The 72,089-nt window shown below is 35.3% G+C and overlaps 1 long non-coding RNA gene and 1 pseudogene across 2 annotated transcripts; one reads left to right on the forward strand and one right to left on the reverse strand.

Annotated features, from left to right (window-relative positions):
- Positions 1–19,817: 19,817 nt before the first annotated feature.
- On the reverse strand, positions 19,818–46,877 carry LOC115279089. Of its 2 annotated transcripts, XR_003903203.1 has the most exons (5): positions 46,815–46,877; positions 44,332–44,390; positions 38,351–38,483; positions 37,975–38,063; positions 19,818–20,017 (listed from the first exon to the last, which is right to left on the reverse strand). It is a non-coding gene; the product is annotated as an uncharacterized LOC115279089 (long non-coding RNA). The 2 variants fall into 2 exon arrangements; XR_003903204.1 differs by lacking the exon at positions 46,815–46,877 and having other exon boundaries at positions 38,351–38,488; positions 44,332–44,420.
- Positions 46,878–55,687: 8,810 nt separating this feature from the next.
- Positions 55,688–55,792, forward strand: LOC115279575 (annotated as a pseudogene).
- The last annotated feature ends 16,297 nt before the right edge of the window (positions 55,793–72,089 follow it).

Here is a 72,089-nt window from a genome sequence, read left to right on the forward strand (position 1 = left end):
TCTGACGCAGGCTCCAGGCTCCGAGCTGTCAGCACAGAGCCTGACGCAGGGCTCAAACCCACAAACTGTGAGATCATGACCTGAGCTGAAGTCGGATGCTCAATTAACTGAGCCACCCAGACACCCCATCCTCAGAAATTTTTTATTTGAATTTTTTTAGAGTAGAATTGTATGATTTGAGTTGATTGTTTTTTCACTTTCTAGAAGTTTGTTGACACTGATGCTAGTTCAAGTACACATTTCTTCTGTTAGTCCAGGGAAGTATGATAATTTTGTTGATTGGTAGAGTGGTGAGGGGTATCATGTTTCTTTCATTCCTGCAAGAATTTTAATTTTCCCTTCTTCCCTCTTCTTACTTCACTGTCACTTAGATATGAGGTACAACCACCTCCCTATGTGTCTGACTTTCCCTGTGACAGTGCTTCTCTGGGGTTCCCACTGGTATTCTGTACACCTTAAACCTCCACCTTATAGTGGGTGTTGTGAAGTGTTGATTCCCAGACGTCCAGTCTGTGGGACCAAATGTTGGATTGGGCTTCCTAGTGGTGGTTTTGCCTATGTTTCATCTATGTTCTCCACCTTCTTCTTCTCTTCTCTCATATTTTCTCAAGTCTCCTCTCCTCTGACATGAGGGCATCTTGGGAAGAGTTCTGTTGGAACCACTCTGGTGCTTGTAATCATCTCTGCCTCCAGCTATTTTACAAAAGGTTGTCCATGTGTGTTTGTGTCCTAGAATGTGCTCATTCTTTCTATCTCTTTTTATCTTTCTCTCAGAAGATAAAATGGCTGCTTCCATTATCCTTCAGACTCGGAAACTGTTGAAATGTATTCTTTATTAAGAAATCCAACCTTAGGGGCACCTGGATAGCTTAGTCAGTTGAGAGTCTGACTTCAGCTCAGGTCATGACCTCACGGCTTGTGAGTTCAAGCCCTGCGTTGGGCTCTGTGCTGACAGCTGGATTCTGTGTCTCCCTCCGTCTCTCTGCCCCTCTCCCACTTGCTCTGTCTCTCTTTCAAAAGTAAATAAAAGCATTAAAAACATTTTTTGAAATCCAACTTTAGTATAGAGGTGACAATTTTATATCTAACATTTATGTTAGCTTTAAAATAATTAAATAAGTTAGTATATATTTTAAACATTTATAATTGCATATTTTTTCAAATTTCCCCATAATATCTTTATTAAATTGTCACAGGATTATGTTTTATTAATAAGAAAACTGTAACTAGTCAGGGACTTGACAAAAGCCCAAGAATAGTAGAGATAGACTTATACTGAGCCTTTTGAGCATAAATTATTTCTAATCCTTCTAGACAATAGCTCCCTGGGTGCAGACATCTAATTGAGCAAATTATTATTTTTTTAGTGAATACTAATCTTTAAGATAACAAATTATTTTTTTAGTGAATGGTATTCTTTAAGATAACATATTCTAACCTCATTAGCAGGGGCATTCGCTCTAGTTCACCTTGGTTATGAAACGATTTTCACCAGATGTCTGAGCATTGCTCTTAGATTCTTTATGTGTGTAAACATAAATAACAGAAATTTCCTTTTATTAAGGTTTATTGAAAAAAATGCAAGTGGCCTCAAGGTCCTCTACAAATAAAATTTTATTGGATTTCAGTCAGTAACTATGATATTATGAAACATAAAGTACCTACCATAACTTTGCAAGCCAAGGGTTATGATGATTTGTTTAATTAAAAAAAAAAACATTTAATTTGTCTCAAGTGTAAACTCACATGCCTGCCTGACTATAATTTTTATCTCTTCATTCCAAATATAACATTGAAAAGTAGCATCTCTTGTCACTTACTAGCCTTTGGGTCTCTGCTTTTATGTTTAATTTAATATCGACTTGCAACTTCTTTTCCTTTTATAGCTGATAACAAATTAAAATAAAATAATGATTTGCTTTAGCTGCCAGATAAGATTCTAGATGTCCTATTTGCCATTCATAGTTTATAAGTAAGAGCATACCTTTAATAAAAAGTTTAATAAAAACACAAATAAAAGCTAAAATGTCAAAATGTGTACCTTTTGCTATAAAATCATTAGTTCTTACCACATCCAATCAAAGAACACATCACTGCTGTCTACATAATTCAAACTAATATTTTGACAAGTATTAAACTCTTGAGGGAAACATTGTATGTTTTAAAAATGAAGCATTTAGTACTATAGAAAGAAAATTTCTTGTCAATATAATGTTCATCATGCAGTTGTCCAAAGGAGTCCCATAGCTGGTGCTCCCCGTTTTATCTGCCTTGCATGTGATTAAAACAACAACAACAACAGCAACAAAACAGGGAAACCCAGGGGTGCCTGGGTGACTCTGTTGGATAAGCCTCGACTTTTGATTTCAGCTCAGGTCATTATCTAATGGTTGGTGAGTTCAAGCCCCACATCTGGCTCTGTGCTGACAGTGCAGAGCCTGCTTGGTATTCTCTCTCTATCTCTCTCTGTCTTTGTCACTCTCTCTCTGCCCCTCCCACACTCTCACTCACTCTCTCTCAAATAAATAAAAAATTAAAAATCTAGAAAACGCTAATTTGGTGTTTATGAATATTTGCTAAAATTGTTTTCAGTTACATATGGAATCCATATATATGTGGTTTGGCATAGCTCTAATGGAAAAGGAAAGAAAAATTACCCTTTTGTCATTTCTAGGACTCTGGGTAAATGCCAAGACAACCATGGTCCAGCCATTATTTGAATATGGACAACTATTTAGACAATTGGTAAACTGAATATGTAGGTGGAATATTATTTCACCGAGTGACTAAACATAGCATTCTTAACTATTTTAATTGGTGGACCCAAGCCCCTAGGGTTTCTGAGCTCATATTAAAAAATCGATGTTTATTGTTTTGTCTCCTTGTTATGTGTCAGTGTGGTATAAACAGGATATCTCAGAATTAATCTTTTGAGAGATGGATCAATTATAGAGTGACCTATATACATTTGCAAACCTAACAACTTGCAAGGTTTAAAGTTTTGTTTTGTTTTGTTTTGTTTTTTATTCTCAAGTTAGTTAACATGCAGTGTCATCTTGGCTTCAGGAGTAGAACCCAGTGATTCATCTCTTACAAATGACACCCAGTGCTCATTCCAAAGAGTGCCCTCCTTAATGCCTGTTACCCATTTAACCCACTCCCATCAAGCCTCAGTTTGTTCTCTGTATTTAAGAGTCTCTTGTGGTTGGCCTCCCTCTCTGTTCTTGTCTTATTTTTCCTTCCCTTCCCCTATGGTCATCTGTTAAATTTCTCAAATTCCACAAACAAATGAAATCATATATATCTTTCTCTCACTAACTTATTTTGCTTAGCAATGTCCATCCATGTTGTTGCAAATGGCAAGAGTCCACTCCTTTTCATTGCTGAGTAGTATTCCATTGTGTATATATACACCACATCTTCTTTATCCATTCATCAATTGATGGACATTTGGGCTCTTTCTATAATTTGGATGTTGTTGATTGGCTGTTGTTGATAGCACAGCTATAAATATTGGGGTGCATGTGCCCCTTCAAGTCAGCATTTTTGTACCCTTTGGACAAATTCCTAGTATGCAATTGCTGGGTCATAAGTTAGTTCTATTTTTAATTTTTTGAGGAACCTCCACACTGTTTTCCAGAGTGGCTGCACCAGGTTGCATTCCCACCAACAGCAAGACGTTTCCCTTTTCTCCATATCCTCACGAACATCTGTTGTTTCCTCAGTTGTGAATTTTAGCCATTCTGAAGTGTGTGAGGTATCTCATTGTGGTTTTGATTTGTATTTCTCCGATGATGAGTGATGTTGAGCATCTTTTCACGTCTGTTGGCCATCTAGATGGCTTGGTTTTTTTTTTTTGGAAAAATGCCTATGCATGTCTTCTGCCCATTTCTTCACTGGATTGTTTTTTCAATGTTGAGTTGGTAAGTTCTTATAGATTTTGGATACTAACCCTTTATCTAAAATGTCATTTGCAAATATCTTCTCCCATTCTGTCGGTGCTCTTTAGTTGTCTTGCTTGTCTCCTTTGCGGTGCATATGCTTTTATCTTGATGAGGTCCCACTTTTGCCTTTACCTCCCTTGCCTGTGGTGGCACATCCAGTAAGAACCTGCTGTGGCTGAGGTCGAAGAGGATACTGACTGCTATCTCCTGTAGGATTTTGATGGTTTCCTGTTTCACACTTAGGTCTTGCATCTATTTTAATTTATTTTTGTGTATAGTATAAAAAAGTGATCCAGTTTCATTCTTCTGCATTTTGCTGTCCAGTTCTCCCAGAAACTGTCTTTTTTCCATTGGATACTTTTTCCTGCTTTATCATAGATTAGTTGGCCATATATTTGCAGGCCCATTTCTGGATTCTCTATTCTATTCTATTGATCTGTGTGTCTGTTTTCTAACAACGCAAGGTTGAAAGATTTTGAATGGAGAACATAGCTAATAGAAATGTACCTTAGCTTTTATTGATAGCACTTATTACCAAAATAAATATATTATAGATTTATTCATTTAGTATCCACCTCCAAAAATTAGAGCTTTGCTTTATGGATATAGAACCTTTGCCTGTTAACTATTATAGTCTAAAACCAAGAACAGTGCCTGGCATATCATAGGAACTCAACAAATATTTGTTGTATTAGAAAGGACACCTGCAAGTCAATACTTTTTTTTTTCAGTGAAATAATTAATTTAAATTACAGTATATGAGTATATCATAAACACGTCATTTATTCTGAATACTGACATGCCTTGTGTTGTACAATAGCTTTCCAAACATAGACAGCTTTCAAAAAGAATATATTTGGACATATACTTGACAAATGGTAATTGGAATGAATGCATTTTATTTTTTTTATTTTTATTTTTTTTTAATTTTTATGTCTTTTATTTATTTTTGAGAGAGAGTGCGAGCAGGGGAGAGTCAGAGAGAGAGGGAGACACAGAATTTGAAACAGGCTCCAGGCTCTGAGCTGTCAGCACAGAGCCCGACGCAGGACTCAAACCCACAGACCATGAGATCATGACCTGAGCTGAAGCCGGACGCTTAACCGACTGAGCCACCCAGGCGCCCCTGAATGAATGCATTTTAGAAGAACTAACATGTAGAAATGAATTAACACCAATCTAAATACCTTTGTACAACTAACAACTAGAACATGATAGGGATGGAGTTTAGAGCCTGGAGTCTAGTTCATAAAGCAATCTTCTAGGACATGATGATTCCAGAAAAAACTTTTTCAAAGAATTTATTATTATTATTATTATTATTATTATTAATGTTTATCTACTTTTGAAAGAGAGAAAGAGAAAGAGAGAGCAATCAGGGTAAGGGCAGAGAGAGAGGGAGACACAGAATCTGAAGCAGGCTCCAGGCTCTGAGCTGTCAACACAGAGCCCAACGTGGAGCTCAAATGCACAGAGCAATATCATGACGTTCAACTGAATAAGCCACCTAGGTGCCCCAAACTTTTAAAATAAAGATGCATAGTAAACTTGTAGACAGAAAGGTATTTCTGCCAGTTGAAATATCAATCCAAACCCCAGAGTATTAAGTGGGAAACATAGAGGTGATCAGATTATCATGCAATCAAATGCTGAAAATACAAAAAATCTAAAACAAATTGTGGAGGTTGTACCTAATGGAGAATTGATAAGGATAAATGGATGGCATTATAAAGAAAAAAAAGTGGGGTTAGTAAAATACCTAAATAACTACCTAAATATATAAATAATTAAGTAAAAACTGGAACTGTCTGAAATAAGAACCTAAAACAAGTCAAAGTGAGATTTTAAAACTAAGTGTTAAAATAATGATAATAATAATTCTTCTGGCAATTAACCAAAACAGTTTTTAAATTTTTATATGACTTTAAATTTTCATAGCTTTTTGTAATTTGCCAAATGATTTCTCATTCAATATCTCATTTACATTTTATGAGCCTTCTGATATAGAAGGTGTCCTGAGTGCCTACAAAAACATCAGACATTATGGTAAGATCTGGGGATCCACAGATAGACAAGGAATATTTTCTGACCTTTAAGACTTAAGTCTATAGATGAAAACGCAGAGTTTCAGAAGTGAAATGGATTTTCATTTATCCCACAGCCAGATCTTCCTACTCTAAATTCAATACTTTTTTAGAAAATAAATGCCTAGTGACATAGATGATAGATGATAGATAGATAGATAGATAGATAGATAGATAGATAGATAGATGATAGATAGGTAGATGATAGATCTTATTTCATTAACCCTTAAGGAAACAATAGTGGATTGGTATTATTTGTCACAGCAAAGTTTATAATAACAATGAAAATTGGAAGTGAACTGAATAATCAACATCTGGAATTGGAACCCAAAATATGATGGCTTCTCACCAGGAGTAATATTTCTTACAGTAGGAAAGCACAGTGGAGGAAAGTAATACCTCTTACAATATTAGAAGCATGGACTGTGGAGGTCAGAGAAGATGGGTATCACAGGCAGTCTCGATGATAACCCACAGTGACCTTCATTCAATGTTCATGAGAATCTCGAGTCCCCTCCCTGTGAGTGAGTGCTCTCTGGATGAATTGATTTGCTTTTCATGAACAAACTATGACAGAAATAATGGGATGCTGCTTCAGAGATGGGGTTACAGAAACAGTGGCTTTTACTATGGGAGCTATTTGTCACCTTCTCTTGGATCATTTATTCAGAGGGAAGACAGCTGTCACATTGGCAAATCAGAAGCAGATCTTTTTTTTTTTTTTGCAATATCAAGGAATTTTATTTCTTTTTTTTTTAATAGCTTATTGTCAAACTGATTTCCATACAACACCCAGTGCTCTTCCCCTCCTCCATCATCACCACCTCTTTTCCCCCTCCCCCTTTCCCTTCAACCCTCAGTTCATTTTCAGCATTCAATAGTGTCTCAAGATTTGCATCCCTCTCTCCCCAACTCTCTTTCCCTCTTCCCCTCCCCTTGGTCCTCCATTAGGTTTCTCCTGTTTTCCTGTTAGACCTATGAGTGCAAACATATGGTTTCTGTCCTTCTCAGCCTGACTTATTTTGCTTAGCATGACACCCTCGAGGTCCATCCACTTTCCTACAAATGGCCAGATTTCATTCTTTCTCATTGCCATGTAGTACTCCATTGTGTATATATACCACATCTTCTTGATCCACTCATCAGGTGATGGACATTTAGGCTTTTTCCATGTTTTGGCTATTGTTGACATTGCTGCTATGAACACTGGGGTACATGTGCTCCTATGCATCAGCCCTTCTGTACCCCTTGGGTAAATCCCTAGCAGGGCTATTGCTGGGTCATAAGGGAGCAGATCTTTTGAAGCCTGACAAACACCTCGTGTGTGAACTTGGATGCAGAGTCTTCTCCTCCAGAGTCTCAAGAGCACAGCAGTCCTGGGTGATACCTTGTTTAGAGATTCCTGGGATATTCTGAACCAGAACCACCCATCAAGCCCACTCTCAGATTCCTGAGCCATGGAAAATGGAAGACAATAAACATGTGAATTTTCCAATCACTTGTGTTTAATAGTAATTTGTTACACAGCAGAAAGTAGCTATCCTGGACACTTGACTTTAAATCCTAGTTTCTCCTCTGACTGGCTAGATGTCTTTAGCCATTCTTTCATCTTCCATTTCTTCATCAGTAAAATATGCATAAAATAGATTCAGGTACAAATATACATAGGTTTGCATAAAATATTCTTATTAATGATTTAGACAGGACATATCTAAAGCATATACGTCTCCCTCTCTCTGTGTCTGCCCGCTCATGCTCTGTCTCTCTCTCTCTTAAAAATAAATAAAAATTAAAACATTATTTTAAGTTCTATTTGGGGAAAAAATAAAACAGAAAACTACCTTAATTTCAACATTATTTCCATATGCATATGGAATGATACGAATTATAGTTATCTGTTCGATGAGGTGTTACACACTTTTATCTTTACAAGTAGGATGTTTGTTAGTTCTTGAAATCAAAGATCAGTTTGATTTCATCATTCAGTCTGAGCTGTAAATTTCTGTTAAAGAAACATATAGTTATTTTTCCAGGGCTTCTCCTCAGTCTTTATCCCCCTCAGTCAGTAGCCTGGCTTTCAGGTTTTTTACCTTCAGCTCAGGAAAAGCTTATACTATCATAACCACCAAAAATACCTATTTTTCTTCCTTACTTTTATTCTAATTTGAAAATGTCTTTCCTTATAAATTCATGTCTGTTAAACCTTAATAGTGAAATGAAATGACATTTTTCAATTTCTTATAAATGTTGCCTAATATTAGGACTTTATTTGTCAAAAGTATTTAAGCATGTTGCATTTCAGAAATATGCTAGTGAGTACTGTATTAGAAAAATCTAGGGGCAGCTGGGTGGCTCAGTCAGTTAAACGTCTGACTTCAGCTCAGGTCATAATCTCATCGTTCAAGGGTTCAAGCCCTGCATTAGGTTCTGTGCTGACAGTGTAGAGCCTGGAGCCTGCTTCAGATTCTGTGTGTGTGTGTCTCTCTGCCCCTCTTCCGCTTGCAATCCACTCCTCTCTCAAAAATAGATAAACATTAATATTTTTTTTAAAAAAAGAAAAGTCTAGGTATCTGCTTCATTTGATTACTTATAAGGTTACTGTGGGTATGTGTGTGTTAATTAATCAGTTAACCAATTTTCCTATAATTCCATTGAAAGAATATCTTACCCCTATATACTAGCATTGCTAGAAAATATCTCCAAAAGGGGTAAACCAGAAATCATGTGTGGCTTTACTAGATTATAATAATTATTTTTGCCCTTCATTATATTCACCACTGCAGAAAGAGCCTAAATTCTTACTGTCACTTTGGGCTCCCAGGTTCATTCACTCATGCTTTCTTTCTTCAGTTTCAGAGATCTAACCCTAAACCAACAGCATAGCACAGTATTTAAGAGTTCAGAATTTGAAAGCAGATGGCCGAGATTCAAATGTCTAGGTTACTTATCATTTCTGTATCTCACTTTCTTACATGTTAATTGGGAGGATAATAATAGTACCATGTCATAGAGTTGTGAGATGTAAATCACTTAACACATGTCATGTGGGTAGAATAGTGTGTGATGTACATGAAGTATGAAATTATTATGATGATAGTTTTAATTATGGAGATCAACCTCTTCTACATGATTTTGCCTTTTTTATTTCAAAGGGATTTCTATTTGAGTCCATTATCTATTGCTGCATAACCGAGTAGTAGACTGGCTACTGCATTTGTGTACTATCAATTACTTCCGGATCCTCTCCAGCTACTACCCTATCTCCTTCTCTCCCTACCTCTTCTCTTTCTGTCACACCCAAACTAATTTAAAGGATACCTAAGGAACATCTGCCAACAATATGTTAGGACACGTCAAAGCTACAGAGAACTATGATGCCCCTAAAAGAGGGACAGGGGCAGGACCCGGGGCACACTGTTTAACTCTGAGCTGAATGCCCATTATATCCTTTTTGTTACTTGACTCCTTTTCTCTGCCTCTCTCATTAAAGTTGCTTTATCTCACCATAAAATCTTAGGAACTTTCTTCTTCTTACTCATTTATCATCCGAGTGCTCAAGGAAACCTTCTCTCCTCCCTTGCTTCACCACAAATTGAGACTTCAATGACTTCCAAATCAAGAATCCATCTCATTTTCTCCTTAGGCTTCAAATCTGCACCTGCTATTCAATACCGCCTCTATGGAACAGGTGAATCAACTTAACACATCTAATCATTCCAACTATTCAAGCACCCCAGCACCAAATCTGATTCTCTTCCTACCTGATCTAGCTCCTTGCTTGAAACAACATCATGAATATATCTTTTCTTCCTTTTTAATTACTATGAAATAGCAGATATATAAAATGCTATAAATAATAACATAAAATATACGGTATGCCACTCCCAATTCAAGGAATAAACATGAAATTATTGAAGTCATCTGTACTATATTACCTTTGCAAAACCCAGAAATAACCATTAGCTCAAAATTAAAGATTTTTCATTCGTAATGATAAAACGTGTCAATAAACTCACTAATTCCTGATGTATGGTTCAAAATAAATGAAGCTGTGTAGTGATTACATTATTTTAGAGGGTTTATAATGGGGTTGAAGATACACTTAACATACTACACTCTATTTTTTGCAGACTATTCATATCTAGAACCCCAGGGGAAAAGAACTGCAGAATAACATAATCCTCATAAAGACTGTAATGAGAAAAATAAATAAATAAATAAATGTAAAAATGATATGACAGAATTGAGCAATAGCCTGTGACAACACAGAAAAGAAGCAAGATCTAAAGAGACGAGGTGCTGGGCTCTTCTTGTTAGCACAAGTTCTTTTCCTAGGTCTGCATTGTATTTTCTACGTCCTAGGTCACATCACTCACTCATAAAAGCTTCATTACACAGGGAGCAATACTTCATGTAAACTGGATAAAGCACTTTACAAAATACTGGCCACCCACTAACTTCACAGGAATATCCTGAGGACTAATGAGATCATGTGTGCCAGGTTTTATGAGACCCATGGAAGAAAGCAGTTATAAAAGTACAAAGTCCTGGAAGAAATTCTGCTGTGTCCTGAGTGATGGGTACAGTGTCTATGCAAGAAGAATAGATGGTTTACTGCATATTAGCTGAACTAAAAGACATCGTGAGAACTCAGGTGTATGAAGCAGTAAAATAATACCAAGGAAATGAAGCCAACCAGAGGGCAGGGGGATCTTCCCAGAAAACTCTAGTATATATTATTTAAATATTACTTTTTCTAAGTTTGCATTAACTCCTTCTTTAAGAGCTGAGATGCCTTATACTTGCTTTACATCCGCATGCATTAATAAGGAAGGAGAGTGTCCTACTATTCTGAATCATCCTTTGCAAGGGTCCTGACCAAATACCTATTTCTGGTGAAGAAAAGCGATTTTTCTCACAGTATGATGGAGGACTAAAAATGGGATTTCAAAACTTCTATTGTTCATTCCAGTTTCCTGTTCACTGAGCCCATCTTTCCAAGTACATATGACAGGAAAAAGTTTCATAAAGTAAATCAAAATTTCTCAAGCTTTGTTCTATGAAGCATTATTAGGTTGAAATGTTCCATGAAAAACAGTAAGACTCTAACAGTTAAATAAACAAGTCTTTTTTTTTTTTAGTTTTTCTTCTTTTTTTTCTTTAATGTAACACAATTTATTTTTTTAACATATGCAATTATTTTCCGTCCTTTACAATACAGTAGTTACAATGACACTCCAAACAGAAAAGCAAAGTAAAAAATCAAAACCCCCACTTCTATTTCATGTAATTAGACTTATACAGAAATTAGAATGTTAAGTACCAACTAGTTAATCACCTAATTTCACAGCTATCTGAAGTGGCAATTGTTATATAGCAGCTTATCTATGATACATTCAAGATACATGATACAAATAAACAAGTCAATGTTATTATTCCCATTATTCACCACATATTTTTGTAGCAAAATACTTAGTTAATATTTTACATACTAAAGTCTAAGAACTTGTGTTTTTTTAGAACACACATTCAAAATTAATCAAAAACTTCTTATAGGTATGACAGTAATTCTGGGCATTTAAGGAGCAAGCTTCAAATACCATGAAAGTTTAGAAGACTAGGCATAGCAACTCAAGAATGGAAAAGTTATGGGGGTAAAATTAGATAGAACAAAATTATATGCAGAAAAAAAATTACCACTGCTTATATTCTGTGTGTTGGAGTAGAGTTAAAAATGTACTTTTTTTGGTAAATAATTAGTTTAATCTATTCCCTGATGTGGGAGATTTTGATAATTTTCTTCTTTAACATGTGCATTTGACAATGGGAAGAATAACCTGATGTTAGGTCTGAAAATAAGGTAGAAATAATAACTTCATCCTGAATAACTTAAAATTTAACATAAGGAATACTATGCCTTATTTTATGGGCACACAGACACATCCACACATACAAATATAAACACCTGGACTTGATATAGAGCAATTCATTTTTTTTCCTAATTACAAAATTAGCAAGTTTTTGTTAGTAAGCACATAAGTCAACCATTCAAAGACTCTTAATAATATAAAATGTTAAGAGTGCTTTGATTAAGTTTGAAACATTTTTTTCTTTCAAAAATATAACTGATGAAAAGATCAGGGGTGCCTGAGTGGCTCAGTCGGTTAAGCATCTAACTTCTGCTCAGGTCACAATCTCATGGTTTGTGAGTTCAAGCCCCACATGGCACTCTGTGCTGATGGCTCAGAGCCTGGAGCCTGCTTCCAATTCTGTGTCTCCCTCTTTCTCTGCTCCTCCCCCGCTTGTTCTCTCTCTCTCTCTCTCTCTCACAAAAATAAATAAATCAACATTAAAAAAAAAAAAGATCAGCACTCAAAATTAAGCAAACAGAAAAATAAACCTAAAATGTTTCATAAGTCACTTCTCAAATTTTAAAAGCCAGGAAAAAATAAAATTCAATTGTAGTAGAGGAAAGTGTATTTACTTGAAAATCAAGAGTATAATAACTAAAACTCCAAATAAATAAAATGTTGGTGCTCAGATCATAATATTAGAGGCAAAGTGTCTAAATTAGGAAGTTAATTAATCCTCTTACCATATATAATACATTATTAACAGAGTATGATAATTATTTTGGCTCCCAGGATGCTGAAAAGGAGAGAGAATTGGTACAGTAGTAAAAATTCAGTATCTGAACCCTCAACTCATTCAGTTTGCACCATATCCATAAATCTGAAGTTTCTTGTTAGATACTAGTGCTGCCTTTTCTGTCTTAAGGCCATTGTGAGATTCAAAGCATCAAAAGCTCAAGTCTTAGTGTTAGAAGATCCAGGTGTTAGTTATACCTCTGGAAACTCAAAGCTTCATTCTATTTTTCTATAATGCAGAGATAAAGACATCCCTTCAAATGCTTATGAGAACTAAAAAGGAAACATGGGGACTGAGTACTCTTAACTGTGAAGATCAAATCCAAATGTATATTGCACTTCGATTACTAACCTCAATTTTAAACAAAGTCTTACATGAAATCTCGATATTAAAAACAGATCAAAGTGGAACTAGTTATGGCAGAGCTACATTCCTTGTTCAAATCCCTCCAGTCCTCAGATTCCTTCACCAGAAAGTTTCATAAGACACTGAGATTCCCCCCATCCCCAAAACAGTATGGAAAGCAGCTTTCCATAATAAGTATTATTTATTTATTTTTATTCAAGTATAATTAACATCTAGTACTTTATTAGTTTCAGGTGTAAAATATAATGATTCAGCAATTCTATACATTTTTCAGAGCTCATCTGACTACTCCTGGGGTGCCTGGGTGGCTCGGTCAGTTAAGTGTCTGACTTTGGCTTAAGTCATGATTTCACCGTGTGAGTTCAAGCCCCTAATCAGGCTCTCTGCTAGCAGCACAGAGCCTGCTTCAGATCCTCTGTCCTCCCCCTCTGTCCCTTCTCCACTTGTGCTCGTTCTCTCTCTCTCAAAAATAAATATTAGAAAAGAATCAAAGTATGAATAAGTGTAGTCTTAATACCCTGTATCTGTTTCATCCTTCTCTCCATCCACCTCCTGTCTGGTAACCACCAGTTTGTTCTTTGTATTTAAGAGTCCATTTTGTCTGTTTGTCTCTTTTTTCCTTTGTGCATTTGTTTTTCCAGAAGAAGTGCTACTTGAGGAATAAATAAGAACTAGAACATTTCATAAAAACTAAAATAGATCATTTGATCGATAATGATTTGGATAGGCAAAAAAGCTGAATGTACACATTTCTATTAATTTCATTTAAATAGTTATCCTTCTTTTGTTTAATAATTGGGTTAAATATCACCTCTGCATGTTAACATTACCTTCCATTTGGTTTTTGCTCATCAACTCTCCCTCTGAATCATAGAAAGAAACATGACATCTTCAGGAGGCAGCAGTTCCTTCATTCAAAGACAATCATTCTGTATTGCAACAATGGAACTAACCTAAATATTCCGATCTCTAGTCCTCAGTTTAGGGCCAGTACCTCAAGAGGCATGCTTGGGACTGCAGACTCCATTCTACTGGTAATCTTTGACACCTACACTTTCACAAATCAACACTCCAATTTGCAGCTTTGAGGCTGATGAAGTATATAAACTTCTTAATTATTTAGAATTGCACACTTCACATCCCTATTTTTCTTTTGATATTATATCTTTGCAGACAACTGTCAATCTTTTATATCATTTATTCCTTATATTAACAAATAAAAGCTTTAATATTAGTCACTACCAAAGACCTTAGAAGACAGAGTTAACAAGTGAGTTTGTGGGACTCAATGTTGCTTGCAAAAATAATAATAATAAGTCCATGTTTTCCACCCTAATTTATATACCAGATTTTTATTTCCATTATGATATGATATGTGGCTACATCTATGTCTTCTTACAAGTGCTATCACACTAATCCTTAGATGGATCTCAGGAAGCATTTAACTCACATATTCATTTATAGCAGCACTATGAACTTGGAACAAGAGTGTGCATCTCTGGTGAATTTGTTCTTTTTGGCACTATACTTCCAGTACCGAATTATCTATCCATTAGAATTATCTTTGGCTCCATATATCAGACAACCAAATTACACTACCTTAACTATATACAGCTTTATTTTCTTTCATAAACAATGTCCAGGATGCAAATTTGTCCAACTACCAGAGGATATGATCAAGGAATCTTTTAGTTCCACTTTAGTTAATGTCTTATCACAGGAAGGATTTTTTTTTTATTTTGGTATAGCAGCTAATTCTTATAGGAAAAATTGGTGCAACAATATTATCTCCCATTAAAGCTTTAGTTTGGGATTAACATATCTAGTTGATTGTTTTATCAATTGGTTTCCAGAATCTTTTTTTTTCATATGATTCCAACTTTTAGAGTTGACCAAAAGTAAAGTTGCACAATATTTCAAAAGTGAAAGTGAAACAGTATTCATTAAGTTCTGAAGGTTGCCATTGGTTAAATGTTAAGAGACAGGCAAAAGTGGTCCCATTTTGTTCTTGCTGTCCCTAAGTTTGGCATTTGTATCTCCTTCTCAGCTGCTAGCCAGGACAAGCAACAGGAAACGCAAGCCAACATGAGATGTTTCACTGCAGATTTACAGAGGCAAGGCCAAAAAAGCCAACAATTCTCCATGGCCTTTGCCCTAGCCCTGTATCTCAGCCAAAGTCCACACCTGCATGTGCATAGCTTTCAGATTTCCATGTAAGATCTGATTCATTCATCATAACAGGGCAAATGAGTGACTTATTTTTAGATACTTCTTTTCAAACATTTACTTTCCTAACCTAGTACTGACCTAGAGTAATAAAATGTACTATAAATAAATATATAACAAATTGTACCTCAACAAATTAGATAGCCTAGATAGAATTCACAAATTCCTTAAAATCATCAAATTACCAAAACAACTCAAGAAGAAATAAAAAATCTGAATCGACCTATAACAAATAAACATATTGAATCAGTAATAAAAAAAATACCACGGGCGCCTGTGTGGCTCAGTTGGTTAAGCCTCAAACTTCAGCTCAGGTCATGATCTCATGGTTTGTGGGTTCCAGCTCTGTGTCAGGTTCTATATTGACATCTCAGAACCTAGAGCCTGCTTCAGAACTTGGGTCTCCCTCTCTCTGCCCCTCCCCTGCTCGCACTCTGTCTCTCTCTTTCTCAAAAATAAGTAAACATGAAAAATATTTTTTTAAGCCATGGCCAAGAAAAGTCCAAGACCGATAAGCTCATTGGTGAATTCTTTCAAACATTTAAAGGATTAGTAGAAATCCTTCTCAAACTCTTCCCAAAAAGTAGAAGAGGAGGTAGCAAACCTTAACTCATTCCGAGGCCACATTTACTCTGACACTAAAGCAAGAAAACTACACACCATATTCCTTACGAATTATAGATCCAAAAATAAGTCAACAATATACCATCAAACTGAATTCAACAGCATATTGAAAAAGAAGATTTAAAATAAATAACACATTGGGTGTTATATGGAAACCGATTTGACAATAAACTATTATTTTTTTTAAAAAATGACCAGCAGAGACCTTGAAAATAATAAATAAATAATACATATAAAATGATTAACTTATCTAGCAAAATATAAGCACTTAATAATTTCCAGTAGTCATTATTATCATCAATATTTCTATTGATGTAATTGTTATAATTTTTGTATACCATAGCACTAAGTCCACAGCCTAGCACATATGGTTTTCTGCTGATTTATTATTGCTTATTTAAAAGCAAATTTATCTGTCTTTGAGTGTGCCCAGTACTGAAACAAGATCTATGGAATGATGGTATTGTGTACTAGACTATCCACTCTGGTAACAGAAGAATTTTTTTATGTTTTTTAATTCCTTCAAACTAAAAAAAATTGCTTGTGCATAATTATTGCTAATGCATGGTTTAAAAAATTGTTTTAATGTTTTTAATTTATTTTTGAGAGACAGAGAGATACAGTGTGAACAGGACAGGGTCAGAGAGGGAGGGAGACACAGAATCTGAAGCACGCTCCGGGCTCTGAGCTGTCAACACAGAGCCTGACGTGGGGCTCGAACCCACCAACTGTGAGATCATGACCTGAGCCAAAGCCGGACCTTAATGGACTGAACCACTCAGGCATCCCAATGCATGGTTGTTGACACACAATATATGGGTATTTGAAAAAATTAATGAACACACAGATAAAAAAATTTGGTTATATTAGAACATAGACTTATTTATTCTTTAAAGTCAAAATAAGGCATAGGTGTTAATAAATACTGATTTTTCTTTAAACTGTCAATAGTTTAATTAATAGCACATAAGGATACCAGGAAACCTCTTGGATGTGAGTTTATGAAGATCATTGGCCATATTTTTTTCTTGCATTTTCACACATTGCCAATGACAGTCTGACAAGCACAGATGCTCAGTAAGTGGGAATACAAGAATGACAGTAATTCAGTAAGTCACTGATACAGGAAGAGCAGATCTTTTAATACATTTTTCTGAGTTCTCTTTTTAAGCTCAAAGAAAATGCTACTAAATTGCATTTAAAAAAACAAGCAAGCCATTGGGTGAAAAGCATAAATTTATATCAAGGCTCAAGAGTTCATCACCTTATATTATGAAACATTAAACCAAACAGAATAGAATGTTCAATAAAGGCAATGCCAACGTTAACTAAATATTCTTTAGTTGCTGAAATAAAATCATGCCGGAAACCAAAACAAACAAAACAAAACAGAAAACAAAAAACACCCCAGTTTTCATTTTAATCCTTTTACAAAGATGAAAGGCTTAAAAGTATGATTATTACTGGAGGTGGAGAGCAAATGTGAATACTTCATAATAAACACTTTTATCACTTAGGGTTGTTTCCTTAGCACTTGACTAAATGCTTTTAAATATACTTTACACATTCTTTTTTTTTTTTTAATTTTCAGAGCCTTTATTTTAGTTTCGGTTAGTTAACATACAGTGTTATATTCGGTTCAAGTGTAACTTTACAGCTTCTTTACATACAAAGAGAGGAGCTATAGATGTCACTTGTTTTTAACTATCCCTTTGATAAACAATGCCTTTAAAAAATGTAGCTAAAACTTCTGTGAAAAAGCTTTGCTCGCATAAAAGGCCAAGAAATAGACTATATGGTTTAATACCAAGACTCCTTTACTGTAGTATGGACTTTTTGAGAACTGTGATAAATAAAAGGAAGTCATTTATATCAGTTCTTTTTAAATTATAGAGAATTTATATATACTATTTTGTCTTGCAGAATAACATGGTAACTAATTAATAATGTCTCCAACAGAGCTCCATAATGAATGGCCAGAAAATGGTTAATTTAGGAAAAAATAAGTTACCCTTCCTTGTTATTGCTTGATCTTTTCTTTAATTTAGGAATATTCCTTAAGAGAAAATCCAATTTCTCTGTACAGTGATATAAATCTAATACCCTAGACACATTAGGGAATAAAATCTTTCTCACAGATATCTGTAGTATGGACAAAACAGAGCATTACTGAGAGCTTCACTTTGCTGAAATAATACTTTAGTTTCATTGATAGTTTTAAAATTTAGGGAATTTGTTTAATAAATGAATTTTTATGCATTAAATCAACTTCCTACACATTTTCAAAACATTATTAACCACATATGTTTCTGAGATTCATTAATAACTTCCCCCAGGGCATATCATAGAAACTCATATTTAAGTAGAAATCTATTAATTTTCACATTCTGTGGCCAAGAATTATGCCTCTAAAAAAGAATATATTCCTCTTTGGTAAGTATCATTGTGTTGTCTACCCTTCCTCAGGTATATCTTCTCTTTTTATAGTATATTTTGGTGTTGTCAATTTGTATTTGAGTAGTGTAATGTCAAACACATATCATCAACTATTATTTACATTTCCTTAAATTTTAATAAAGTGTAATTGCTTATAAAACTACATTTCAGACTCCTTTACCTTATACTTTAGACTTTATGTGAGAAAAGCCCTTTTTCCATTCATATCATATACTTCAATTGGTAAGAATTTTAGGAAAAAAGCAAAAAAAAATCTTCAAACCAGTGCTTTTAATTCATTTGAAATATGGCTAATCAGGAAGATAAATTGAAGTATGCTGCATACAGAGCTCATCAAAACTTACATTGTTGGAAAAATTACTTTTCATTTGAAGATTAAATTTATCTTTCTTAGGTTCAATTTTCAACAATTAGTTTGGCAATTTAGAGGTTAATGAGAAATTTGGTTGAAAAAATTCTACATGTTAGAAATTAATTTGCTAATTAATTGTGATATGAAAAAATGCTAATATCTATTGGAGATTATTATGAGACATTTTATCCTATCTCCTGTGTAATTTTTTTCTTAATTGAAGTGTAATTGACAAATATAATTGTAAGATATTGAAAGTGTACAATGTGATAATTTGATAGATATATACATTGTGAAAGGATTCCCCATATGGAATTAATTAACACATTCATAACCTTATATTTAGCTTTTTATGTGTGTGAGAACATTTAAGCTCTACTTTCTCAGCCAATTTTAATTACATACTACAGTGCTATCAACTATAGTCACCATGTAATACATTAGATACTCAGACCAAAATCATTTCATAACTAATAATCCGTTCCCTTTTACTAAATTCCCACTATTTTACCCCACTCCAGCTTCAAGTGAACACTTTTCCACTCTCTGATTCTATGAATTCAATCTTTTCTTTTAAACTCTCTTTTTAAATGTTTTTTTCTTTTCTTTCTTTCTTTCCTTCTTTCTTTTTTTGAAGCAGAGAGAGAGAGAGACAGGGAGACAGAGAGACACAGAGTGTGAGTGGGGGAGCAACGAGAGAGAGGGAAACAGAGAATGTGAGCTGTCAGCACAGAGCCTGATGCGGGGCTCAAACTCATAAACCACAAGATCATGACTTGAGCCAAAGTTGAATACTTAACCAACAGAGCCACCCTGGTGTCCTCAATGTTTTATTTTAATTCCACATATAAGTGATGCCATGAAGTATTTGTTGTTGTCTGGCTTATTTTATTTAGCATAATGCCTTTATGTTCACCAATGTTGTCACAAGTAACAGGATTTCCTTCTTTTTAAAGGCTGAATAGTATTCCATTGTGTATATACATATACCACATTTTCTTAATCCTTCATGGATTAATTTATCAAGAGGTCATACCATTTGTAAATATTTGTGCCCCCAACACCTAAAAATATGAAGCAATTATTAACAGATTTGAGAGTAGAGATAGACAGAAATACAATAATAGCAAGGGACTTTTATTTTGGTTTTAATTCTTCAGGTCTGTTTAGGACATTTGTATATTTTCTTCTCCTGTTGAAATTCTCATTTCATTCATACATACATTGCTCTCCGAGTCTTGCTGAGCATCTTTATAACTGTTATTTTGAACTTTCTATCAGATAATCACTTATCTCTGTTGCTTTAAGATCTGTTTCTGGAATAATTCAGAGAAAGAAAAATACCATATGAATTCACTCATATGTGGAATTTAAGAAACAAAACAAATGAGCAGAGGAGAGAGAGAGAGGCAAACCAAAAAACAGATTCTTACCTACAGAGAACAAATTGATGGTTACCAGATGGGAGGGAGTGGGGGGAAGGGCTAAATAAGTGACAGAGACTGAGGAGTGCACTTGTTGTGATGAGCACTGGGTATGACTCACTCTACTGCACACTTGATACTAATATTGCTGGGTATGCTAATTAACTAAAATTTAAATAAAAACTTTAAAAATTTTTGTTTCTGGATATTTATCTTCCCCTGTTGTTTGGAACATAGTCTTCATTTTCCTGACCTTATGCGTTGCTTTCTACACATCAGATAAAACAGCCAGCTCTCCCAGTCCTCACTGCAGGGTCTTGTGGAGGAGATGAACCTCACCAATCCGCATGTCCAGAGCGCTCAGTTTTCTCTCAAACCTTTGTGTTGTCCGGGCCACCATTTTTTGTACTTGGTGCCTCTCAGTAGTTTGAGATATGCCCAGACCCATCAATGTCCCAAAGAGGAGGCTCACTGTCTCTCCCAGATGGGATAAATATGTTAGAAAATTATGTAGTTATGTCCTTTCCAAAGAAAAAGCAGGAGATAGACTTGTTTGCTCCCTCTGTGCTAGGCCCAGGTGTATAGCTATGGAGTGGTGGGGTAAGGGGTGGGGAAGGGACACCTGTGCCAATTTAGAACTGGTTTTTGTGTGCTATGGTCCTGTGAGACTCGCTAATGCCACCCCTTTGGCTACTGAGCCAGGAGATCTGGGTGCATGCTGTTCAGGCGGCAGCCGCAGAAGCTGGAGCACCAGATGTGTGTCCTAGCTCCTTCCAGGGAAATAACCGGTGAGTTGGTCTTATTACTGGAGTAAGCTGGGCAGAGAGGGCCAGAGAGTATCTGCTGGCTTCCCTGGTCTTTGAGGAGTATCACAGCCAGCTCCTAGTTTCTGCTAAATTCGAAGTCTAGCCCTCCAGCAGCAGTGTGTAAAGCATTCAGATAAATTCCTTTCAGGGAAAGCAGGGAGTAGGGGTGAGGGTGGAGGGATGGGGGGGGTGTGATGGGTGGTTTTGCCGGCTGTGTCTGCACTGAGCGCTGGAGAGAGAACTGCGGTGTGTTAGCACACCCATTAAGAGTTGCTCTTGTTGTATATAGTCTTATGGTCACACCCCCCCACCCCTCCCACCCTAAGCCCTACTGACTTGTAGAGCTAGATATTTGGGAACCTGTCCCTCAGGTGGGAGTCTTAAAAGCTGGGACGCTAGATGTGAGTCCAAGCCCTTCACTCCTCAGGGAGCAGCTGGGAGCAGCGGGCTCCCTCAGGATTCCATGTCACTGTACTGCGGGTGGAGTTTGTCATGAAAGCTTGTCTCTGTCTTTCCCACCTGCTTCAAAGTGGGTATTTCCCCACTCATTTGATGTTTATGAGTGGGTCAGATTCCCCTTTCAGAGCGACTTTTTCCACATGGAGCTGTACATTCAGCATGTCTATGAAGGGAAGGCAGCTCGGGAGTTTCCTTATGTCACTGTCTTGGTCAACTCTTTCTTGTGTAATTTTTAAAAATTTTCTCCCTTCTGGGACGCCTGGGTGGCTCAGTCGGTTAAGCCTCCGGCTTCTGCTCAGGTCAGATCTCACGTTCGCGGGTTCGAGCCCCGTGTCAGGCTCTGTGCTGACAGCTAGCTCAGAGCCTGGAACCTGCTTCCGGTTCTGTGTCTCCTTCTCTCTCTGCCCCTCCCCCTCTCATGTTCTGTCTCTGTCTGTATCAAAAATAAATAAAACATTAAAAAAAATTAAATAAAAAAAATTTTCTCCCTTCTAATTTGGAAAGCTTCATCCTTAGTGAGGGAGAAGATCAACAGATTAAGCAATATATTAGCCGTCTTCTCTAAAATTGGGTGCATATTCTACAACTTTTATTAATAAGATTTCTCCAGTATAGTAAGAATTTAATAAATCTTAGCTGGTATTGTTATTAACATTCTTACTGTTATTGGAGTCGCTATTGGCAAAGATCAAATACTAATAAATGATAAAGCTGGAATTCAAGTCTAAACACAATCTAAAAGATTAAAATAAAGTATCAAAATTGTAAATAAGGCTCACTATTAGGCATGTACAATATTAAAAACAAAACAAAACAGATTTTTGGTAGAACTTTTCTCTCACAAAAATGTCTATATTGTGAGAAAATAAATTTAAAACTGGTATAGATTTTGATAATGAAGAACGCTGAACACTAAGCTAATACTGTGGGATTTTGGACTATTTTTTCCATGTGTAAAGGAACCATTAAAGATATTTTTAACAGAGGAATGGCTTAGGCACATTAGTATGTTTCATCTGGGATTGATGTTAATGATGGGTAGGAAACTTTTGAAAAATGAAAGGAGAAGACCAATTAGAATGGTAGTGAAATAGGCTATAAGATTTGATGTGTTCACCTTCCAATGTGGCCAAGCACGTTCCTACTGGGTATAAACCTCTCACAGATAATTATACAATCTGGGAAAATAAATGAGGCTTAAAGCAATTGGAACATGATCAAAAGCAGACAGATTCTAGAGAGGAGTCTAAATTTGGAAAAAGGGAATGATACTGAGTGAGCAACCATTTTTATGGCTGTTAGTCTGGAGGCAAGGCAAGTCAAGATCAGTTGGGGAACCTAAAATAAAACTGAAGATATTTCTGAACTGAAAACCAGAGAGACTTCAGAACAACCTCAGCCACCAGAAATGAATTCAAAGACAGACAAAACCAAATGTGAGCAAGTAATAGAGCAACTGAATGTTAATTGTACAACCACTGTTGAAAAAAATTAGTAGTTTCTTAGATACCTAAACACATATCTAACCTATAATGTAGCAGTTACAGGTGCCTGGGTGGCTCAGTAGTTGAGCATCCAACTCTTGATTTTGGCTCAGGTCATGATCCCAGGAGCATGGGATTGAGCTCTGTGCCGGGTTCCATGCTGCCACATTGAGTGTGGAGCCTGCCTGGGGTACTTTTTCTCTCTCTGTCTGCCCCTCTACCCTTCTTGTGCTCTCTCTCTCTAAAAAAAATAAAAAATAATTTTGGGGGGCACCTGGGTGGCTCAATTGGTTGAGCGTTTGATTTTGCCTCCGGTCATGATCTCCTGGTTGGTGGCTTTGAGTTCCATGTTGGGCTCTATGCTGACAGCTCAGAGCCTGGAGCCTGTTTCAGATTCTGTGTCTCCCTCTCTCACTGCCTCTCCCTCATGCATACTCTCTCTCAAAACTAAACACTAAAAAACTAAAAATAAATAAAAATAAATTTTTAATTAAAAATAAAAAATTGTTCACACCCTTAAAAAGTGTAGCAGTTCCATATCACAGTATGTATGAGGACAAATGAAAACATATACCTACACATAAGAGTTTTCAGAGAATCTCATTCATACTATCCCCAAACTGGAAACATCCTGGGTGTCCAAGAATAGAAGAATGAATAATCAAACTGTCATTTTTCATACAGTGAATCAGGAATATGAACAACACCATGGATGAATCTCAAAAGAATTTCACTGAGTGAAAGGCATCTTACATAAAGTACATGGAAAATAATCCCAAAGGCAAAATTAATATGGTGAAAAAAACATTAGAACTGTGGTTGACTCTGAAAGACAGGAATCAGAATGGACTGGGAATAAGCATGGGGCACTTTCTGGAAAGATGTTCATGTTCAGGTTCTTGATAGAAGTTTGGATTGCACAGAATTTGTGTTTCACTCAGAGAAATCTCTGTGTATATATATAATCAAAAGTAATATATATCTTTTATATATATTTCTCTATCTGTATATATATATTTATATGGCATTGTTATTTGCATAACACAGTATCTGTGCCTGTCTATATATAACATCAAAAGTAAAACTGAAATATATATGTATATAATGTTTTACCATTATATGTACTACATCAAAAGTAAAACTAGAAAGCAGATATAAACTCTAAATATGCATGCTGGAATAGAAAGAACAAATACTGCACTGATATTTGCAGTTTACTTTGAAATAATATGGATTGATGAATGGATTGAAGGATGAATAGATACATAGATATGTGATAAGAAACTATAGCAAAATGTTAATGACATAAATTAGGTGTCAGGCATGTGGGTTTTCAATGTGAAATTATTTCAATTTGCTTTTTTTTAGGTATTTGTAATTAAAATATCCATAGTAAAGAACTGATGAGCTGGTAGAAGAGGGTAACATTACTAATAAAATTAATTGCAATGTATTATAATTTACTACTTTACAAATGCTGTTAACTACTTTGTCTCTTTCTCTATTATCTCACTTATTATTAAAACAATGTGCAGTAGTTTTTATGATACCTATATTATAGATGAAAAAACAGGGCTTAAACCTGGGCATTTAGTTAGTAAAACCAAGTACTCTGATAGCAATCCATATCTGTAAACCACAAAGCTTGCATCTTTAAATAAAACTACTATACTAGAATTAAAGATCAAGAATTTGTGAAAGGTAGTGACATATAGTATTAGATAATACTGTAGTATGTCTGTAATTTATAGCTCATAAGTTTATAACATTTTCGAGTTTACTCCATAATAATGTCAATAAAAAAACTATATACAAAGGTTGTAAAAACTTATGTGAGTAGATAAAGCAGAAGAAGAAAATTACAAATTCAATTAAGACCATATTGAATAATTGATGTAATTTTGATATCCAAGCAAAGATATCTATCAGAAATAAGTTTTCACAATGGAACTAAAAAACACTGAAAGTTCAAAATACATATTATAAATCACTTGCATTAGAAGTTGTTAGAAGACATATAAATGGAAAAATATTTCATGTTTGCAGATTAGAAGATGTAATATTGTTAAAATGTCCATAGTACCCAAAGAAATTTACAGATTCAATACAATGATTATCAAAATTCTAACAGCACTTTTCACAAAATAGAGTAAACAATTCTAAAATTTGTATAAAACCACAGAAGATCCCCTAAAGCCAAAGCAATTGTGAGAAAGAACAAAGTAGTGGCATCATGCTCCCTGATTTCAGGCTATATTAGAAAGTTATAGTAATAAAACAGTATGGTATGAGCATAAAAACTAACACATAGATCAATAAAACTGAATAGCAAGCCCAGAAACAAAATCTTATATATATGGTCAATTAATTTATGTCAAAGGAGGCAAGAATATGCAATGTGTAAAAGACATTCTCTTTAATAAATAGTTTTAGTACAGCAGGACAGCCACATGCCAAAGAATAAAACTGGACTATATATTACACCATACACAAAAATTAACTCAGGATGGATTGAAGACCTGAATGCAGCAAGACCTGAAATCATAAAACTCCTAAAAGAAAACATGTACAGTAAACACCTTGATAATGGTCTTGACTTGATTTTTGGATCCGACTCCCAAGGCAAGCCTAACAAAAATACAAATAAACAGATGGAACTACATCAGACTAAAAAGCTTCTGTACAGAGTTGGAAATCATCAACAAAATGAATAGGCAACCTGATGGATGGGAGAAGATATTTATAAATCATATATCTAATAAGGGGTTAACCCCTCAAATATATAAAGAACTTCTACAACTCAATTCCAAAAAAAAAAAAAGCAATTAGAATAAAAAATGAGCAAAAGGCCTGAGTATTTTCCAAAGACATACAGATGGCCAACAGACACCAAAAAAATGTGCTCAACATACCTAATCATCATGGAAATGCAAATCAAAACCAACATAAAATACCACCTTATACCAGTTAGAATGGCTGAAGTCAAAATGACAAGAAATAACAAGTTGGAAGAGGGCAAAAGGAAAGAAACCCTTTTGCGCTGTTGGTGGGAATGTAAATAGGTTTAGCCACTATGGAAAACAGTATGGAGTTTCCTCAAAAAATTAAAAATAGAACTTACCATATGATCTAACAATTCCACTTCTTGGCATTTATTGGAAGAGAACAAAAGACTAATACAAAAAGATAAATGTTCTACATTCATTGTAGCATTGTTTACAATAGCCAAGGTATTAAAGCAATCTAAGTGTCCATTAATAGATGAATGGATAAAGACGTGAAACATATATACAGTGAAATACTATTCAGTCATAAGAAAGAATAAAATCTGGTTATTTGCAACAACATGGAAAGACCTTGAGGGTATTATGCTAAGTAAAAGAAATCAGACAAGGAAGACAAATACTGTATGATTTCATTTAAACATGATATCTAAAAACAAATGAACAAACAAAACAAAATAAAATACATAGGTGCAGAGGACAGAGTGATGATTGCCAGAAGGCAGTGGGGTTGAGGGATAGGAAAAGGGGAGAAGAGGATGAAGAGATACAAACTTCAGTCACAAAATAATTAAGTCATAAGATGAAATATACAGCATAGTGACTATACTTAATAATATTGTATTCTATATTTGTTAGAAGAGTAAATCTTAGAACTCATCATAAGAATTTTTTTGTAACACTGCATGGTGAAAATAGTGATTATTTCTCAATATATGCAAATATCAAATCAATATGCTGTACACATAAAAGTAATATAATGTTATATGTCAATTATATTGAAATTTTAAAAAGTAGCTGTTGAATATTTAAAGCCAATGCGATTGTTGGAGGAAATGGCTTCAGTGTGAGAAAGAAAGGAAGAGAAGAAAATATAAGGCAAAGAAAGCCCTGAAAAAGAAGGTAGAAGAAAACAGAAGAAAAAACTCAGAGGAAAAGAATCCACCTGTGGGCCAGTCCTCCCTTTACAAGAAATGTAACTTATGTTGGAGCACAGTGAAGTGATGAACTTGTAACTTCCCAAGATGTTCTGAAATGTTCTGAAATGTCTGAAATGTTCTGACATATTTCCAAGATGTTCTGAAACGTTCTGAAATGTATGATTTAATCTCAGAAACAATAGCAAATGATCACTTCAAGAATAAATTATGTCTGTTTTATAAGGTACTATTTTAGAAACTAAGAATACAAAAGTGAATACTAATGGATTTCTGAACTAGAATATATTATACTCGAGGAGGTATGAGGAATAAGGAATTAAATATCAATGCAATGTTGGATCATCATGTACCAAGAGAAAGCTATGGGCGTTAGTAAGCATATTCCCTTCTTGAAAACAAAACCACATCCCTTACTACGTAATCTCTAGCACAGACTTTCTGCATGTGATTCTTCACTGTATAATTGTTAAGTTTAATCAGACTAATGTAATGCAGAGCCTGGTGGTTTCAATAAAATAATCCTGATATTGAAAATTGCAATTTTCATATTTCTTGGAGGTAAAATTTGCATGATGTCTATTTGGTTCATTCTGTAATTTGAGGTGCTACTGTTGACACAACGTCTACTGTTAGCAACGAAGTATTGGATTTGCCAGAGCTCTTGCTTTCTGTACACCATTTTGCAGAATTCAGCACCAAAAACACTATTCTATAACCACCTTCAATTCAATTCTACTTCATCAATGAAATTTTTGAGTCTCAAGGCAAAGCCTTATGCTGTACAGTCTAACAAATGACCTCAATTTTCTTCAAGTTTATTGCCAACTTGTAACCACTGACTCAGCATAACGATTCATCATCCTTTCTTATGATGAGTGAGTGTTCTGAATGCAGTTATCAGCATATGGCAGATTCTATATGACTGCTTCAAGGACTTTTGTAGAGGCTTGCATATGATTGAGAATTCATGAGCTGCGCTACACTTGTGTCTCCTCTCTGGATGTGCACATTTAGCAAACGATGCAGTGAGCTTTCAAGGGCTAGGTTGGAATTACTTATTGCTCCACAGTTTTCATTTTATCAGAAGCTTAAATGTCAAAAGAAATGTTCCCCACCATGTAATCAAATGGCATCAAGGTGAAACACTTTTCTGATAATGAGAATATTTAATTTTTCTAGGGAAAGATAGTTTCTTACCTATTAAAACTAATTGGAAAAGTTATGTCTGTTACTCCTTTAGCAACTAGAAGTTTCACAGCTTATGTTTTTTTAAGGGACATTATACTCTTGGATTTTAAGTATGGCCAATTTCCCATATTTTTTTTCTTTTTTTCACTTTAAAGTTCCTAAAAGCACAGAAGATAACAAAATATTTTTGGTATCACTAAAAGCACCTAAGGAAGAATGGCTATCTTGGTAGAGAAGTGGTATATTATTAGTAATGTTAAATGAGACAGACACTTAAAACTTTTTAGAAATACCTGTGCATTCAGTATATAGATTTTATATAACAGCAGTATCACAATTATTATTTTCTCTTGTGACATTTCATGTCTTCTGTCATCACACTGAAATCCAGTTTTGGGGGACGTCTGGGTGGCTCAGTCATTTAAGCATCCAACTTTAGCTCAGGTCATGATCTCACGATTTGTGGGTTTGAGTCCTGCATCAAGCTCTGTGCTGACAGCTCAGAGCCTGCAGCCTGCTTCAGATTCTGTGTCTCCCTCTCTCTCTGTCCCTCCCCCACTCACACTCTGTCTCTCCTCTCAAAAATAAATAAACATTTTGAAAAAATAAAATCCAGTTTTCATTTATATTCAAAAATCACGCACACTATATTTATAGTGATACACACACACACACATATATATGTATGTATGTATATACAGTTGACCTGTAAGCTGCATGCGTCCACTTATATATATAGTTTATTTTTACACAAAGGACTGTAAATGTTCTTTCCTTTATGATTATCTTAATAACATTTTACAAGCTTATTATAAGAATATAGTATATACACAACACATATAAAATGTGTTTTAATCAACTGTTTACATTATTAGTAAGGCTTCCAGTCAATAGTAGGCTATTAGTAATTAAGTTTGGGGTAGTTTAGGAGTGAAATAGTATATACTATTTTTCATTGAATAGGTAATTGCACTCTACCCCTCACATTGTTCAAAGGTCAACAGTGCATATATCTGTGTGTGTGTGTGTGTGTGTGTGTGTGTGTGTGTGTGTGTGGAGAGAGAGAGAGAGAGAGAGAGAGAGAGAGAGAGAGAGAATTAGTTTCAGATATCTATATTTTATAGTCAATTTTTATTACAGAGAATAAATTTCTACCCTTTACCCTTTTGCAGTAAAGGAAGAATATGAATTAATTTGGAAAGAAATTTCTAGTCTCAATAACAAGAAACGTTTTTATGCATGGGAAGCTTTTTGCACTACATGAGGGTTAAATTTGTGCTTCCTAGAGCTTGAAAGGAAATTGGTCCCTAAATGTACTGTTAGTTAAAATTTCAGGGTTTTTGTTGCAACCAGGGTGTAAACTTTTAAATAACCGTAGGGTTTATAACCCTTAGTGTGAAACTTTAACAGGTCTGTGCCTAATGAATTTCTGGGAAGCCAAATACAGGAAGCGGTTTGGGAGATTCAGCAGATAATGGCTGCCTTTGCAGCCAGACACTAAACCAGGTTACCAGCACCTGGTGGTCTCATAATACTTATTTTTGTGTGTGTGTGTGGTTGGTGAAGCATTTCTATAATCATTCAAAATTTTTTATTTTGTCTGATTTTACAATTACTTTTGATGAATAAAAATGTCAATGAACCAGCCATAGGCTTTAAAAGCTATATCTATCTATATTCAAACATGTATTTGAATATATATATGTGTGTGTATATATATATAAACATGTGGGCATAGCTATGAAACATCCTTAAAAAGAAAACAAAATTCTAATATTAGCGGATCCCTCAGAGAAAGAAAACATGGGAACCTGGAGAAGTTTTTAGGAAGATTTAAATTTCACTGTGTATCTTCATTTGACTTCCAAATTCTCTATACTGTGTATTTATAAAGCAAACACAATTTTACTATAAATTTGTCTAATCTTTTCCCTTTGTCTTACCTGGTATGCACTTTTTTTTTTCTAAAACCAATAAAGGATTTGAAGCAAGTTTTCCTTTTAAATTTAATCAGAATTATTTGTTCACTTTCTTGATACTTTAGTTATGTATAATTCAACCACCTAATACTAAAGATAATGCCTTAGTTTAATCTGAGTATTTTACATCCTAAAAACTCTAAGAACTTTCATGCCTATAACCCTGCATATTGGTCCCTTTACAGAATGACCCAGACACAGTCTATAAAACAACATGAAAATCTGAGAATAATGAAAATTACTAGCACAGTTTACTTGTATAATTGACTATAAAACAGAAAACTGCATTTTCTTTTTCTGATGGTACCCATGCAAAATGAAGCAAAGGGAAAATGTAACCACATAGAAAGTTTTAGTTAGTCAAGATGCATATATAGCAAATATTAATATGTCCAAGTAGTGAGTCCCGTCTATCACTGCACACTTTTCAAGAAAAAAATAGTTGTAGAGCTAATAGGAAACTGAAGAATCAAGAGGAGGAAGGCAGATCTGTGGTTATGAATGGTTAAGGTAAAAACTGACTTAATCCTGCTCCCCATTTTATGTTACTTTCATCTTCCACTCTTTGTCCAAAAAGCTAGGTTTTTATTCTTTTTTGGGGGGAGGGGCTTTCTTTGTTTTTGTTTTCCTTTGCCATTATAACTGCATCTTATTAATGTCTTTGTCATATGCCTTTAATTATGCATGTAGTGCCTTGGCACTTAATGGGGTTAAGCTAAAAAATCAGGCTTTCCCTATTTTTCCTGTTCTTTTAATACTTGTATTCTTCTTGGGCATGGGATGACCATATATGTCATTAGGACAGCCACTGATCTTAAGACTCCCATGTAAGGTTTCCTCCTAAATAACCCAGCATGATTCCCGAATAAGCAAAAAATCCAAGATATATCTAATTGTGTACTTCCCAATATGGCTGGTTAGAGCTATTTCCCAGTTGGGGCACTCATCCAATGGGGGGACCACTCCCTTGGGACTGGGTAATGGATAAAACCCACAAGAAAGTTTCCAGATTAGGCAGGAATTTCACACTTTTGTTTTTTCATGTCTCTTATTTGCCTTTACCCACAGACTATTTGGCATTCTGGGTCCTGCTCTCAGATTAAAGGTGCATCTAGCTTAGACAAGTGATGCTTAACATGATATAAAAAAGCTACCCTTTTTCAACAAAGGCCAGGACCTCCACCCCACCCATTAGTAGAGGCTTACAAAGGGTATTATTGGTTGTCAAATATATCGACTCTCTCAAAATTGAAAGAGGCAGCATCAATGTTTGCATCATTTAGTTCATCTACTAGCACCTATTGTAGCCTAGGAAGCAGTAAGGGAAGGAAAAGGAGTGGACATCCCTATCCCTTCTCAAGTAGTACAAAGGTATCAGAATGGTCTAGAAGAGGGATGCCTCCTGCCACTCTGAGGCCAGGAACCTTTGGCAATATTCCTGATGGGATGCCATTTAAAACCAAGGGAGATTTTTATAATGGACTCTTAGCTTATGTACTTTCCTCATTTTGCAGGATTTAACTATCTGGTCAACTTCCTCAACTCCAAAGGATTCCCTCTTAGTCTGTCCCTTAACATACTGGAGTCCATTTGGATTTAAAGATGAAGTGTCAAACCCTACTTCCCACCCCAAATAATAAACATTCCATCTCCTAGTTAACAAGTGTTAATAGAAGATAGAAACCCAATCCCCAGGGTGCATAGCATAGCGCTCTCTCTCTCTCTCTCTCTCTCTCTCTCTCTGTCTCTCTGTCTCTCTCTCTCTCTCAAGTTCTCCTGCTCTTAGATCTCGAGAGTGTACTTTTTGCTTTAATGAACTTTCCTACTTCTTTTACTCATCCACTGTGCTGCATCTCTGTCCTTGAATTCCTTCTCCCTGCATGACCAAGAACCTTTATCAATTCCTCTGGGTCTGGCTGGGTCAAGTTCCCAGGACCCAGGGCCTCACTAATTCACCCAGAAACATCTTTTTGGCAACCACAAAAGAATAAGGTAACAGAAGGTTGAGCAACTCTTCTTCAGTGGGTTCTGGGAGCCATTTCTGAAGTAAAGCAGGTTTGCAAGACCTCCCACCATCAGATGGCGACTGGCATTTTCACCCACTCAACCCCCCTCAATTTCTGCTTGAGCACCAAGCCCCAAGGCACCTGACTGACTAATATCAGGAGTGACTTGCCTTCTTATGCTAAAAATATGTGAATTGTACCTTGTGAAAAAACTTGTTATAGGAATTTCTTCTTTTGTGATTATAGGAGCAAATGTTAGATTTCCTGAGAAAACCTGTTTTGTTCCCCTTGAAAACAGGTTATTGACCCCTGCTCACAAAATAACTAATTCTTGCCTTTGCTATGCTAAAAACATTGCCTTGTATTTAAATGCTAAAGATCCCTTCCTTCCCCATATGATAAACATCTAGTCACCTACTTCAATCTCTATTGGTAAAGATTATGCATGAGTCTTCTACCAATCTATGTTCTGGGAAATTTTTACATGCCAAAGAATTTGTTATCAGAAATCATTGTCTAAGGCAATTGCCACTCCTGCTTTGTACCCCATACATTTTTTCAGTAAATAAAGCTGACTCTCGGTGCAGAGATGCCTGCCTGGTGAGCAGAAAGAAAACCAAGGCTCTCTGACTCCCTTTTGCCAACACTGTCCATCCTTCAGGGAGCCCTGGGCCTGCTGGAGCTGGACTCCGGCAAGTGGATGACTAACTCTTGCCCCCCTTGTGTGGGAGAGTTGCTTAGTCACTGTTCTCCTTTGTTCTATTCTCCTGTCTACCTGGGAAAAGGCCTAAAAAGAAAACAAAAACCACTGGTTCGCCAGATTAAATTCAGTCTCAGTGCAGGGAAGACTTCTCCTGTTTCCCAAGGAAACTCATGTTGACTAAAAGGAAGGATGGGCAGGGCCTCCCTCTCTAGGAGACACACTAGGCCTAAGAGGTCAGCAAGGTTGGGGACCCTCACCTGCACCAGGAATGACAGTTTGATGGTTCCAGGGAGATATCCCTGGGGCACAGAGAATCAAAGGTGACACTCTTGAGGTTCAGCAGTGACATCTCTAGCCCAGGAAACTGTTACTGTCTATCTTTCCTCTAAATCCTGAATCCCATCTGACACTCCTTTGGTATGCATCCTGAGAAACTGGAACAGGTTTGCCCCTGACACTTAGTATGCTTCCTTCCCAAGTCTGCTTCTTTTATAACACCATTGGCTTCAATTTAAACTAGAGGAGGGGGAAGTCTGACCAAAAAAATCCCACATGGTCAGGTCTTCATGGCCCTGTACACAAATTTTGACCTGTCCATTCTCCTTTAGGGCGCCTGAGAATACCCATCTCCTCACCCTCTGCTGCTCAATCCACCACCAGCTCAGCTGCCTCAGATCCTTCTACTTCTGTCAATCCACCACCTTCCCTGTGTTCTGTCTTGTTCTCTGTGCTCTTTCTTTGTCTCTCTTGCAAATAGATTGCTGCCAAGATCCTGTATATGCCTTCCTCTGTTTTCCCTGAGATACTCTTCTCTTTATTTGCTTCTTTATATGTCAGATCTGAAATACATCTTGAGAGAACTGGATGAATGTTGTCTGTCTCTTGTTGTATGGGGGGAGGGGCTAGAGGAATGGGTTTCTCCCTAATTCGTTTTGTAGGTTAAGGGCTATGATCATTTGAGCCAAGTATCTGGTTAGTCTGACTCCGGATAGAGACTTTAAGGAAATTCCTTTTGTTTCAAGGAGGTTCCCGATCTTCTCTGGCTGGATAAGGACTCCCTATTTTCACTTTTTGTTGGGGAAAAGAAAACCTGGAGCCATTCATCTGTCTGAGTTTAGGGACTTCAGGACCCGGAGTCTTATTTCTCCTTTCTGTGGTTTTGTCTGCATCCAGCCTTGCTGGTGGCACCTCGCTTCTTCTGCCTCCCTCCCCGCCCCTCCTTCAGTTTCTGCACCACACTGGGCATGATTGACATTACTGACTCCTGTGCCATCTTCGGTGCCTCTGGTGCTATTTGGGTCCTTCTACCCCTACTCTCAATATCAAGGAGCAAACAGCACCCCAAGCTATTAAGTAATCTCCGTGCGAGGTTCAAACAGAAGCACCTCCTAAATCAGCATGAAGGGGCCCAAGGGTCCCTTTGGACCAAAACTAGCCCCTTCATATTGTCCCACAGGTGCCTCAAGCAAAATTCACAGTGGGGAACAGAACGATTGACTTGTCATGGGCACAGGTGCAACATACTCTGTATTAAAGCTAATTTCAATTTGTTAGTTTAATTACAATAGACATGTCTTTAGAGTTATCAGTATTAAATAGAAAACTTTTTACCAAGGTTTACTAAAGGTCAAATAAGCTCATGTTATCTTTGTTGCAATTTTTCAGCAAAAGATGGCTTAAGATGATGGTTAATTTTGTGTCTCATAAGAGTTTTCATGGGTAACTGTTAAAAACAAGTAGTTTGAATAAATAAAAATATTTATAGATAAAAATTATAAACAGCTTTCAAAATCTTTGGTAACTTGGAACTTTAAAATTTTGCTACGTTAAATGACAAATTGGGTTAAACTCATTGTTTATCCAAGTCTTTTCCAAATAAGATAAAATACTAAAGCACTGATTATTGAAACATAGATTTGTGCTTTGGCTTCTTATTATGCAGAAATTGAGAATACCTCAGTCTATTGGTAAATATACTGTCTGCTTTACTGAAAGTTTGTACTATGGGAAGATATTGTTTTTAGAAATTATGACATTTTTTCATAAATTTGCCAACCCACAGATAGTTCAAAATTGATTACTGCTTAATTTTCACAGGAGGCTAAGGTTGCTAAGTTACAATTCAGTTAAATGTAATTAAGACTGATGGAAATGACAAGGAAAACAACTTTGTAGAAATGAAGCAAAGTGTAAATATGGTAGAAAAAATGAAAATACATTTTGCTGAGGGAAAAAGAAAGCAATTAAGTACTAACATGAGACTGGTCACTTAGAGAGAAAAGGCTTTGGACAAAATCTAGATGAAAAAGAAAGTTGTACAAAGTTTGTGAAGGGAAATCTTTCGAAAAGAATTTTATATGTGGTCAGGACTAAGATTAAAATAAATGGATATTAAAAGTACTGGTATAAAACTGAAATTCTACTTTTCTGCTAAAAAAATCTGCTTCTTATACAGAGTTATAAACAAAAATTTTTTTCTTCTTTACCTACCCAGAATACCAAAGCTTCTATATTTTATCTTTATGAGTAGAAATTCAAAGAATTTGAAGAAACTTTTGTAATGTGATACACTCTGCCTGCTCCCTCCCCTTTGATTACTAAGTATATAACCATCAGCCTCACACAAGAAAGGGCAGCTCTTTCAGCCCATGGGTCCTGCCCGGTGCTACTTAAATAAACTTACTAAGTTGCACTATAAAAAAAAAAATTCTGTTGCCCCATCTATTACAATAATTCATTAATCTATTTTGTCATGCCTTCTTTTAAATTATTTCCAAATAGGTTATGAGAAAAGTTGACATTTTGCTACATTGTAAATGGTACTTTATTTTATATTTTATTTTCTAAGTGTTCATTCATAGCATTGAAAACATTTCATTATGTTCTTCAAATTGGCCTTTCCAGTAAAATTGTCTAAATTCATTATTTGTTTAATTAGTCTAAAATAGATTGTGTGTTAATTTTGTTTGACATTCCATAGTATTCATTGTATCATCTCCATTTAAGAATTTTATTACTTCCCTTCAACCTTTAGTCCTCTTTTTTTGTTATATTATTTTGACCTTAACATCCATAATAATATTGTATAGTAGCAGCGAAGATACTGAAAAAGTTGTGTTTTTCCTCCAAATTAAAGGGAACATAGGTAAACTTTCTAACTATGATGTTCAATATAAGTTGTTGGTTACTAGTTTATCAAGCTGAAAAGTTGCTTGCTATTCCTAGTGTTCATTTTCTTATACAAATAAGTAAGAAACATTTTCAGATTCCTTTTCTTCTTCTTTTGAGATATAATCAAGTTCCATATATGTCAACTATTACAATAAATTACACTGTTACAGTTTTTAATGTCATTATTGGGAAATAGATCAGACATACAAATGAATGCATATACTACGTATTTAAAGTTAAAAAAATTAATAAAACAAAGGTCCTGCTTCTAGTAATGGCAGAGTAACTTCTATTTGACAATCTCTCTTGCAGATGAAATTATGAACTCTGAACCAGATATATAATAACAACTGTTGTTGAAGAGCAAACAAAAGAGAACAGAAACTGGAAGGTATTTGACCCTTAAGAGAAGGGAATAGTAGGAGAGATCCATGTTTATATGTCCTTTCAGTGAGTCCAATCTCTGGTCCATTCAATATAAGACAGCTAGAATTTAAACAGAATTACAGTCCTTTTTTGCTTGAGAGTTATAGTAGGAAGTTTAGGGTGCAGGAAACTCTCAGATGGAACCCCAAAAGAAAAGAATCATAACAGTGAAGCCCTGAAAGCTGCACGTAAATGCTATCAACCTTTGTCTCCTGATTGCATTTTTATGGGAAATTTCAAGGAACTTAAAGATAAGCAACAGCTGGAAAGCTATAAGAACTTAGAACTTTCAGCTATGGCCAACCAACCAGATTTCTCAAAGAACAGACAAAAAAATAATAATAACATAAACACAACCTTAGTGATTTGTGAGACTTACACAAAGCAGTCCAACATTCTAGTGAAAAAACGAGTAGAGTGGGTCACAATATATGATTAAAAAAGTAATGACAGAAACTTCCCATATTTGAGAAAAATCATGTTTTCACAGATCCAAGAATAAAAAGAAAAAAACACACCAAGGCACAAGACACATGTACTCAATAACCAAAGACTGAAAATTGAGAATTACCAGATAAAATGGTACAGTGCCTATAGGGCAATAACAACAAAATAATATGCAATAATGAGCTCATTTCCTACTAGAAATAACAGAAGACAAAACACAGTGAAATAACATTTTTAGATTTCTGAAATTAAAAAGAACTAAAACCTGCTAATTCCAATTACATAACTAAAAACACAGTTCAAAACTACACAAAAAATTAAAATCAATGAAAAAGAATTTCTTACTAGCAAATTGGAATTCAAAAAATGTTAAAGCCATTCAGGATGAAGAGAAATGACATCAGAAAGAGATGCAGATTTACAGAAAAGAAGGAACATCAGAAATGATACATGTGTGAATGAATGTAAAATATTACACACATATTTTTAAATACACTTAAAACTTGCAGCGCAATAGTGTGTAGTTTATTATGAATTCAGATATAATATAGAGGGCAATGACAGCACACAGGATGGCTATAAATAGATATAACCCAAATGTTCTTCAGTAGACAAATGGATAAAAAAATGTGGTATACAAATACAGTGGAATATTATTCAGCCTTTAAAAAGAAGAAAATTCTTCCATTTTTGATATCATAGATGAAACTAAAATACATTATGCTAAATGAAATAATCCCATCACAGAAAGAAAAATACTGCATGAGTACATTTATGTGAGTTATCTAGAATAGTCAGACTCACAGCAGCAGAGAATTCAGTGGTGGTTAATAGGGAATAGGGAGGGGGAGATCAGAAGGTGTTGTTCAATGGGCATAAGGTTCGTTAACACTAGTGTTGTGTACTTGGAAATGTGCTAAGAGGTAGATGTCATGTTAAGTGTTATACTCCCCCCCACCCCCCCAAAGAACAGGCCGCCATTTTGATATTTTGATTTCAGCTCAGTTCATGATCTCAGGGCTCATGACATGGTTTAAAGCCCCCACGTCAGTCTCAGCCAACTGCCCTGCCCCCCATCAGGCCCCACATCTGGCCCACATGGGGCCCCACACTGGCAGCATGAGCTTCTTTAGGATTCTCCCTCTCCCTCTCTCCCTGTCCTCCCCGCTGCCATGCACGCACACTTTTCTCTCAAAATAAATAAATAAACTAAAATATAATAATAAAAAGGACATACGAAATCTTTTGGAGATGATGGATATGTTTCTTTCCTTGACTGTGGTGATAGCATCATCAGTGGTTGTATTACGTCCAACTCACGAAAATCTATACATAAAATATATGCAAATTTTATATATCAGCTGTACCTTAATAAAGCTAAAAAAAATAAAACAGTACTACTGCAAAGTTCTAATGTTTTATATTGGGTCATCTAATTTAAACTCTAAATAACTGTGAATACATATACTGTTATAATAGCAACAATTAATATAATGCAAAAGGGAGAGCTCCTTAGATTGGATGTGAAGGTTGGAACCAATGCTTTCCAGAAGAGACAAACTTTACGTATGAAAACACAGATTTCTTAAGTAAAGAGATGAAAAAATACATACCATGAAAGCAGTAAGCATAAAAAAGCTGAAGGGGCTTTATTTTTCCATGTATATGTTCCTTCTGACTTACTTCTTGCTTTTCTCCCATTTTCCCAAGATCGGCCACCACTTTTCTTGCCATTCTTCTGTCCTTCTGTACTGATTCAGAGCAAAATTACTAGTTAAGCCATGTGTGGCTTTAGGCTATGTCTCTATGTCAAGGCCAGGGGCCCATAACACAGCATGGAGTTTCAAAGCTCTACAGGGTAAAGTGGGTCCCTGTCTAGAAGAAACACTGGAAACACTGACAGGGAAGATTCTGGAGTAGGCCGAGTAGGACATCCATGTGAGTGGTGGCAAAAGTCCCAAAGCAGGTGTCTGATTCTGAGCAAAGTAAGAATGGTTTCCAAGTGTTGGTGATGGATCACAACAATAACATAACTAGTCTTCAGTGTTACCTAAAAGCAAGTAAATTCCTATATGAATGGGACACAGAAAAGAGGAGCACATAACCTTTGTAGTTATGAAAAACCAGAGGAAGAATTTTCCAGAAGCTAAGGAATTACAGAGTTATGGCAAAGGATAAAATAATAGTGCCAAGATTGAGGGTTCTGTTAAATTTTCCCTAAATTTACAGTTTTTCAAGATTCTGTATAAGATATCCTGTATAAAGATTCCAATAATGGGAGTTTTAGTACTGTGTAAGGTTTTAAAAGTTTTTAAAGAGAGAACACTTTCTCTTTATTCCTAAAGCCCAATATTTCATGTGTTTAAGATATATATCTGTCTAGTTTTAGGACACTTCAGTCATATTTGGCAGCTAGGAAAATACCTCATATAACTATATGCATAAGGTTCACTTTTTATTTATCAGGACATCCATCATTATCCACACAAAGAGTCAAAATACATTTATGAAGTACCTTATTAAATCACCATGATAGGCAACAAAGAATAAATATATGAACATTATTTTCACTTGACATGTTATTCTTGAGAATATCCAGGCTATCAATAATAAATACCATTTTGCTTGATTCTAAATCTCTATCTAGGGCTGCCCTATGGTACAAGGACCTTTAAAAAATATTAAAATACAATTTGGTCACTATCATTTAGTTATCCACTACTTTTGTTGTTACCATTCTTGCTCCCTATATAGCATACGATTGCCTACCTTTGGTGTCACCACTTCCCCTCCTCCCACTCTCCCACTCAAATTAGGCAACCAGCTCTGTCAATCTATTGAAAGATCTATCAATCTTTGTCAAGGTTGCCAATAAACTACAACATTATTATATCTTAGTCAATTTTTAGCTCCCATCTCACTTAACAACCGTTGGCAATACTGGACACTCTTCTCATGATTCCAGGACATTATTCTCTCTTGGTTATCCCTCTCTCTCTTGTTGAGTGTTTTTGTTTGTTGTGTTTAGTAGATCCTCGTGTCCTCTATAGATGGGTACAAACTTCAGATGTGTTTTCTTCCTAGATAATCTTGTTCGGCCTCATGAAATTAAATACAATCTAAAATTATGAGTCACAAATTTACATTTCTAGCCCACACATCTCACATAAACTTCTAACTTTTATAGCCACTTGCCTACTCAACTTCACTCTGAATATCTAGTACCTAAAACTATGTATCTCTTGGTGAGTAGTAACCGATATTATTGAATTCCTAAAGTAGGCCTGAAGTTCAAGTTCTCACTGTGGAACTATGTTGAGTAAGTCACAGTACCTCCTCTCAAAAGGATGAAGGAACAGAGCAAGATATGTGAGAATAGATGGCAATAAGATGCTATAGGGGTTCAGAGGAAACAGAGGTTAATTTTGGACGGAGAGGCTGGTCAGTTTTCATAGTAGTACTGGATTTGAACTTAACCTTGAAGAAGTAAAATATTAAGTATTTTACAGCTAAATATAGGGGAGAATCACCCCCATGTGTGTAAACAGTATGAGTAAAGGTAAAGAGGAATTCAGCATTTGGCATGTTTGAGAAATATTGTCAAAGTGATTAAGCCATAAGCTGCATGAGACCAATCAAAGCTGGTAAGATAGATTGGAAGTTAAATTCTAAAAGTCTTTGTGAAATACTGGCCAAGAAGAAATAATAAAGAAACTGCTTTTCAGATAGGTGAGAGCAATTGAATAGGCAATCCCTTTTAAGACAATGCTACATGCTTGCTGTTATTAAATGCTGATACCCTCAGATGATACCTGTTTTTACCTAGGCTATTCCCCCTTCGATTCCAAATTCATATTTTGCTCTCACTTTCTACTACTTTCCTCCTGATAACACCACCCGTCTTGCTCTCACTTTTACATTTGTTAGAAGAATTCCACTTTGACTTCCCATTGTTTTTCAGCTCTCTTTCACTATTACCCCTAAATTCAGCAAGAACTATCTCTAACACTACAAAAACAATGTTAAAAACCCTTTGTACATTGTTCCAGAAACATAAACATTTTATAAAACAGATACAGATATTTTATAGTTTTCCATGGCTGAATTATTAATTTCTTAAAACTATAACATGTAAATATAATTCCCCTTCATACCTGTCAACTCTGAGAGCTAGAATACAAAAAGTGTACTACTGTTGGAAGAGATTATTAATTTCTTTTAAAATTAACTACAACTAAGCATATAGTCCAAAAATTTGGAGAGAATTCAAATTCCTGATCCAAAGGTAAAAATAGTCCCAATAAACTTGGGTCTTTTTATCTGATCAGATCTTCCCCTCTCCAGTGTGTTGGCTGCTCCATCTGGCAGGAATGAAATATTTTGATTCTCCCAGGAACAAAAAGGTTTAATAGTAACATATTAAGGAGACACAGATAATTCTCAAAATTGAAGATATAATTTTGCAAAGGAATATATACTTTTTCAATATTAATCTTTCTAGATTACAAATTTTAAAGGCATAGATGTCTATTGCATTGACACTATCTTCAAAGTAAAAGTTTATCAGCGTATGTAATAAAGAGCTGGTTTTATTTAAGAAAATGTTTACACAGTAGAGTCACTGTCTGGAATAGCAATGGAGGCATTCACACACTGAAAGAAGAGTCACATGTGCAAACAAAAGATATACGAACCAATGTGAAAAAGATAATGATGTAAAATGACTGACGGAATATAGAAGAGAGTGTTGGCCAATTTAAATAGGAGAGACTGAAGATGATTTCACAGAGTAGTAATCTGAACCGGGTCTTCCTTTGTGTGCGGGGTTGAGCACAAGGGAAGAGGTAGAAGAAATAAGTAAGGTAAAACAGGAATATGTGGGAAAATGTGGCCTATTTAGGGAAAACAGATAATTAAGCATTTATAATACATTGTGTGTTAGGAGGAGTCTATGCAGGGATGTTGTGAATTTGGAGCATCAAGTATGGGCATTATATGTCATAAGGAATAATTTAAACACATCCCCAAAGCAATAAAAAAGCACTATAAGCTTTAATGCAATGAAGAACTAGATTTGTGATATAGAGTGTTACGTCTTATGGCAGAAGCATGTGTATTAGTGGAGGTGGAAAAATCTTTAAGATGATAAGTTCCAAGCATCAAAGTGGGAGCTCAAGTATGGTATTTTGATAATGTGCAATAAGTCAATAGCCAGACATAAGTCAAATTCAAAAGAATTTTAAAGAAAGATCCAAATAGTATATGATGCCAAACAAACAAATAAACAAAAAACTAGATGCAGTTTGTGACTAATTGTTGAACAAGCTAACTGGTTTTTAAAAGATAAAATGGACAGAGGGGAAAATATCAATTATTTCAAATAAGCAAATTTGGTACATGATGGTGTCACTGGTGATATAAGGTCAAGTAAAAGGATCTGTGTTAATGTATATGGCACAAAATAGGAGAAAAGAGGAAGGTATTGGAGAAATACCTAGCTGAGATATTTTGGAGATATGTTTGGTCAAGTTTCATAATTGTGGGACTTAATTTATAAATAGCATGTTGAATTTTGCTTATTGTCAGTAAGTTTATCATAGTGTTTGAATCTATCGTTGTAACTTTTAGACACAGCCTACTTTGAGCATATATATATATATATATATATAGAATTTATAAGTAAAATGAATACTCAAAGAAATAATAAGGTTTATGTCAGTATTTGAATTCTACCTCAGCACATAATTCTCTGACATTCGTCAACATTTTTGTTTAGGTTTAGTTTTGTCCTTTACAGATTAGGAAAACAGTTCTTAACATGTGTCATCGAAAGGAATAAGGAATATTACATGTAAAATTCTTAGCCAGTATGTCTAGCACAAAATGAGTACTCATTAGATAATATTTATTATTCTTAATAGAAAAAATCTTGAAAGACTTCTTAGTAAATTCTTACTGATATTTCCTGGAACTTAGCTAAATCAGAGTGGGAGGGTAAATTTTTCTCTATTGAAGGAATTAGAAAAAACAAACAATATTTTACAAGTGTTTCTTTGGGCACAGGACTTCATTATATTCTAAATTATAACCTTCCCTATCACCAAACAATACTCTGTCAGTGAACACTCAATAAATCACAACTCACTCTCTTAAAAATGTGAATTCCAAATTTAGTTTTTTCTTGTTTCTTAATCTTTTCCATAGTATTACTTTACACACATATATGCCTCATTATTTCTACCATTCCTCGGAGATTCATTCCCCGGGATCATGGTCTTTGTTCTCTTGCCTTCTCCTTCTCTTTTAACAAGATTCTGTAAACCTTTCTAGCTGTAGCTTATCCACACTTCCTTTCACACAATCCTTGCCAATTGGCTCCAAAAGTGTTTTTCTATGGAGCACTCAGAGACGAGGTTTTGCTGTGTCTCAAAATTTGAAAACCTCCCTGTGAAATGTATGTTAAGTTTTAGGTGGTCAAGAGTATATTTTCATATTTAAATGGAATTCCCAAAATTTAAATTAAACCTGGTCATTACAGAAGAATAAAAAAGGTGGTTATATCAAGTTCACCTGCTTTTTAGAAACCATTATGATTATTATTATTTAAAAATAATCTGTCTCCTTACATTTCCCATGTCCTTTCTTTAATAGTATTTTGTTCAAATTTATTAAAATTGCAGTTAATGGGACTTGGTGGGTAACTATATGAATGCCTAAAAAGACACTCAGAATCATGTTAAAATTGGGAGAATTTTTAATTTTGTGAGATCATCCCACTAATTTCAGTAGTGTTCCTCCAATAACTATAGCAATCTAAATGTTTCTGCAGATTTCAAAAATGTTTTCTAGAAGAAGGATAGTATTACCCATATTGAGAACACAACCTTATTTTCAGCTCCTTTCTGAGGTTTATAACACAGAAATCTTTTTAGAAGCATAGAGACAATGTGGATGAGTCTATTATAAAGAGGCAATAAGACATATGTTTTTCTTAAATCAGACAAGTAAGGTTCAAATCCCAAATTTCCAGTTAAAAGTCTATGATATCCAGGGAGAGGGGAAGAGGGAAAGGGAGCTGGGGAGAGAGAGGGACACAAAACCTGAGAGGCTATTGAATACTAAAAAAGAACTGAGGGTTGAAGGGGAAGGGGGAGGGGGAAGAGGTGGTGGTGATGGAGGAGGGCACTTGTGGGGAAGAGCACTGGGTGTTGTATGGAAACCAATTTGACAATAAGCTATTTAAAAAAAAAAGAGTTGATGGAGGGGAAGTGGGCAGGGGGGATGGGTTAGATGGGTGATGGGTACTTGTTGTAATGAGTGTTGGGCATTGTATGATAGTGTTGTATCAGTAAATTCTAAACCAGATACTAATATTACACTGTATGTTAACTAACTGGAATTTAAATAAAAAGTTGAAAAAATAAAACAAACAAACAAAAGTCTATGATATTGGACAAGTTAATTTTCCTCACTGATGCTCTGTTCTTGAGTAACTGACCATCCTGGTTTGAGATTTTCTTGGTTTTAAAACTGAAAGACCCATGTCACAGGAAACCCTTCAGTCAAAGGCAAACTAAGGTGGATAGCTGGTTACCTGAATTTCTCCTCTTGGCAAAATAGAATATCCTTATTAGGTGTTTATGAGGTTGAGTCCTAAATGAGAAAATATTTGAACGTAAAACAAAGTCTAGCACATATAAAAAGCTCAATAAATTACAGATACTATTATTATTATTGTTATTATTATTATTATCATTATTTGATCCTAAATAGGCAATGGAATAAAATAACCTGGAAAGTGAATATATGCTTTAATTTCAAAGCTAAAATCTCAATTTACATTTTCCTGCATATTAAGTACCTTAATATATAGGCTAAACAATAAAATCAACAAAAGAAAATTAGTAAGGGATAATTAATTAGTATTTGTATATGCAGTGGAAACTCTTTTAAAGAGTTTGAAGATTTTATTTTACTTTCACAATTTTTATATTTTTCTCATTAAAACAAACAAATTTAGCAATGCTACTATTTGCCAAAGATCATGCAGTTAGAAATCTGAAATAGGACACAATACTTCACATTGATAAGACTCTCAATTCTTTGCTTTTTAAGCAATCTGCTCAATGTCCTCTTTCAAATTTTTAATGCTTATTTATTTTTGAGAAGGGGGATAGGGGCAAAAAGAGGGGGAGACACAGAATCTGAAACAGGCTCCAGGCTCTGAGCTGTTGGCACAGAGCTGGACATGGGGTTCAAACTCGAGAACCAAGAGATCATGATCATGACCTGATGCAAAGTCAGACATTTAACCAACTGGGCCACCCAGGCACTCCTCAATGGCCTCTTTTAATAAAGGAAAAGGAAATTACAAAGTATTCAAATGAAGACCAAGTTTCTGACTATGGTACTAAAATGTTCAGCTTCAACATTGTACTAAATTATACATTTATATTCCTTGTCAAATATACCTTGCTAGTGGGCTTGCAAGAAGAGAAAGCAAGATATTGGTGCAGAATTATCACACAGGATGAGGGAGGACTCTCAGATTTAATGATTCTTAGAAAATAGTATGTATCAATGAAATCCAAGTGTTTTCTTTATATTCCACCCATAGCAGAGTCTTTGACAATCAGTTGAGAGCTTATTGAAGTGTAATCCCAAATGACACCAAGAGAGAAGAAATATGAGAAAAAAAGAGAACAGTCAATAAAGAATGCGCTATCAAGCCACTATCATAAGGCACCTGGAAGCTTATTCTCCAGGGAGCTCAAGGAGTCAGTGTAGAACATGTGACTCTGAGTCATCCAGCTCAAGGGGAGGAACCTGGAGCATCAGTGCACCAACCATCTCCAGGCACAAGCAGAAGGGAGCTCCCAGTAGGCATTTACTCTCTACTATTTTTCTTCCAGAGCAGGCTTCAGCCACCAGAGAGAGCCCTCAGACAGTTGAAAATAGGTCAGGATGCACTAAATTATACAACCCAAGGAGAGCTGTCCAGGCAGCGACAGTGTCTGCTAAACCATGGGAGTCTACTTATCTTTTCTTAATGCTACTGCTATTTGGACACATTCAAATCCATTCTGTTATCTACTCTGCCAGATATACTAATGGATTTTCATTTTCTATGTCCTTGTTGAAGCTGTCCAGTCTTTGCTAACTCCCTCCATTTCTCTAGATGGGAAAAGCATATTCCAAAAACCTTGTCTTATATATAACCACTTCCATCCTCCTCTCTGGCTTCTCTGAGGGAAAAAAACAAAAAAGAAAAAAATCCTGATTTTTCACTTACAGTCGTTTCACATTATTCATGTCTTCCTATTTTATATATATAAACAAATTAGTATTTATGTATGTTTCTAAATCACTCAGAAGCCACCTGCCAATTTTGATCTATTTGAGAAGTTTTAAAGTACTATTTTGACACATTTTATACATATGGTTACCTACACCTATACTACCCAGTACTTACCATGTGTTTGATAAAAGTCAACTTGGTACAAACATAATCATCTTAACCATTGAAAGCTCATATAATGGCCAAGTATTTTAAACACTAATGTAGGTTTCTGTTCAATAAATTGTTAGTATAATATTTCCCATCATTTAAAAATATTTACATGAGATTAATCTCTGAATAGCTTTTCCTGATTCCTAATCATATATAAAATAATCATTCACAGAATATATCTGGAATTTAGTTCTCAGGTTAATTTTTCTGTATATTTTCACCTTTGTCTAAGTTCATTTACAGATATCACAATCTAGGCAGACAGTTTTGGAATTTCCCTTTGAAATTCTTCAGGATAAATATTTTTCAAAGCCTAAGGACATGTAGAGAAATATGTTTAATATTCTAAGATTATTTTTTCCATAATTTTCAACAGATTTTTGCACGGAATATCAAACTTGTATTATGAAAGTGTTTCTTATGCCAACACAATTCACTACTGGTTTTCTTCAAAAATCAAGTGTTGATCAAAGGCACAGGACATCACAATGATTTTTCCTTTCATTAAGCAAATAATTTGCTGCAAATAAATCACTAGACTATTTTTAAGGCTACTGTTAGCTTACCTTAATGTAAGTAAGGTATCTTTCACGCTGAAACTTCTTTGTGTTTTGGAATTTATATTCAGAGGTACAATTGTTAAGGGCAGGTTTATGTTTTTATTCTAAGTATACCAAAAGAAATAGAAACTTGGATGAGGAAGAACATAAAACATCATGTCTTGGTATAATATAATCATCATATAAATGGCTTTTATTTAATAAAAAATTGTTGGAGAGCTTTCTTAACTATTTCCATAGATTCTCATATCATTCCATTATGAAACTGTATTAAACATTTTAATCTATGTCTGTTAAGATGCTTCTGACTTCAGCATGGTGTATTTCATAATTTGACTTTATATTATGCATATAAAAATAAACTTGATTTAATATTAAAAATTTAAATTAAAAATTTTAGAATGTACAGCCAGAAAGATCTTAGTTCACCCCAACATTTTCATTTTACAAATAAAGAAGATGATGCCCTGAGAAGAGTAATTCTTGTAATACTCAAGGCTAAAAAGAAAGAAATTCTCATCCTTCTGGTGTCCTAATCACATTTATTTCAATAGGTAATCGCCCTCTGCCCTTTTCTTAAATTAAGCCAATTAAGAAATCAGGCTCAGGAGATGATAAGGGGCAGTCAAAATGGTACACTGGATGGAATCTACCAATTCAATAAGCACATTCTTCTTTCATGAGAAAGTATGAGTAAAGGGCAGAAGTCTTACTGGAACTATTGCCCTAGTGCAGTGGTTCTCAAACTTGGACTCAGGAATATTTTAGACTCTTAAAACTACCAGTTACTCCAAAGAGCTTTGATTTAAGTAACTCTAAATCCATTGATAGTATACATGAAATTTAAACTGATAAATACTTAAAATAATATTAATTAATTATCTAAAATAATAAAAAAAAGCTATTACATGGTAAAGCATTATTTTTATGAAAAATGCCTATACTGCAAAAAATAAGAAATAGTTTTATGTTTTCCCATATCTCTCTACTGTCTTGTGGATAGATGGCCAGATTCTTATATTTGCTTCTTCATTCAATCTCTTGGACTATCACACATCAGATAGTCTCTAGAAATCTCTATTTATTTTATATTGAAAAGAGAATGAGCACAGAAAAAGGAAAATAACAACTTAATATTTTGAACATAGTTTTGATCTTCTGGATCCTATGAAAGGGTCTCAAATCTTCATGGGTCCTAGACTGCACTTCAAGAGACAATGCATTAGCGTAAACCTCTGCACATAGAAACTGGAAGCTCCAGGAATGCAAATGTTCATTAAGCACATGCAACAGAACTACAGAAGAAGCTTGAGCTCTGGACCAAAAAGAATAAGGTCTATAAGCCTCAATGACTTTTTATGAATCCCATAACCTTTCTGAAGTTATTTCATCAGAATGGTGATAAAATTAATATATCAAAGGCTTGTTTTAATATACAAATGATATGATATCAAAATACCATAAATTTCTTCTAAATATTTTTTATAATCACTCACATTTTCATTCTAACATTTACTCACACAGAACATTGTACATTTACTGCAAAAAGTCTTATAGGTTTGTCTTTGGAAACCTATTTTTGTTATTTCCACATCTATTTCAGGTACTTACAAATTGTTATTCCACTCCCTCTATAATATCCTCGATGTTATAAGGAATGAATATAATAAACTAAAAGCTAATTTAACAAGACAATTTTCTTTTTCTTGCACTAAGTAAATGCTTCTTTCCATGTTTGTGTAATATTTTCAATAAATATTAAGTAAGACAATAATATTAAAGAATAGGACATCATAGGTATTTGCTTTTAACTGAGGCTGTTAGCCTCATTTTCTTTTTCCTTGGAAGCTGCCAGAATATTTCATAGTTAGGAAGGATGCCCTGAGAACTCTTCCTGCTTGGAAAGCCAAAGGATTGGAAGTAAGACTAAATCTGACCGTATATGTAAGTAAAACTCATTTTGATCTACTTCATTAATCAAAGAGAAGTTTCCCAAAGGACCAAATGATCTCTGGCCTAAAATATTATCCTGAGAGCAAACAGTTTGGAGACTGAAAACAGATTCATGAATTGGTGGGAAAAAAAAATAGGCCAATAACGATAATCATTAAATAATTTCAGGAGAGTCCATAAACAAAACAAGATTGCAGAAAACTGAAATTGGAATGAAAAAACATGATAAAAGTGCCAGATGCAAATGATTGTGTCCGAACCTATATTAGTATGATAAGCAGGCTCAAAGATGTAGGCTTTCCCTGGATTAGGGGACATATGAATATGTTTATGAGATTAGTAAAGGTAAAGACTGATGGAAAAAAAATAAAAGAGTACTTAAAAGATCTATTAATCAAAATTTATTTAGTGCTTGCCTATAAGTGTTGCTATATCTTGACTCTTGGAGATAAACAGTGATCACAACACCCAAAACTCCTTGCCCTTGGGGCTAACATTCCAATTGGCAAAAACCACCATTAAATTATTCACAGTAATATTCAATCAAAGGAAAAGAGAAAGAAAGAAAGAGAAAAAAAGAAGGAAGAAAGGAAGAAAGAGAGAGAGAGAGAGAATGAAAGAACAAAATAAAGAAAAGAAAAGAAAGAAAGAGGGAGGAACTGTGGGTGTGGGTAGGGAGGAAGGAAATAAAGAAAGAAAGGCTGGGGCATCTGGGTGGGTCATTTGGTAAACTGCAGACTCTAGGTTTTGGCTCAGGTCATGATTTCATGGTTCATGAGATTGAGTCCCATGTTGGGCTCCATGTATGTCCTTGGGATTCTCTCCCCCTCTCTTTCTTTGCCCCTCCCTTGCTCATGCTCTGTCTCTGACTCTCTCTCTCTCTCAAAATAAATAAACATAAAAAATACTTAAAAAGAGAAAGAAATAAAAACAAGCAGAGAAAAAGTGAAAACGAGGGAGGAGAAGAGGGAGATAGAAAGAAGTGGTAAATTATGGAAGACACTGTATGGAATGGTGGTCTAATTTTAAATAGGGAAAAGATGCCCTTTGAACAAGAAATCTGAACAAGACCTGAATGAAGACAAGGATTAGCCATTTAAAAATCTGAGGTGAAATAATTCTAGGCAGAGAAACGCCTAGCGCAAAGACCCTAAGGTAGGAGCATAGCTAATGTGTTAAAGCAAAAAGCAAGGCAGTGAGACAGCCTAGAATGAGAAAGGGAACGGGTAGTAGAGGGTGAAGTCAAAGTGATGACGAGAGTCTAGTTCATGGAGGATGTGATTATCCATTTTAATATATTTGTTTTTTAATTTTTTTAAACTTTATTCACTTTTGAGAGATGGAGAGAGAGCATGAGTAGCAGAGGGACAACAGAATCCGAAGCAGGCTCCAGGCTCTGAGCTGTCAGCACAGAGCCCAATGCGAGGCTCAATCTCACTGATGGCAAGATCATGACCTGAGCCGAAGTCGGACGCCCAACTGACTGAGCCACCCAGGCGCCCCTAATATTTTTGGTTTTCATTCTGAGTGAAATGAGTAATTGTTAGAGAGTTCTGAACAGATTAGTTACACGAAAAGGATTCCTTTATCTGCTGTGTGGAGAAGAGATTGTAGGGGTCAACGACAGAGTCAGGGAGACCATTAGTAGGCTATTATAATAACGCAGGTGAGAGAAGATTGTGGCTGGGCCCCAGATGGTAGCCATGGAAATGATCAGAAGTGGTAAGATTCTGGATCTTTTCTCATTCTACCCTCACAGAATTTGCTGAAAGTTTTGATGTGAGGTGTGAAAGAAATAGAGGAGTCAGGAATGAATCATGAGGCTGAGGTAATTTATAAGGAGAGGGAAGAAAAAAATGGAATGAGTTGAAGTGATACGGACTTACACTTAACAGTAAAATATCTTTGAGGTCATGTTCCAAGACAAAGCGTTAAGCAGTTTTAAGACAGTAAAATGTTTGAAACAGCTGCTGAGCAAAATCATATCAAAGAGGCATGAAAATTTCCCCACACTTTCTGAACTCTTTCAACCTTCTCAGCACTTTAGGGAGCACAGGGACATAGATGAGTCCCTTGACTGAAACCTCAGAATGACTAAACACACTACAACTCTGGGTTAGCTGGACCCAATACATCTAATCTTTTTTAATATTTCCTGCCATTCACTGCTCCATGAGACTCATGAGGCTACTTCTCTTCATTGACACAAACTAAACTCCATCCCTGGATGTCTGGCTTTTGCCTTCTGCCCCAACTAGTTTCTCATGAAGTATCATTTTTTTTTTGAGTGATAGTAATCCCTTTCCAGAAAGTCCTTAAAAAGTCCAGGGACTAAAATGTTTGGGAAAACTCATTGACTCATAGTTCAAATATTTGATATAGTTAAAAATAATTAATAATTATTGGTCAAATATATTATTAGTATTATCTGTGCAATATGCAAGGTGAATTTATGATTAGACTGTGTTACACAAGATTTTTAGTCTCCCAGAGTGTTAGATATAAATATAAACAGCGATTGTGTAAGACCTTGATGGGGAATTTAGTTCTAGTTACTACTATTCATGTAGCTAAGCCATCTTACTTTCACCATAGGATGTAAGGCTCAGCATGTCAAACTGCAAAAGGAACAAAGCAGACATGTTAATCAAAATGAGCAAGTTTTTCTCTTCCAGAGCCATGAACAGTTTCACTCATCACTCAGCATGTGTGCCATCTCTTAATTTTCAAATCTGTGGACTGTGGGAAGAGTAGGAAGGAAAGACCATTATTAAAATTTAATGTGACCAGATAAAAATATTGGCTCTTAAGATTTCTGGACTAATTTCCAAACACATGAATCTCCTTTGTCTAATTATTGATCTCAGAATTAAAACAAATCTTCAGTAATACTTTAAGACTAGGGTATTTTCAATGCTCAATCAGAAACTAATACTTGGACTTAAAATTATGAATTTAGTTCTAAAAGGATCTTTTGAGATCCCACTTCTTGATTTTGATTATGTGATTTGTTTATTCATGTGTTCATTTAATTAAAAAAAATTTTTGAGCATCTATCATATGCCATTCAGTGTAGTGAAAACAAAAGACACAAGACTCTCCCTAGGAGAGTTTTAGGACCAGCAGAAGTGGCAATCAATTAGAACCATTACAAGACATGAAACTATAGAATATGTAACTTTCAGATTAACCCAAAAAAAGGGCCTGAGTCATCAAGAAACATTTTTAAGAGGAGACATTTAAGCTGAAATCTAAAGAATGTTTAAGAATTAACCAGCTGAAGGTGTGAAACAAACAAAGCCCAGTACATGTTAGAGTCTAGATAGGAGACTCTGAAAGTCAGATAATTGTGACTTTAAAAGCAGTTCCACAATGTGTACCTTTCAAACTGGCAAAGATTACCAAAGATGCTGATCCTCCTTCAGAATCTGGAATGGCATTGTGATACATTGGCTCGGAACTCCTCTCCTCCATGTTTTTTCTAGGTTTATTTTGTTTAACCTTGATGTTAAAGCCCTAGAATTAGTGCTCTTTTAAAATTCCTCTATGTACATATTTAGATTTCCCAACATTTCCAAGTCTTTGCTCTTCTCTCTTGATTAAATTTTTTATTTGCTCTATCAATTAATTCTGCTGGTCATTAAATCTATTCACATTTAATCTTGATTCGGTTTGTTATTTTTCTGTAAATAACAACTTTGTTTTGTTTTGCATAATTAATAATGTCAGTATTTCACCCTGACCCTTGAAACACTGATAAATTATTTCTGTATAAAACATGTCCAGATCAATGATTACTATGAGCACTGCAAAGACATTTCCACCTGTCTCCCGAGCTGGGAGTTGTTGTTACTCATGAGAAGTTGGCTGTAACTCTATTTGCTGTTACATTATAGGTTAACAGTCTATTTTTTCCTGTTGCTTTTATGATTTTTAAAAAACATTATAACTGTAATATTACATAGGGGAGAGAGAGAGAGAGAGAGAGAGAGAGAGAGAGAGAGAGAGAGAGAGAGAGAGAGTAATGCCAAAGAATTAAAAGAAAAACTATCAGGTTATTCATTGGATTTTGAGTTTGAGAAAGAAGAGAAATTGGTCATGATTATGTTAATACTCCTGAAAATGGGATGACTGAGATGTCATTAACTAAAATAGGAAACATATGAGAAGGCTTAAGCTGGGAAAATTAGATTATAAGTTTCATTCGGGATATATTGATCTTGATATCCCTTGAGACATCTATTCATAAACAGTTTGATATGTGGTCTAATGCCTAGTAAGGGATTTGAACTGGATATCTTAAAAACTGCTAACAATCTTCATCTCATTTATAATTCCAACAAATGGAATGGGTTGAATCACCCAGCAGCATATGTAAATTGCATAAAGAACAGATTTAAGATAGAGTCCTGCATTGTAGTGACATTTAAAAGATGGCAAAGAACTGGAAAAAAACCTAAAAGAGATCATTCCTAACAGTAGGGAGAAGTGCAGAAAAAGATTATGACTAGAAGCCAAATGGATAAAACGTTCATAATGGAGGAAATAGTAAACAATCAGTATCAAAAATTTGTAGCTAAGCAGAATAAGGAGCAAAAGGCCCCTCTGTATATAGATACAACCACAGATGAACTTGATTAGAAAAGTTTCAGTCAGAGGCACCTGGGTGACTCAGCTGGTTAAGCATCAGACTCCTGATTTTGGCTCAGGCCATGATTTCATAGTTAGGAAGATCAAGCCCAGCGTTGAACTCTGTGTTGACAGTGTGGTGCCTGCTTGGGATTCTCTCTCTCCCTCTCTCTCTGCCCTTTCCCTGCTCACACATGTGCTCTATCTCTCAAAATAAGTAAATAAACACTAAAAAAAAAAGTTTCAGTCAATCCTTAAGCAGTGAAGTGCAAATTGCAATGGGATATAGACAGCTTAGGTGATATAAAAATGGAAATTGTTAAATTGTTTTTAATTTGTTAAAGAATTAAAAATTAAGAGGACTTAATAAATATTGATGGATGATAAGACTGAATATTATAAAAGTTAATTCTCCTCAATTGATCTATACATTTAATGAAATCAGAATAAAATTCTTATTAAGTTTTGTATCTTGTGTAGAAATTTAGGAAAATCAATGTACAATTTCTAGGGAGATAAAAAGGAACCAGAAGAGTCATGATGAACTTGAAAAAGCTGGATAATTTACACTATTAGACACTTAATAAAACAATAAGGAATGAGACAGTATATATTGGAACAAGATTGTGTCATCAAACAATGGAGAAAAATAGAATTCCAAAACATATTCAGATTTTTATTTATAATGAAGGTGATGAAGTGGCATAGAAAGAAAGGGATGAACTTTTCAATAAATGGTGGTGGGTCAATTGAATATCCATATGGAAAAAGAAAAAAAAATTGCCCTTACTTCATACCATTCATAGAAAATCAATTCCAGATGTGTTGTAGATCTAAATATGAAATGTAAAACAATAAAGCTTTTAGTAAATACCGAGAAGAATATCTTCATGACTTTGAAATACTCAGAATTTCTTAACTAGTACTCAAACTACATTAAGCATGAGAGAAATTGATCAATAAGATTGTAATGGGACCCAATCCTGTATTTATTTTGCTAAAATAAGTGTCCCCTGTTCTGAAGAAACATTATGTGGAATCCCATGTATGTAGATCACCGGCTTCAAATCACCTTTAACAGTGGTGCTGGTTGTGGACATGCAAGCAGAAAGGCAAATCCATTCTCATAATCCATGTTTATTTCTATGACAATGAACTGCTGATTCTTCCAAGATGGAAGGACTCAAATGGTCAATTTGCAACCAACTAGCCAATTTGCCCCCTTAAGGAATAGTGACATATTTGTAATTCAGTACTAGTCTCTGTTCCTGGAAGGTTGGATTATTTGGTAGCAATGGTAACTAGGTCAGCCTTGGAAAGTGGAAGCCCATGTCATGGAACCTATGTGTAGCTACCATCTCTGCCATCATGGATACTTCCATTGTGTACCCTAGTTCCAGGATTGGAGAAGTTGATGGCAAGGACTGGCTGGTCAACTTGCATTTTATTGGTGGGGGGCTATATCCTTATTTAGTGCCTATTCATGCCTTCTAGTATGCATATGCATGCTATACAGATTCTTCATTCTTTGTTACCATTCTCCTATGTCCATTTATATGCCTTTACTCCACACTTCCTATTTCTCCATTTAAAAATTTTTAATTTTATTTTCTTCCAGGTTTTTAACTAGCCCTCAATACTATTTAGCACCACCCATGAGTCTATACATATATTTCAATCTTTGGATACTTCTTCCACACATTCACAATAGGATGGCAAGGGCATGACCTGAAGTTCTTCCTTGTGGGAGAATTATTCTTCACTAATCTCTTTCATGGCCACTCTTGAATGGGCCTGTACTTTAGTTACTATCAAAGTTACTCTCAATTTTCAAGTCAATCATCTGTCAGCCAAACTTACTTATTTTTGTTCCCTCCTCTTTTAGTTAGTTGTAAGAGACTCCACACATAGCTACAGTGTAAGCGGAGGGAGGGACAGACCTGGGATCCTTGGATACCTGCTCATGCTGCTTGCTTGGCCCTCTTCTCCTACTTGTGCTTGATCACAGATAAACAACTTCCATTCACAATGACTTATGTCTTGGCCCCTCAACTCTATGGAATGATGATTCTGATGTGATTCACTTCACAATCACCATTTAATGACAGGGAAGAGAGAGTAAGAGCAAACTTGCCCCTAATTAAAAACCATTGTTCTAGAGCAGCAATGATAATCAGCAATAGCTCTTTGGCCCATTTTTCTTATTGCTATACTTTCCTTACAATACTTGATTCCTTCTCTTCCACCAGTGACATTCTCCTAGTTCACTAAAGGTGAACATTTCAATAATTGGGCCAATCGCTTCTCGGCCTTTTGGCTAAGATCAAGTGTAGTATCTGTTCTTATCAGTTCAATAATTGGGCCATGACTTTGTACTTGGAGTTGTCTGTGCTCCACCTATCACCAGAAAGGGAGTCTTCATGGCCAATTAAACAGTAGTGATCCATTGCTGAAACCCCATTTTATGTCCTGTTTCCTTGGTACCAACTCCCACTGGATGTCTGGAAATAGGCACTGAGACAAGATGTTTATTAGGGATCAATATCTGTTAAGGGGAGGAAAAAGAAATATGATTGGGAAGAGGGACTAAACTATAATGCAGGTCTGACATAACCTCAGCAAACCATGGGAGAGTGGGATCTGGAGTGAGTACTGCCCTTCATACTGTCTATTATTGAAACCAAAAGGCCAGGTTTTTATACTCCAAACCTTAGCAGATGGAAGCTTCCTAGGAAAGTATGTGAGCTCTGTAAAAAGTGGTTCCCTGCAACCAAGGCAGACCCTGAAGGTACTGAGAGCTGAAGGCTGTCTGCTGACCATACTCCCAGCAGCTGTTCAGCACGTCCTTTCTTGAAGAATATCTAGATGGCACACCTCCATATTAACTATATATATTTTTTCACACAGTGGAAAGCTAGCTATACAAGAGTACAATGAATAAGCAATTGCTATGTGAAACCACATGGATCTTGTAAGTATAACATTGAGTGAAGGAGACCAGACCTTTCTGCAAAAAGGAAGACTCCATACAGAATAAGCCTTAATAGTCTACAGCCATACCACCCTGAACGTGCCCGATCTTGTCAGAATAAGTCTTAATATATGCATTTCAAAAGCAGCAAAACCAACAGACATTACTGAATGTGAATTTAGTATTTATCTTCAAATGGTGAAATCCTAGAGGTTATATGAGATCTTTTGGTGCACTGTTTCTGTTCTATTTCTTTATCTGGGTGCAGGTTATACAGCTAAATTCTCTTAATGACTACACATTTTTCTCAGCATATATAAAACTTAAAAAAAGCTTAGAGGAAGTATTAAAATATGGCTATTAAGTACATGATAGAAATAGTATAGTAATTATGAATTACTTAAAAGTCTTATTCAGTGTTGTAAAATTTCATGATGAGAATCATGGTACATCATTTAAGATTCAGTCATAAATTATAAAGGCCACAAACAATGGCTTAAATAAGTGAAAACTATTTCAATCTCCTGCACAAAAAAGTTCAGAGGTGCCATATTAGTTCTGGTCCCCAGAGTCATCAGGGATGCAGCTCATTCTAAGTGATTATTTTCCCCTCCTACAGTAGGGACTTCTCCTCAGGCACATGATAATGGATAAAATTGTAATAATAATATCCTATTTTAGGCAATAAGACCTGGGAAGAAATAAAGAGAAAGGAAAAAAGGGCATGAGTCAAATGTAATTTAAAGAAAGTTCCAAGAAACTGCCACAAGACTACAGCCATGCCTTAGAGATATTGTGGGTTCAGTTCCAGATGACTGTAATAAAGCAAATATCACAATGAAGGGAGCCAAATGCGTTTTTTGGTTTCCCAATGCATATAAAAGTTATATTTACATTATACTCTAGTCTATTAAGTGTGCAATGGCCTTATCCCTAAAAAACAACATATATTACTTAATTAGAAATACTTTATTGCTTAAAAAATGGTAAACACGATCTGAGCTTTCAGCAAGTCATACATAATCTTTTTGCTGGTAGAGGGTCTTGCCTCGATGTGGATGGCTGCTAACTGAATTGGTGGTGGTTGCTGAAGGCTGAGGAGGTTGTGGCAACTTCTTAAAATAAGACCACAATGAATTTTGCCCCATGGATTGACTTCTTCTTTCACAAAAGACTTCTTTCTCGGTAGCATGCAGCGCTGTCATATAGTATTTTACCCACAGTAAACTTCATTCAAAATTGGAGCCAATCATCTCAAACTCTGCTGCTGCTTCATCAACCAAGTTTATGTAATATTCTAAATCCTTTGTTGCCATTTCAACAGTTTTCACAGAACCTTCACCAGGAGTATATCCCATCCCAAAAACTACATTCTTTGCTCATCCATAAAACAACATGAGATTTTTTTTCAAAGATTATAGCAACTCAGTGCCATCCTTTGGCTCCACCTCTAAGTCACCTTCTCTTGCTGTTTCTACCACATCTGTGTTTCTTTCTGCATCGAAGTCTTAAACCCCATGAAGCCATCCATGAGGATTAGAATTAACTTTTTCTAAATTTTGGAATATCAAAATATCATGTCGATCTTTTGACCTCTCCCCACATGAATCACAAATGTTTTTAATGGCACCTACAATGGTGAATCCTTTCCTGAAGGTTTTCAATGTACTTTATCCAAATCTATCAAAGGAATCACTCTTTATGGCACCCACAGTTTAAAAAAATGTATTTCTTACATAAAAAGACTTAGAAGTTGAAATTACTCTCTGATTCATGGACTACAGAATGGATATTTTTTAGCAGGCATGAAAAAAACATTAATCTCTGCACATCTGCATCAGAGCTCTTCGAGGACCAGATGCATTGTCCATGAGTGGTAATACTTTGGAAGGAATCTTTTTTCTGAGCAGTAGTTCCCAATGGTGAGCTTAAAATATTTAGTAAAACATGTTGCAAACTAAGTGCTGTCATCCAGGCTTTGTTGTTCCATTTATACAGCACAGACAGAGTAGAGTTCACACAGTTCTTAAGGGCTCTTAGATTTTCAACATGATAAATGAGCACTGGCTTTAATTTAAAGTCATCAGCTGCATTAGACCCTACCAGGAATCAGCTTGTCCTTTGAAGCTTTGAATCCAGCATTGACTTCTTCTCTCTAGTTAGGGAAGTCCTAGATGGCATCTTCTTCCAATAGAAAGATGTCTTGTCTATATCAAAAGTCTGTTTGGTGTAGCCACCTTCATTAATTACCTTAGCTAGGTCTTCTAAATAACTTACTGTAGCTTCTACATCAGCACTTGCTGCTTCATCTTGCACTTTTATGTTATGGAGATTGCTTCTTTCATTAAACTTAATGAACTAACCTCTGCCAACTTCAAACTTTACTCTGTAGCTTCCCTTAGCCCTCACAGAATTGAAGAGGGTTAGGGCTTTGCTTAGGATTAGGTTTTGGCTTCAGGGAATGATGTGATTGGCTTGATTTTCTATCTGGATCACTCAAACTTTTTCCATGTCAGCAATAAGGCTGTTTTTCTTTCTTATCATTTGTGTGTTCACAGAGGTAGCACTTTTAATTTCCTTCAAATACTCTTCCTTTTCATTCGCAACTCACATAATTCTTTGGTGTAAGGGCTCTCTAGCTTTCTGCCTTAAATGACTTTTGACATACCGTCTTCACTAAGCATAATCATTTCTACCTTTTGATTTAGAGTGACAGATGTGTGATTCTTTCTTTTACTTAAACACTTAGAGACCATCTTAGGGTTATTAACTAATTGTTGAGTCTCAGGGAATAGGAAGACTTGAGGAGAGAAGAGATGGTGGAATGGCTAGCTGGTGTAGTAGTCGGGACACATACATTTATGAATTAAGTTTGCCGTCCTATGTAGGTGTGGCTCATGGCACCCCGAGACAATTACAATAGTATATCAAAGATCACTGATCACAGATCACCCTAACAGATATAATAATAAGGAAAAAGTCTGAAATATTAGGAGAATTACCAAATAGTGATACAGAGAACCAAAGTGAGCAAATGCTGTTGGAAAAATGGGGCCAATACACTTGGTCAATGCAGTGTGGCCATAAACCTTCAATTTGTAAAAACCATAACAACTATGACAACAACAACAAAATCCCACAAGAACTGCAAAGCTCAATAAAACAAGGTCTGCCTGTAATTCGATTCATGCCTTTGATCCCAAATTAGTCGTATTTCAATCACGTGGAACAAAGAGGTTTGGGAAGTAAAAGACTTACTTTGAACAGTTAGTACCCATCAAAAAACTGAATTCTTTCACTCTGGAAGGAGAAAACAGCTGTTTTGGTCAGTGATCAATTTCTACAGCACAAGGGAAACAGTAACAATTTTTATGTTCTTGCTTTAAAAATAACAATAGTGACTCTAAAATGTCGCATTCACCCCAAAGAACCTTAGGAAAGAGTTAGAATGAATTATTCTAACATCACTTGGGAAAAAATGATTACCTGAGTGAAAGTGAGGTAATACAACATATAACTAAGTCCAAGGACTGTGTCACTAATAGACTGTTATTACTTTTTAAAAACATTCTGTCACCAGCAGATTGCAAACATTTCTGAGGAGTGTCAAAGATTCAGGAAACACAGAGTAATAGGTAGAGGAAAGTAGATGTTCTCACAGATATTACATTTCATTAGTTTAATCATATTGGAGAGTGCCCAAGAAAGTCTACTTCCGTTATAATTTGTTAAGGTGAAAAAGTCATGTTCACTGAAAATTTCTCCTGATTTAACTCATCCTGAGATAAATATTCTGAAAAGCAGGATAATATTGTACACTTCTCAGTTAAATTATAGCCATATGCATAGCACACATACAAGAAATGTAAATATGTATAATGAAATGTATTTTTGAAATATGTAAGAAACCATTTTTTCCATTTCTATAAAATTATACTTGAGCATCCTCCCCAATCCTCTGCCCTTCTCTTCCTAGAATTGTATCTCCATTTCTTTAGAACTATATTTCTTGAAAATGATGACATTCAACACTATTTCCATATCCTTACCTATCATTTTTTATTTCTGATTTTACAATCTTATATCTTAGGTACCATCAGCTCTCACAAATTCACCATTTACTAATCAGATCTATATGGTATTTATTCAGCCTTTATTTTACAGATTAACTGTATGTTTGATACTATTGACCACTCCTTCTGATCATTTATTCTTAAAATCCTGATCTTCCCTCTAAAAACATCTCATACAATCTTCTCCATTTTACTTAATGGTGACTCCAAAATTTTGGTTACTCAAACTAAAATCCTTGGGAGTCATCCTAGACTGTCAATTTCTCTTACACTCTACTAAGACATGCAGTTTCACCTGGTTCCACCTTGCATTTCATTCTCTCCACTGTCACCACTCTAGTTCATGAACAACATTTCTCACTTGATTTATTGCAGGGGCCTCCAAGTTTGTCTCCCTTCTTCTTTCCTTCATTCTGATACAAAACTTAGCACTCAGAGGGAGTCTTCCAAAACACATATCTCTCCTTAAAACCCTGAATTGGTTCCCAATTTCACCCTAAATATGAATGTACAGTGGTCTACAAAACCCTGCAGCGTCTGCCCCCTATTCCTGTTGCCTCTGTAAACTTGCTGCCAAACACCTTTGCATTTTTTAGTGCCCAACAAGCCTTCCTGCTCCTGTTAAAACATTGTGTTAGATTAGTTCATTAGAAAATCTATTTCAATTGCCAGAAGGGAAACTTACTATCCAAAGATCAGAAAATGCTAGCATGCAAGTGGTCTCCAGAGCAGCCAGAAAAAATCTTTAATGTTCCCAGTACTCTTTCTCTCAACATGCTTTGTTTTTTCACACTGGCTTCATTTTCTCAGGCTGCCTTTCTCTACAGGTAGGAAATATGGCCTCCTGGCAAATACTAGACTCAGACCTTCCCACATTGAGCTCTAATGTGAAACATTCAAGGAAGACCTTTGACTAGTGTTAGGGACTTCATGTTTGTATCTCCCCAGATTTCACATTTAAAAAAGCGTTTCCCAGTGTGATGGTATTTGAATATAGGGCCTTTGGGAGGTAAGTAGGTCATGAGAGTGGAAAGCACATGGTACAACTCATTAGTGCCCTTATAGGATACAAGAGAGAGCTTTCTTTTCTCTGTGTATCCACTGTGTCAAGAAACAAGAAGATGGCAAACCAGGAAGAGAATTCTCACCAAAACCAAATCTGCTGGCATCTTGACTGCTGGCACCACAGTTTCTAGAAATGGAAGAAGTAAATTTTTTGTTTAAGTCACCCAGTCCATGGTAATTTGTTAGAGCTCTCCAAGCAGGCCTAAAAACTAACTTGGCTTGAAGCAAAGAAAGAGACTGAACTCAGAAAAAAGCAAATTCTTATATTCAAATCCCATCTCTGTTACTTATTAATCATGTGACTTTGGTAAGTTATTTAATTTTTCTGGACCTTATAATTCCCTGTAGTAAAGTGTGGATACTATTAGTGCCTATCCAATACAAATGTCATGAGATAATTGAATATAAGTAAAGTGCTTAAAAATGCTATCAATCAGCTGTGCTCAGGATAAGCAAGATTTTCCACATCTATAGATTGTAGGTTTTAAGTGAAAAAGGAGCATTTCCCCAAAATTAAAGGAGTTTCTATGCTCCAAAATTAGGAATACAAGTTAGAGAAAAAATATTGACAGCTTTGAGAAAAAGGTTCAACATGATAAATTAATAATATATCACCACTGATGTCCTTATATATCACATAACCATGGTCTAGCACAAATTATATATTGTGATTTTTTTAATTTTTAAAGATTAACAGGAGAAAACTGATTTGCTCTATTGATAGTAATAATACTTGCTGCAAAATCTTGACTTTATATGGGAATCACCTGAAAACACTAAAGGCTAAGTATATGTCTGTGCAAGGAAAACATTACTCATGTGAGCACATTAACAGATGTCAGTAGTGTCTTGGAAAGCCTAAATCTATGCAGATAGATCACTTAACAAATGACTGCTCAAATACTTAAATTATGCCAGCATAGCACAAAAGAAAGGGATTGGTGATTATTTCATTGTCAGAATTTATAGTTAGCTGATTGAAATGATTCAGAAGCTCCTGTTTTGCCAGCAGTACAAGTATACTGTACTATGTTAAAATAAGGTGCAATACTAGGAATAATGTTGGGACTCATGAAGCTCTGCCATTTGCCAAAAATGTATCACTGTCATGTTAGAATTCAAATGTTTATTGCTTTTACATTGTGCCTATTATATAATAGTTTGTTAAAATCAAGAAGATGTGGTATATATACACAATGGAGTACTACATGGCAATGAGAAAAAATGAAATCTGGCCATTTGTAGGAAAGTGGATGGACCTCGAGGGTGTCATGCTAAGTGAAATAAGTCAGGCAGAGAAGGATAGATACCATATGTTTGCACTCATAGGTCTAACAGGAGAACAGGAGAAACCTAATGGAGGACCAGGGGGAGGGGAAGAGGGAAAGAGAGTTGGGGAGAGAGAGGGACTCAACACTTGAAAGACTATTGAATGCTGAAAACTAACTGAGGGTTGAAGGGGAAGCGGGAGGGGGGAAAAGGGTGGTGGTGATAGAGGAAGAGCACTGGGTGTTGTATGGAAATCAATTTGACAATAAAATATTGTTTTAAAAAGTTTGTTAAAATATATGATTAGTTTAATTTGTTTCTCCTTGTGATTCCAACATAAACAGCTTATCAACAAGGGCCTCTACCTGGTTTTAAGTAGAAGTAGCCGGATACCAGCAAGACATTTGACCCAAATACTGTGCATGGAATTGGGATCTCAGAATACCCTCCAAGATGTCAGATTTGATATTATGTTTGAAAAGAACATAAAGATTTCAGATTATTACATAGTTCATAAAGGCCATTATGGCTTTATGAGACCCCCTTAAATTGAATACAGAAAATAAACACAGGAAAAGTAAGATGATTTGAAAACATATGCTAGAATAAGCTATTTTCAGACATGACAAAAATGAATTCTGGTTATCTTCAGCAACAGTGTTCTGTTTGTGTGTGTATAGTACACGTGTGAATGTGCTTTCACATCTGCATAAATATATATTAACACTCTCAGAGATGTTGGTGGCTCCCACTGAACTAGCAATAAATATCAGGATGTCAACTCCTTGTGACTCACTCTACATATTTTCAAGATGGATGCAATGACATATCCACTCTGTGAAATAGAATTAGTTTTAATACGAAAATTAGAAGCTTAATAATAATAATATTTTGTATTCATTTTTCACTGGATATTTTCAATATGTCTAATTTAAACAATAACACATATTAACTAGATTATATAATAGTTCTATTTCTATAGTAACTTAACTCATTATTTCCTCTGTTAGACAGTAAGCTTCATTAGAATGAAAGTCAATGTTGATTTTGTTCCCTTTTCACCAAAGATTCATACACTGTCCAATTCAATAAATATCTGCTCACTGAATAACCCTCTATGATATTGTCAATTAATTAATGATTCTAAAATAAAAGTAGCCTCCTCATGGGCCCATGGTTTTAAGTAATGGATCTGGGATTAAAAGTCAGATAAAACTGAATACAAAATTAATGTGTCTTTTTCCCCTACATAACTGAAAATGCATATGGTATTAAAATATATAAAAATTTAACAATTTTACCATTTTAAAGTGTACAATTCCATGACTTTTAATATATTCACAATGGTGAGAAACGATCACCACTCTCTAGTTCCAGGATACTTCATCATGTGACAAGGACACCCCATTCCCATTAAGCAGTCACTCCCAATACAATCCTCCCCCAAACCCCTGATACTAATCTGTTTGTTTTCTCTATGAATTTATCAACTCTGGCTTTTTTTTTCACTCAGCCTACTTACAATGTTGATCCAACTTGCAGCATTTATCTGTATTTCATTTATTTTAATGGCTGAGATAACATCACAGCATAGATGTACCACATTTTGTTTACCCATTTAGCAGTTGATGGACGTGGGTTATTTCTACATTTAAGTTATTATAAATAGTGCTGTGACATACATTCATGTACAAGTTTTGTTTGAACAGCAGCAGAACTCTTTAGGGTATATACCAAGAAGAGAATTCCTGCCGAGTCCTGTGGTATTGACGTATAATGTATTGTAAGTTCTAGTGATCTACCATACAACAGAGTACCTGTATTTACTAGTAATGTATTATGCCCTTTAAAATACATGAGGAAAATAGATGTCATGCTAAGTGTGTTTTTTTCAACAAACAAACAAAACAATACACACACACAAAAGAATACAAGGAAAGGTGACAGATATGTTATTTATCTTGATTATAGTAAATGGTATTAAGGATGTCTGCATATATCCAAAGTCATTAAGATATAAACATTAAATGTATCCAATTTGGTATATCAGTTATACCTCAAAAAAGCATTAAACAACACTAGTGACGATGTGTGTGTGGGATGCAGAAATGAAAAATTTCAGATATGAGGAAAAGTATGCATATGAACTAAGATAAGTAGGAGTAAAGGAACATGATTTTAAGAAAGAATATTAGACATTTTTCCAAAAAGGACTTACAGATACATACAGACTTACATACAATAGGTGTATGAAAAGATACTCATTATCACTAACCATAAGGGAAATGCAAATCAAAACTGGGAGAAATCACCTCACATTTGTTAGGATGGCAATTATCAAAAAGACAATAGATAATAAGTGTCAGGGTGTGGGGAAATGAGAATTCTTGTACACTGAGTTAGGAATATAGTATAGCCATTAGGGAGAACAGTATAGGGTTTCCTTGAAAAAATTAAAAACAGAACAGTCATATGACCCATCAATCCCACTTCTGGTATATATCAAAAAATATAAAATTAATATCTTAAAGAGATATATGCACATCCACATTCATTGCATCCAATATTATTCACAATATTGCATGCAAAACATGCAAAAACCCAAGTGTCCAGCAGATGAATGGGTAAAGAAAATGTGGTATATATATATAATGAAAAATTATTTAGCCATATATAAAAGAGTAAATCCTGCTGTTTACAACAACATGGATGAACCTGGAGGATATTATGCCAGATGAAATAAACCAAACACAGAAAGCAAAGTACTGTACAATCTCCCTTACATGTGGAATATAAAGTCAAACTCACATAAGCAGAGAGTAGAGTGGTCACTGCGAGGGGCTGGGAAGTGGTGGGGGTGGGGGAATAGGCAGATGTTGGTCAAAAGGTACAAACTTTTAGTTATAAGATGCATAAGATCTAAAGATCTAATGAACAGCTGGTGACTTAGTCAATAATACCGCCTTGTATACCTGAAATTTGCTAAGAGAATAGATCTTAAATGTTCTTAACCACAGACAAAAAATGTCAATAATGTGAGGTGATGGCTGTGTTAGTTAGCTTGATTATGGGAATCATTTTGCAGGATGTATGTATATCAAATCATCATATTATACACCTTAAATACATGCAATTTTATTTGGCAACTGTACATCAATAAAACGGGAAAAATAAATAAATGGCTTGATTAATTAAAAATATTAAAAGTGAATCTGACTAAAGTAAGGGGTCAGGAAAAAAATTATGTAAGGAGTATGCTTGAACTAAACATAAGTGAAGTGATGGGGTTGAAAGAAGAATTTTCTGAGCAGAGTCTACAACTCATGCACAAACCTTGTGTAAGGATCTGAGGAAGTAACAGGAGGCCAGTACATCTCAAGTTTAGAGAAAAAGTTGGGGTTACTAGCAGATGTGGAAGGATATGCAGAGACTAGGCATATCATAGAGAATATGCTTGAGGCACAGCCTCATTTGAGATATTTACTCTTTATCCAATGAGCAATGATGGTTTTTGAAAGTTATGAAGTGTGTAATGGAGAGTAAAATAAACTTTGAGATTTTTAGCGGTTATTCTGGTGGTAACCTGTAAGACAGAATATAAGTAGATGAACATGGATGCAGTGAAATTAGTTAAAAGTTTATTATATTATGAATAATGACTTGTGTCTGTCTGTACTTGCACCATCACAGCAGTGATGCAGGAAAACAAAATATGCACTATTTGGTGATGACCTGCAAATGGAGACTGAAGGGGAAATAAGGGGATCATCCAAGTAAAGATGCAGAATTAAGAGTGGAATCTATTACACTTCAGGAAAAAAGGATATAAAAAGTAGGAGGTCTTGAAAATACAGATATTGACTGAAACCAAAGGTTTGACTAAGGCTGTGGAGAAAATATGCACCAAGGGGGTCTTAAACAAACTTATTTTTACATTTTTTTTCCTGTCATCTTCAATGTCTTTTCATAAGTGTTCCACAGTTTTCAGAGTATAGATCTTTTACCTCTGTGGTTAGGTTTATTCCTAGGTATCTTATAGGTTTGGGTGCAACAAACTTTTGCTTTTAATATTTAATTACCAGTTAGAAGAAAATCAACTACCAACTGTGGTTGACAAAGAATTACCAGACGTTTAGGACTAAACCTACCAGAAAAGTGCAGCATAATGAAAGCTTATGGATGGATGGAATACTCAAATCCATTGAGAATTACATTAGATCAATTTTGAAATCAGTCCTTTGGATTCAGCAACATAGAGAGGGTTGTTAGTGTCAGGGAGAGCTACTTTAGGAGTAGTAGATTGAGAAACAAGTGAAGGAAGAAAAAACATGAGAAGAGTTTTTTAAAAGTATGGCTGTGAAGGGGAAATGCAATTCAATGTTTTAGAAAGAAAAGGTCGTATTGGTGAAAAGGATTCAATTGAGAGGGCACTGATATTTGGAGAAGATACATCTAAAGCAGACTAGAGAGATTATATAGGAGAAGAAAGTAATGTATGCATAAAAGTAAAACATGCTATGACGGGTAAGACTTCAGTAGTTTTGCAGTTTTGTTGTGATGACTAGTGAATGACAGCTTCAATTTTTTCTAGAAAGTAGAATGAAAGATTATTTGAAAGGTGCGGGGAAAGGTAAAGATTTGCAAAGAAGGAGAGATCCTCAGGTGTGTCTCAATCTCTAGGAAATCTCTGGAAGTAGGTGAGGCAAACTTGACTCTGTAATCTGACCCAATAGAATCATACTGGCATGGAATTTTCCCATTTTCCATAAATATGTTGGCCTAGAAAGTTCAAATAAATAATCTTAATCTTTGGCTGATTAACTATAAAACTAAACACCTTCCTTAGAAATAAACTAGTATTAAATTTATACTATGTTATTCTTAAAGTCTGAGTGGGAGGACTTTTTTTTAAATTTTTTAGAAGACCTAAGAAATAGAGATGGAGAAAATCATATTTAGTTCTCATTATATAGTAAAAATATGTAGTTAAAATGGCTACTTATCTCTAAGAAATTAAATTTCTTTATTAATAATATGCCAATATTACAGTAAAACTTGGCTAACAGAGAAAAGAGTTTTGAAGCCAATAAAACAAAAACTACAATTAAGCTCAAATTTAAAAAAGAGATGAGTACATGAAAAGGCCAGCCAAATAAACAGAAACAAAATGTCATGAATTACCTATTCTACTGTCACCTTTTATAATAGGTTTTTCATGTTGTAACTCAAAGTTCAATATAATAATCTCATCTGGAGGGAAAACAGAGAAATTTCTTCTATAAGTGCAATATCCATGTTAATTTATAAAATCTTTTATAACACTAATATCTCTTAGTGTTTAAGATGTGTTTTAAAAAGTACTGAACTATTTATTTCTGTGAAAGGGATTTCCTTTTTATTATTTATTTATTTATTTATTTATTTATTTATTTATACTTTTTATTTTTAGAGAGAGCAGGGGAGAGGAGTAGAGAGAGAGACAGAGAATCTTAAGCAGTATCTGCATGGAGCCCAATGCAGGGCTTCGTCCCATGACTGTGGGATCATGACCTGAGTGGAAATCAAGAATTGGATGTTTAACCAACTGAGCAATCCAAGTGCTTCAGGCAGAGATTTCTTAATATTAACATAATATCATGGTAATATATTTTCCTCAAATTATCTAAAATGGTGTATTGATATATTTTGTGTTTAAAGATTGGCAAGAAAAGAATTCCTATACATAAAATCAAGACTCTCGTCAGTGAACTAATAACCTGTACCTAGGATGTTTTTGGAACCAGTTATTCCAGTGTCATATACCCCATTCCATAGCACACAACTGAGTATAACAGTATTCTGTGAGGTTTTCCTTTCTTCTTGGAAATGGATTTATATACATCATCATTCAATTAATGCAACATGGATAGCATTCACTATATACTACACATTGGGTTGAATATTATGCAGAGTAAAATTAGACATAGTTCTTGTCTTCAAAATTTCACATCCTAATATATTAAAACTATATATGTGGGTCCATTGTGCTCATATTATACATAGAGAAGAGCCTCAATGCTCAACTCGAATTCCTTAGTCATCTTCAAGGTGCCTAATGTTCATTAAGATAATTATGTCAAGAGTTATGACTTCACAGTGTAAATAAGAAAGTTGTGAGATTAAGAAATTACCAAAGAGAAAAATGCCGGTAGGGAAAGATCCAGGATTAGAAAACAGGTTTTAAGATTCCATAATCTATGGATGACCGATTATCAACACAATCAGCTGCCTATGTACAAGGATACAAAAACTTCCGTCAGTATCTCTCCTCCATTCCTCTTTAAACAAATCTTACTCCTTGTCAGGACTCCTCACCTAAAACCACACCAATTCCAAATCTCAGCCAGGCTTCCTATTATCACACTGTACTTGATCCGGGCTGGGAGCACAGTCAGCTGCATGTAATTTTTCATAAAACAAATTCAGTTTAGTATAGTGTTTCAGGAACCTGAAGACCCCAGGGCCAGCTTTGGTCTAGTGGCTATTCTCATTACCACAGCAAAGTATGATCACAAAAGGCCAGTAAATCTTATAAAGCATTTAAAAGAATAATAGACTGCCCCCCTCTGCCACATAGATATAACCCTAAAATCCTCTATCTCCACTTGTAGCCATGGAGATCACAAAACAGAAGTAGGATTGAATTTGCCTTGGACAGTCTGTTTACACAAGGCAAATTTATTCAAGACCCGGAACTTCTTTTGGCACATGACTGAGATTCTGAAATATTTCCCCTGCGCTCTGATCATGTACAACACTTCACACATGGATGATCATACGATCACAGAAAGAACCAGATCTCTCAGAAACCCCTGGAATGCCTAAAACCCTGTATGTGTATACATGATAAATCCAGAGAATCTAAAGAGAAGGTCCCTTAATGCAGACTAGTAAATCTATATGAGGCTCAGTGAAATGTTTTGTCAAGATTTTTCCTATGCATTTTCCCCTGATCCTTTCTATAGCAAAACATAAAACCCAAGAATATTAATATCTGGGCAAAATATCTCCAATGTAGGTGTAAAGTTGATATGGTAGGAAAGGTAAAGAAAGAGAGAGAATGGAGAACATATGCTTAGCCCAAGCAGCATTTGCTTTCCCAAAACATGTTTTTGATATGATTCTTTGTACAGCTTGAAACATAATTCTGCAAGCTTTCTAATATCCATAAGATAAAACTTCTAATTGAGATAAAGCATAATAATATCTAGGAAAAGCATCATGGTGCTATTGTTTTGACAGTGCATTTGCTTAAACATTCTTTGTGCCCAAATGGGAATTTGATGTCCTCTCAGGTTTTCTGAAAGGTAGACTAATTAAAAGCATATATTAATTCAAGCCATATTACATATAAAATGTCCCAAATCTGTCTCTCAGCCCTGAAGGAGCACAATAAATTTAATCCTGTCTGCATCCGTGGGTGTGTTGTTTTGTAGTTATTCTGTAAATCTAAGAGGCAGTCTGCGGCTCATCTGTAATAGTAAATACCTCATTCACAAGGTTTTGCATTATGCATAGTTTGTCTCCTGAAGGCATTTCACACAACAGGAGCCATCTCTAATGAAAATACTTAATTCCTTAAACTACAACAGTTCATAATAGTATGGGGAATTTTAACTATATAAGCTATAAAAATCTTAACAAATTGCCAGTAGCTACACCCTCACCAACGCATTCATTTCTTTACTTTCCAGGGCCAACTTGGTTAATCTAACCATTTAGATCAAAATATTGTACAGTAGCTGATGGATGACATTTTCCATTAAAGATGTTATGGGAAATAAGAAATAATTAGGTGCTATTCCATTAATCATAGTAGCTGGTATAAAATATTAGTACATCTGACCAAGAACTGTTTACCTAAGAATGAACTTAATTATAAAGGATAACTTTATTTGTGCATGAAATTTTGCTCCTCAAAATGATAAGTACACGTCACAATATCTAAGAAGGCTAAAACTGACCAAATGCAGATGAAGTCAGGAAAACAAATACTACTTTTGGGTGAGACTAAAAGAGTATGTATTGTTGAATGTCAGAAATATATACAACCAGTTTCCATAATGGTGAGTTTATGGGTCTTTCTTTTGTCAAAAGAACACTGCATGGCAATTTCGTCTTCTCTTGGAATTGTAAACACTGGTATTATTACTGAGAACACTGCTACCCAGTCTTGCTATTATAAACCCTGGATATAAATTCTGCTCTGGAATTTTGTTAAGCTTTCTGAAATTTGATCTGATTCCCTTCCATGACCAGTTTTCAGCATGTTTACCATCTGAATTTTAATCTTGTTAATGATCTAGTTTCCTTATTCCAGATTCTGCCCGAACTTTCCTCTTTGGCATATCTAGTTTGCCTCAACCTGTTATTCATGACCAGGGGCAGTATTCCTTTCCAGGGACATGTGACAATGTCTGGATATACTTTTGATCACTACAACAGGGAGGATGCCACCTGCATCTAGTGAGTGGAGGCCAAGGATGCTATTAAGTAGGCCAAAATGCACAGGATAACCTCCCACATCAAAGAATTGTTCTGAATAAAAAAAGGCAATAATGCTGAGGTTGAGAAATCCTGATCTAGAAACAAATTTCCCCATAACCATGCCAAAATGGCTGCCAATTATGAGCAGGTCTATAATAAGAATATAAAAAAGAAGAAATGGATAATGTACATTCTACTATATTTTTTAAACCCAGTATACTGTGGGAGGTCAAACTTGGGGGAGGAGTCAGGAGAAACTGAAACTCAGAATCCAAAGCAGGCTCCAGGCTCTGAGCTGTCATCACAGAGACTGCTGTAGCACTTGAACTTATGAACCATGAGATCATGGCCTGGGCCGAAGTCAGTCTTTCAACCAACTGAGCCACCCAGGTGCTATGAGTTTCAAACTTACATATTCACTGTCTCTTGACATCATGCCTTTCTACCAATTTTAGTGGGAAGTCGAAGAAATACATATTTTTTAGCACCATGTTAAGTCAGAAGGTTCATTTTAAAAGTGAACTTAAGGATATAGGGTACCTTCGTGGCTCAGATGGTTAAGTGTCCACCTTTGGCTCAGGTCATGATCTCAAGGTTCATGGGTTCAAGCCCTACGTGGGGCCCTGTGTTGACAGCTCACAGCCTGGAGCCTGCTTCAGATTCTGTGTCTCCTTCTCTCTCTGCCCCTCCCCTGCTCATGCTCTCCCTCTTTCTTAAAAATAAACATTAAAATATTTTTAATTAAAAAATAAGTAAAAGTAAACTTAAGGATAAAGAGGAATGTAACATCAAGTT

The sequence above is a fragment of the Suricata suricatta genome, chromosome 15 (genome assembly GCF_006229205.1).
Source record: "Suricata suricatta isolate VVHF042 chromosome 15, meerkat_22Aug2017_6uvM2_HiC, whole genome shotgun sequence".
NCBI lineage: Eukaryota > Metazoa > Chordata > Mammalia > Carnivora > Herpestidae > Suricata > Suricata suricatta.